The sequence below is a fragment of the Salmo salar genome, chromosome ssa06 (assembly GCF_905237065.1).
Source record: "Salmo salar chromosome ssa06, Ssal_v3.1, whole genome shotgun sequence".
Lineage (NCBI taxonomy): Eukaryota > Metazoa > Chordata > Actinopteri > Salmoniformes > Salmonidae > Salmo > Salmo salar.
In genome coordinates this window covers 12,726,010-12,786,957 of record NC_059447.1, presented here as the reverse complement: position 1 = coordinate 12,786,957, position 60,948 = coordinate 12,726,010, and the positions used below count along the sequence as shown (strand labels likewise).

General features: G+C 42.3%; 1 protein-coding gene across 1 annotated transcript; it reads right to left on the bottom strand.

Annotated features, from left to right (window-relative positions):
- Positions 1-512: 512 nt before the first annotated feature.
- Positions 513-30,250, bottom strand: LOC123743530 (NLR family CARD domain-containing protein 3). Its single transcript, XM_045721276.1, has 10 exons — positions 30,157-30,250; positions 20,427-20,523; positions 13,976-14,077; positions 13,467-13,565; positions 7,416-7,523; positions 7,080-7,164; positions 6,744-6,972; positions 4,236-6,027; positions 3,813-3,972; positions 513-1,172 (listed from the first exon to the last, which is right to left on the bottom strand). Exons 2-10 carry the CDS (start codon positions 20,462-20,464, stop codon positions 630-632), a joined length of 3,156 nt encoding a protein of 1,051 aa, XP_045577232.1. The 5' UTR covers positions 20,465-20,523; positions 30,157-30,250; the 3' UTR covers positions 513-629.
- Positions 30,251-60,948: the final 30,698 nt, after the last annotated feature.

Here is a 60,948-nt window from a genome sequence, read left to right as displayed (position 1 = left end):
CAGTGAGTCTGACAACATAGAGTAAATATCATGGCAGACAGGTTGTATTATGTTACGCTAAGCTTTCCCTGCTTACACTGTAATCGTGCAAGACTAATGTGAACACTGTGCAGAAATGGCTAGATGCTTCTACTTAACTTGATCAGTTTATATTATAATTTGTTCAAGAGTTTTCAGCTGATAGATAATGTAGTCAGCAAACGAAAATGCTGTTCCTACAAAGATACTCACCTCAGTGTTCTCCTGGTCTGATGAGTCACTCACCTCACTGTTGTATTGGTCAGATGAGTGGTGAGTGTGTGTCCAGTTTGTGTGTGAGTGGTAAGTGTGTCCAGTTTGTGTGTGTCAAGTGTGTGTATTTGTGTGTGTGTGTGTGTGTTCAGTATGTGTGTGTGTGTGTGTGTCCAGCGTGTGTGTGTGTCCAGTGTGTATCCAGTGTGTGTGTGTCCAGTGTGTGTGTGGTGCATCTGAACCGTTCTCACAGGGTTCAGGATCACAGAAAGAGACAGACACAGAGTTACCATGGTTATTATTTACAGGAATAAACTGGACCAAACTGGTGTGTGTGTGTTACTCTATGTATGTAAGTGTCATATTTCAAACATAAAACACATGATTAGAGTGAAACATCATGTAGTGTTTGACACAGGGACCACCTGACACAGGGACACTGAAGAGTCATCCCAAACATTAAACCCTGGATAGAGGGGCTCAGTGAATGTGGTGTGGAATGTGTGCAGGTGGGTCAGTGTGTCAGAGGAGACTCTGTAGAAGGACAGAGTACCGGCTGGCCAGTCCAGATACACTCCTACTCTGTGGGAGCTGGAGGAGGGGTCGTCTATGGTAGTGGTATTATTATTGTGACAGGTAGAGTAACTGTTGTCAGAGCAGAACAGACTCCAGGACTTGTCATTGGATCCAAGCCCGCAGTCCTTAACCCTTCCTCTCCTGTTGATTCCTTTATATGTCACTCCAATATTAGCCTCTCTCCCACTCCACTCTACCTCCCAGTAACAGCGCCCAGTCAGACCCTCTCTACACAGCACCTGGCTCCAGTAGTCAAATCTCTCTGGGTGATCAGGATACTGCTGCTTCTCTAACCTCCATGTCACCTTTCTGTTCTCCTCAGACAGAGAGAGGTGTTTGTGTACTGTGTTTGGGTCCAGTGTGAGATCACAGGCATCTGATGGATGAAACCAGACACAATCTTAGAAATCATCATCATCATTCACATTAGAATGTTAACTCACTTTTCACTAATTCATTTAATGTAGATGATTCTAGGTGTCAAAAGGAGAAGTTCATGTAACTTGATACTTGTTGAATGATCATATGTTATACTGTATGGTAATATAAAACACATTTATTCCCATTACTTACACACACTCACACACACACACAAACATTTATAATGTAACACGAACACACCACGCACATACACAGACAAACATATTGTCAAAGTAACTCTTTCTACACTTTGGTGTCCCTGATTTCTGCTTCTGCAGAACTACAGCTTATATTTAATATGACCAAGTAAGTAATGATGGTGGTCTTTGACATTAGACTTATTCTTAGTCATATACTTCACAGCAGTCAACACTCACATTTTCTAAGCCCTGGTGTCATTGTGTACTCTCCACTATGTTCCACACTGTGGAGGTAAGCAGAAGAACAGACAGTCATTGAGTGATACATGTTAACACGCACACACACACACACACACACACACACACACACACACACACACACACACACACACACACACACACACACACACACACACACACACACACACACACACACACACACACACACACACACACACAGAGAGAGAGAGAGTCAGCATATAACTTTGTCCAAGTGGTGGTAAGAATGTTTGGCTTAACTAGCCTGATAACTCAAACATGTCTGATATGAACATTGACATAAACCTTCTACATACTTGAGTTTCTCCAGTCTGCAGTGTGGATCCTCCAGTCCAGCAGAGAGCAGTCTGACTCCTGAGTCTCCTGGGTGATTGTAGCTCAGGTCCAGCTCTCTCAGGTGTGAGGGGTTTGACTTCAAAGCTGAGACCAGAGAAGAACAGCCTTCCTCTGTGACTAGACAGCCTGACAGCCTGCAAATAGTAAAATAAGTTTAAATTCACACTGCTATTCTCTGGTGGTGAAAATCTTCAACATATTCAGATATATCAGTGTCCTGAAACCTGCCATATCTATTCATAAATGTATATAACATTACAAATGACAAATTATCAAAGTATTGCATGTAGAGAGAAAAATATAAAGTAGACATATAATGTCACCTTTTATTTGACGGTATTTTCATACATATCTCTTTCACGTTTCAAAAGGAAAGCACTTTATGTATTTAGTCTCCCCATTTGAAGAAGGCATAATTATTCTGACCAATTCACTTATAGTGTTTAGCATTTGGTCCCAAACTCGTTGGTTGCATTAGCAGTTTGTTTTGGTTGTGTTTTAGGTTATGTTTTGCCAAATAGTAACTGAATGGTGGATGATGACTGGTTTAATCTTCTGTCTAAGTGAGTAGATAACATGCTTCTAAACACTACTAAATGAATCCTGATGATGCCATAATTAAGAAAAATAGGTAATCAATCACGAAAAATGATGAGCGAGAAAGTTACAGAGGCTACACAAACAGCGAATCTCTCATCATTACCAATAACAGAGATATGATCTTTGTGTCTCTGTAACTTTCTCATTCATCATCATTCACGATTCATTCATGATTATTCATAATCATGGTAGCATCCACATGAATGTAGAAGTGTTCAGAAACATTTTCTATACTTACTGACAAAACAAGTGAAGTGACTCCAAAATGACACAGGACATTATTCACCATTCAGTTTCTATTGGGAAAAACATCTCCCAAAACAACCAAAACAAACTGCTAGTGCATTCAACAACTTTGTAGAATCACAAGCTTGATGTAATCACTGCAGGCAAAGAATATGGGACCAATTACTAAACTTTTGACTATTTTAATACAATAGAAGTGCATTTGTCCAAATAATTACAACCTCTTCAAATGGGAGAACTAGATACGTAAATTGTATTCAGTATACAGTCCACACCATAGCTATTTTGACAGCGAAGCTAACATTTTAAACATGTCTCTATACTCCAGCATTTTAGATTTCAGATCAAATGTTTCATATGAGGTGACAGTATATAATGTCACCTTTTATTTGAGGGTATTTTCATACATATCTCTTTCACCATTTAGAAATGAAAGCACTTTATGTATCTAGTCGCCCCCATTTGAATAAGTCATAAGTATTCTGACCAATTCACGTATAGTGTATTAAAGAAGCAAAAAGTTTAGTGCTTTGTCCCATATTCCTTGCACACAATGACTACATCAAGCTTGATTTGGTTGTGTTTTGGGTTATGTTTTGCCCAATAGTAACTGAATGGTGGATGATAACTGGGGTAATTTTCATTCTAAATGAGTAGATAACATGTTTCTAAACACTATTAAATTAATCCTAGTGATGCCTTGATTAATAAAAATCATGAATGAATCCTGAATAATAATGAGAGAAAGTTACAGAGTCTACAACAAAACACGCTAGCCTCTCACCCTTACGCTCAAATATAAGGTGACATTCTGTACTGTCGCCTAATATGAAACAAATCTCAAATCCAAAATGCTGGAGCATAGCGCCAAATTTAAAATTGTAAGCTTCACTGTCCAAACACATATGGTGTGGACTACGTGGATCTGGTGAACAGTTATCACTTGTTGACCAACTTCAGGAATACTGACCTCAGAATCTCCAGTTTACAGTTGGGATTCCCCAGTCCAGCAGAGAGAAGCTTCACTCCTGAATCCTTCAGGTCATTGTTACTCAGATCCAGCTCTCTCAGGTGTGAGGGGTTTGAGCTGAGAACTGAGACCAGAGAAGCACAGCCTTTCTCTTTGACTCCACAGCCTGACAGCCTGACAGAAAGATCATCATGATTTCACAAACACACTGTTAATTTAACACCAGTAGTGTAGAAAGACAATGGCAGATGCATTTGGTTATTCTCTCAAACAACAGATAGATTAATCTTCCGTCTCCTAGAATTGTATGGTCACATTGTTATACAAATGTGAACATCTATCCATTGATTCACTGTGTTTTACAATAATACAGAATTTTCTCTAAACTGAAAATTCTTCCTGATGGTTAGTACTTAAATGTCATTTTATGTACTCACAGAGCAGCTCTGGAGCCTTTGACCACTGGCAGCAGCCTCAGAAGACCTTCCTCTGATCTGGAATATTTCTTCAGGTCAAACACATCTAGCTCCTTTTCTGAAGTCAGCAACACAAAGACCAGAGCTGACCACTGTGCAGGTGACAGTTTGGCTTCTGAAAGACTTCCTGAGCTCAGGTAGCTTTGGATCTCCTCCACTAGAGAATGGTCATTCAGTTCATTCAGACAGTGGAACAGATTGATGCACCTCTCTGGAGAGGGATTCTCCCTGATCTTATTCTTGATGGACTTGACTGTTTCTTCATGGCTCTGTGAGCTGCTTCTTGTCTTTGTCAGTAGACCTCGTAAGTGCTTCTGATTGGACTCCAGTGAGAGGCCCAGAAGGAAGCGGAGGAAAAGGTCCAGGTTTCCCGTCTCACTTTGTAAGGCTTTATCCACAGCACTCTTGTAGAAAGTAACTTCAGGCTTGTCTCTGAACAGCGCAGTAAAGTTCCTGTACTTTGATTGCGGTTCGGCCATTGTATTCTCATTGTTGTTGATGAATGAGAGGAACACATATAAAGCAGCCAGAAACTCCTGAATGCTCAGATGTACGAAGCAGTACACCTTGTCCTGGTACAGCCCACATTCCTCTTTAAAGATCTGTGTGCACAATCCTGAGTATACTGAGGCTTCATTGACATCAATGCCAGCCTCTTTCAGGTCTTCTTCATAGAAAATCAAATTGCCATTCACCAGCTGTTGAAAAGCCAGTTTTCCCAGTGACACAATGCTCTCTTTATTCCAGTGTGGACCTGTCTCTTCTTTCCCAAGATACTTTTCATTCTTCTGTTTGGTATGAAACACCACAAGGTGTGTGTACATCTCTGTTAGAGTCTTGGGCATCTCTTCTCTCTTGTGTTTCAGCATGTGTTCAAGGACTATTGCAGAAATCCAACAGAAGACTGGAATGTGGCACATGATGTGGAGGCTCCTTGATGTCTTTATGTGTGAGATGATTCTGCTGGCCAAGTCCTCATCACTGAATCTCTTCCTAAAGTACTCCTCCTTCTGTGGGTCATTGAACCCTCGTACCTCTGTCACCTGGTCAACACACCCTGAAGGGATTTTATTGGCTGCTGCAGGTCGGGTAGTTATCCAGAGGAGAGAAGAGGGAAGCAGAATTCCCTCGATTAGATTTGTCAGCAGAACATCTACTGAGGTTGACTCTGTGACGTCACAACAGATCTTGTTCTTCTGGAAGTCTAGGGGCAGTCGGCACTCATCCAGACCATCAAAGATGAACAGAACGTTGTACTTGTCGTAGTTGGAGATTCTTGATTCTTTGGTTTCCATTGAGAAGTGATTGAGAAGTTCAATCAAAGTGTGTTTTTCCCCTTTCATCAAATTCAGCTCCCGAAAAGGGAATGAAAATACAAATTGGACATCCTGATTTGCTTTTCCTTCAGCCCAGTCCAGAATGAACTTCTGCACAGAGACTGTTTTTCCAATGCCAGCGACTCCCTTTGTCAGCACAGTTCTGATAAGTTTGTCTTGTCCAGTTAAGGGTTTGAAGATGTCGTTACATTTGATTGCAGTCTCTGGTCTTGCTTGTTTCCTGGTTGTTGTCTCAATCTGTCTCAGCTCATGTTCATTATTGACCTCTCCTTTTCCACCCTCTGTGATGTAGAGCTCTGTGTAGATCTTATTGAGAAGTGTTGGGTTTCCTTGTTTAGCGATCCCCTCAAATATACATTGAAACTTCTTCTTTAGATTAGATTTGAGTTCACGTTGGCAAATCACAGCAAGCTCATCTGAATGAAGAAATAACATAGAGGATATTAATATTACGTCTGTTTTATTGCCTACAGTATTGTAAGACTGTGTTATAAAGTTGTACATTATAATCATTTATTCTCATAACTGCCTGTAGAAATGTGTAAATGTTTTCATAATGCATTTCACACTGGTGTGACTGATTATATTATTATTGGTATTATTGATGGTATTATTAATGTTGTCTCTCCTCTTCTCTGTCTAAATTAATCAACACAGCACATCCCTGCTAGTTGACGAGGTCACTTGGTGTTAGGAACGTTACACTACTCTCTCTGTTCAGAAAACACAACCTGTGCTTCTCTTTCACAAATCCCTCTTAACAGGACATGCTTTTGACCCTTATACACTATCCTACTTTTGCTCATCAGAGTAGCAAATGGCAGGAGGGGGTATTGACCTGAGGTAGGCTTGAAGCCAGGTCGCTTGACCCTAAGGAAATCATGCTACACACAACATCCCCAACAGGATAAGGGCCTCATCAAGGCTAGCATTGTTCAACTTTCAGGCAGCATGATTACCTTGTTAGGAAATGTCTAACTCGTACTGCTTTCATTACGATGGGGGATTAAGGCTGCTACAATATCATTGAGTTACACAGCTACTTTAGCTTAAACTTAGCTACAGCTTTTAAATGTTTGTTATAAAATAGCATTCAACATGAGGCAGACAACATGAGGCAGACAGCTCTTACTTTTCTCCAGTGTGTCAGCAAGCTCCTTCTGGTTCATTTTCCTCAGGATGTGCAGTGTGATCTTCAGAGCCTCCTTCCTGGCACTGCTCTCCTGCTTCTCATCTTCAGCATCCACCACTTCCTCATCCTGCTTCTGACTCTCAAAGCCTTGTGGGAGTTCTGAACCAAGAATCCTCTTGAACCTCTTCAGCTCATTCTTCACAAATGTCATAATATTCTCTTCAAGCAACTGAAATAAATAAATAAATAATGTCTCATTAACACATTAATGAATGATTGACAGATCAACTTTACTTGAGGTAAACAAAAATGTATGTACATAACAGGACAACATACAATGAATATGGAGGCCAGGTCTGTTTGATGACTCTGGGAAGACTGACCACTGAGAATCCCTGACTCTGATCTCTCCTGTTGGTTTCTGTGGAGAAAACATCAAAGGAGAGCACACACACACACACACACACACACACACACACACACACACACACACACACACACAGGAAGGGAATGGTGTGTTTGTTTAGTTTTGTGTTAGGACTATGAAAATGGAAAAAAGGATTAGCCTATGGATTATGAAAACAACCTAAATAGATGGGAAAATGGGAGAGGAGAAATGACTAGATACAGTGATATTTAACTCGCTGACCATGACCCATGAGTTCTTCTTACCTTTGTTCAGTAGAAAAGTCTCCCTCTCTAAACATTATAGGAGGAACCATAGACTTCATTGACACACAGCTGGGTGCAGGGGAGGCTGGTCTCTCCTGCCTGATTGGACTTCAACACAACAGAGACAAACATTCAATCTCATCTACTCTGAGCTCAGATGGGGAAATATAAGAAGAGTATAATTCAAAAATGGTTTATATCCATTTTCAGAAATGTTGGTAAATTCAACTTTATTGTTTAAAGAAATGATGAAAGGGATTGATGTGTTTTTTCACTATCTAATTATGGCATGGGGTTGTTCAATGAGAGAAATGTATTTGTTTAAAAACTATCTCTAGATCTTTTAATTTCAGTGAGATATATAATCATGTTTCTTTAATGCTATATATCTGCGTCACTGAAATAAGTAGTACTGCTAGGTTTAACACAGTCAAATGTAACAAATAACTTTTTTAAATAAAGAACTGTATAAATTATACATTTGTGACAGCAATATTAAAATACATTTTTACAAAATAATTCAATACAGTAATATGAGATCTGTATGTAAAACATTTACTTCGGAATTTAGTAGATGTTTTTATCCATGGCCCGGTTTCACAAAAGCATCTTAAGGCTAAACTGTTTCCCAGAACCATCGTTACTAACGTTGCACTTGAAAACGCTTGTAATCCAACGCCTGCCTAACATCACTTGTAGAACAGCTACAGTGGTTCCTCCTTTAAAAGTTGCGAGTTTACACCGCGGGACTTAGCGGTATCCAGCGTCACGGCTTCATTGCTCCAGACCACCACAAGGGGAAGATAGATCACTCGTTATGCATTTGGGTCCCAAGGTTTTTATATGATCAATCATATCGAGTGATTCCAATGACGAATTTGACACGAGTGGTGACTTGATGACTTTCTTAAGCAAAGATGGCTGACAAAACATTATGGGGGAAGCAAATGTAAGTAATTATAACGTCATAACGAGTCAGGCAAAAAATATACAATTGAGAGGAATATGTTAGTTAATGTAGAGACAAACGATTGTGCATATGTTTTTTTTCATAAAGTTAATTCACGAAAATCACTATTTAGCAAGTTAGCTGACTAGCCAGCTAGCTAGCTGGTGTTATGACATGAGTATAACATTGTAATTCGTGTTGTTTAATGTTTTAGGGACTCCTGAGAAAACCAGCAAACCAGGCTGTCATCTTGGGAAACAGTGGATGTAAAGAATATAGCTAGCTAAATCATTTACTGCAAATTGAATGTACAATTGTGTAAGCTTGCCTTGCCGTGCAATGCAGCTGAAGTAACATAGCTAGCAAACTATTTACTTGCTTATTGTATAGTGGTGGATAAAATAACTGTATGCCTATGGATATGTAGCTAGCTACAATATGTAGCCGATCTGTGTATGGACCCTAAAATGTTAGGTTCTGAACTAATAGTCATACCAATCTATGAACCTCAGGGGCGGCAGGTAGCCTAGTGGTTAGAGCGTTGGACTAGTAACCGAAAGGTTGCAAGATTGAATCCCCGAGCTGACAAGGTAAAAAGCTGTCGTTCTGCCCCTGAACAAGGCAGTTAACCCACCGTTCCTAGGCCGTCATTGAAAATAAGAATTTGTTCTTAACTGACTTGCCTAGTTAAATAAAGGTAAAAACAAAACAAAAAACTCCTAGTTATTGTGTCAACTTCAAGTCTGAATGGTGTAAATGAAGCCTATGGATAGAGTAGAATATAATAACTTTATTGTGCCAAGGATGCAAGTCCTATATACATGTACTGTAGTTATTACCACGCATGAGATCCCCACATTGTAGCCTGTACATTGAATATCTTCACTGATCATGTACTCTTCCTTGGCAAATTGTCACGACTCCTGCCGAGGCTGACTCCTGTCCCTGTTCGGGTGGCGCTCGGCGGTCGTCGTCACCGGCCTACTAGCTGCCACCGATCCCTTTTTCCCTTTTCTGTTGGTTTTGTCTTGATTGTTTGCACCTGTGTATGATTAGTGTTTAGTTGAGTATTTAAGCCCGTTTCCCCACCTGTTCTGTGTGCGGGCTTACTTTCTGTTGTCGACTGTTGTCTATGCAGTGGTACGTGTTATTGGATCATTGTGTTTGTTGGATCACACCCAGTTGTGTTTTCGTGGGTGTACTTTTCTTTTACGGTGCAATTCATTAAAAGCCCGTTAGCAACTACTCCTGTTTCCTGCGCCTGACTCCACACCCACTACTGCAATCGTTACACAAATAAAGATGCGGTTCAGGTATGAATCTCTGTGAGACATTCTTTTTCAGTCATATCCAATACCAGGTGTATCAAACTCCATTCTTTGAATGATGCTGTGTCTGCATGTATGTATTACAATGGGACATCAATGATTACACATTGTAACTATGCAATAGACTAGAAACATGATATAAGTAAAGGTTGATTTGTAATTCATACATACAAAAAAAACTATGCACATGTTACATCTTCGGCCATTGTAATATAGATAAATCTTTAAAACACTCGTAAGCCTAAATTCCATTGCTATCGGGAAACCGGCACCGGACAGACTTATAGTACAGTTGCCATATCTTAATTTGATCTGTTGTGGCAGAAATGTTCCTGCACAGCAGGAAATGCAAACTTGAAGTGTATTTGAGGTTTAAAACGACTTCTAAATTTTGTAATTTCCAGTTAAACATTTCTAACTGATAAAAACTGTGGATATATCGTTTTGGAAATAAACATAATAAATTCTTTAAAAAGTTGTCATCTCACCACTTAGGTTTGGTGTCATGTTCCCCAGAGAGACTCATTTTAGAGGCAGAGACCCCATCCTCTCTCTCTCCCCAGAGAGACACATTTTAGAGCACTGACCCCTAAACAGAGATCCAGCATGTTGGTTGTTGTTAAACACAGTGACAACTAATTATTGAATGTCAATTGTTCTCATTAATTCATTATCTCTTAGAAATAAAACATTTACTAACAGACACATCCAAACAGTCAGGTGATTTAATGCAATCACATGAACATGTAGTTGTGACTGATATCTCGTCTCCTTGTTAACTGTCAATAATAATAATAATATGTCACTGTTTGTCACACACACACACACACACACACAGGGAGGGAATGGTGTGTTTGTTTAATATTGTGTTAGGACTATGAAAATGGAAAAAAGGATTAGCCTATGGATTATGAAAACAACCTAAAAATGGGAAAATGGGAGAGGAGAAATGACTAGAGACAGTGATGTTTAACTCGCTGACCATGACCCATGAGTTCTTCTTACCTTTGTTCAGTAGAAAAGTCTACCTCTCTAAACACTATAGGATGAACATACTTCATTGACACACAGCTGGGTACAGGGGAGGCTGGTCTCTCCTGCCTGATTGGACTTCAACACAACAGAGACAAACATTCAATTCTCATTTACTCTGAGCTCAGATGGGGAAATATGAGAAGAGTATAATTCAAAAATGGTATCCTTTTTCAGAAATGTTGGTAAATTCAATTTTATTGTTTAAAGAAATGATGAAAGGGATTGATGTGTTTTTTCACTAGCTAATTATGGCATGGGGTTGTTCAATGAGAGAGTCAAATGTATTTGTTTAAAAACTATCTCTAGATCTTTTAATTTCAGTGAGATAAATAATCATGTTTCTTTAATGCTATATATCTGCGTCACTCAAGAAATAAGTAGTACGGCTAGGTTTAACACAGTCAAATGTAACAAATAACTATATTTAAATAAAGAACTGTATAAATTATACATTTGTGACATCAATATTAAAATACATTTTTACAAAATAATTCAATACAGTAATATGAGATCTGTATGTAAAACATTTACTTCGAATTTAGTAGATGTTTTTATCCATGGCCCGGTTTCACAAAAAGCATCTTAAGGCTAGTAACTGTTTCCCAGAACCATTGTTACTAACGTTGCACTTGAAAACGCTTGTAATCCAACGCCTGCCTAACATCACTTGTAGAACAGCTACAGTGGTTCCTCCTTTAAAAGTTGCGAGTTTACACCGCGGGACTTAGCGGTATCCAGCGTCACGGCTTCATTGCTCCAGACCACCACAAGGGGAAGATAGATCACTCGTTATGCATTTGGGTCCCAAGGTTTTTATATGATCAATCATATCGAGTGATTCCAATGACGAATTTGACACGAGTGGTGACTTGATGACTTTCTTAAGCAAAGATGGCTGACAAAACATTATGGGGGAAGCAAATGTAAGTAATTATAACGTCATAACGAGTCAGGCAAAAAATATACAATTGAGAGGAATATGTTAGTTAATGTAGAGACAAACGATTGTGCATATGTTTTTTTCATAAAGTTAATTCACGAAAATCACTATTTAGCAAGTTAGCTGACTAGCCAGCTAGCTAGCTGGTGTTATGACATGAGTATAACATTGTAATTCGTGTTGTTTAATGTTTTAGGGACTCCTGAGAAAACCAGCAAACCAGGCTGTCATCTTGGGAAACAGTGGATGTAAAGAATATAGCTAGCTAAATCATTTACTGCAAATTGAATGTACAATTGTGTAAGCTTGCCTTGCCGTGCAATGCAGCTGAAGTAACATAGCTAGCAAACTATTTACTTGCTTATTGTATAGTGGTGGATAAAATAACTGTATGCCTATGGATATGTAGCTAGCTACAGTATGTAGCCGATCTGTGTATGGACCCTAAAATGTTAGGTTCTGAACTAATAGTCATACCAATCTATGAACCTCAGGGGCGGCAGGTAGCCTAGTGGTTAGAGCGTTGGACTAGTAACCGAAAGGTTGCAAGATTGAATCCCCGAGCTGACAAGGTAAAAAGCTGTCGTTCTGCCCCTGAACAAGGCAGTTAACCCACCGTTCCTAGGCCGTCATTGAAAATAAGAATTTGTTCTTAACTGACTTGCCTAGTTAAATAAAGGTAAAAACAAAACAAAAAACTCCTAGTTATTGTGTCAACTTCAAGTCTGAATGGTGTAAATGAAGCCTATGGATAGAGTAGAATATAATAACTTTATTGTGCCAAGGATGCAAGTCCTATATACATGTACTGTAGTTATTACCACGCATGAGATCCCCACATTGTAGCCTGTACATTGAATATCTTCACTGATCATGTACTCTTCCTTGGCAAATTGTCACGACTCCTGCCGAGGCTGACTCCTGTCCCTGTTCGGGTGGCGCTCGGCGGTCGTCGTCACCGGCCTACTAGCTGCCACCGATCCCTTTTTCCCTTTTCTGTTGGTTTTGTCTTGATTGTTTGCACCTGTGTATGATTAGTGTTTAGTTGAGTATTTAAGCCCGTTTCCCCACCTGTTCTGTGTGCGGGCTTACTTGCTGTTGTCGTCTGTTGTTTATGCAGTGGTACGTGTTATTGGATCATTGTGTTTGTTGGATCACACCCAGTTGTGTTTTCGTGGGTGTACTTTTCTTTTACGGTGCAATTCATTAAAAGCCCGTTAGCAACTACTCCTGTTTCCTGCGCCTGACTCCACACCCACTACTGCAATCGTTACACAAATAAAGATGCGGTTCAGGTATGAATCTCTGTGAGACATTCTTTTTCAGTCATATCCAATACCAGGTGTATCAAACTCCATTCTTTGAATGATGCTGTGTCTGCATGTATGTATTACAATGGGACATCAATGATTACACATTGTAACTATGCAATAGACTAGAAACATGATATAAGTAAAGGTTGATTTGTAATTCATACATACAAAAAAAAACTATGCACATGTTACATCTTCGGCCATTGTAATATAGATAAATCTTTAAAACACTCGTAAGCCTAAATTCCATTGCTATCGGGAAACCGGCACCGGACAGACTTATAGTACAGTTGCCATATCTTAATTTGATCTGTTGTGGCAGAAATGTTCCTGCACAGCAGGAAATGCAAACTTGAAGTGTATTTGAGGTTTAAAACGACTTCTAAATTTTGTAATTTCCAGTTAAACATTTCTAACTGATAAAAACTGTGGATATATCGTTTTGGAAATAAACATAATAAATTCTTTAAAAAGTTGTCATCTCACCACTTAGGTTTGGTGTCATGTTCCCCAGAGAGACTCATTTTAGAGGCAGAGACCCCATCCTCTCTCTCCCCAGAGAGACACATTTTAGAGCACTGACCCCTAAACAGAGATCCAGCATGTTGGTTGTTGTTAAACACAGTGACAACTAATTATTGAATGTCAATTGTTCTCATTAATTCATTATCTCTTAGAAATAAAACATTTACTAACAGACACATCCAAACAGTCAGGTGATTTAATGCAATCACATGAACATGTAGTTGTGACTGATATCTCGTCTCCTTGTTAACTGTCAATAATAATAATAATATGTCACTGTTTGTCACACACACACACACACACACACACGGAGGGAATGTTGTGTTTGTTTAATATTGTTTTAGAACTATGAAAATGGAAAAAAGGATTAGCCTATGGATTATGAAAACAACAAAAATAAATGGGAGAGGAGAAATAACTAGAGACAGTGTTGTTTAACTCACTGAACATGACCCATGAGTTCTTCTTACCTTTGTTCAGTAGAAAAGTCTACTTCTCTCAACTCTATAGGTTGACTCTTCATGGACACACAGCTGGGTACAGGGGAGGCTGGTCTCTCCTGCTTGATTGGACTTCAACACAACAGAGACAAAAATTCCATCTCTCATTTACTCTGAACTCAGATGGGGAAACATGAGAAGAGATTCCTTCCAAAACGCTCCTTTTTCAGAAATGTTGGTAATTTATGTTTTAAATACATGATCAAAGAGATACGTTTTTTTTCACTAGCTAATCATAGCATGGGGTTGTTCAATGACATTTTATTTTATTTATTTAACTAGGCCAGTCAGTTAAGAACAAATGTTTATTTACAATGACGGCCTAGGCACAGTGGGTTAACTGCCTTGTTCAGGGGCAGAACGACAGCTTTTTACCTTTTCAGCTCAGGGATTCGATCTAGCAACCTTTCGGTTACTGGCCCAACTCTCTAACCACCATATGCCACCCCAACAAATGTTTGTTTAAAATCTATCACTTGATGGTTTAATTTCAGAGAAACAAATAATCATGTTTTTTTTGCATAATGCCATATATCTGCATCACTCTCAGAGAAATACGTAGTACGGCTAGGTTTTACACAGTCAAATGTAACAAATAACTATATTTATAATAAAGAACTGTTTAAATAATACATTTGTGACATCAGTATATGAGATCTGTATGTAAAACATTTTCATGCAAAATTATTGTCATTTAGCCGATGTATTTATCCAGGGCCCAGTTTCCGAAAAGCATCTTATTAAGGTAAAGTTAATTGTTAGATCCTTCATAGGAGCATTGTTAAATCTCCGAGCTTGAAAGAGAGTGACCCGCCTAAACATATTTTACTGGTTTGTGACTCACTGACTTCGTCCCCGGTTAGTGGGGTATAAAGCAGCCCAAGAGTTAACAAACACAGATCAGGGAGAGTTTGAGAGGCAGATTTATTGAACCCCCTTGACTGTCAGGCTCCAGTCATGGGGATGGGGAGTGGAGTGTACAGCTTGGGGTTGTGAGGTGCTGATAACAGTCACCGGCAGGGAATTCGTAACAGAGCTGTTTCTCAAAACATCGTTATTAACGTTGCACTTCAAAATGCTCGTAATCTAACACCTTTCTCAGACCACTTGTAGAAGAGTCTTTAGATGCTTTTTTGCCCTCACTTTATACAGAGAAGATCTAGGTTAAACATGCTATAGTCTTGCTGTAGGTTAGGACCTCTGGGGACTAAATATCCTAAGGAATGGATCCAGTGTTTGTCAACGTCTCCACCGTGTTTGTTTTTGCTAACTTGTTTAATTTCCCCCCCAAATAAAACTCACAAAGCGAGAGTCCTCTTTCTTTGAAATGGAGGGTCTCTGGGCTATTGGCGTCGGCACATCGAATGGCACTTCAGTACATTCTAGTGCGTAACTCCCTTAAGGTCTCTCATATGTAAAATAAGCTGCACGGGCAGCGAATCACGTAGATCACAATGTGAAAATCGCAATTGGAAAATAAATAATTTAGATTTTTTTCACGATCCGATCTGAGGTTCGAGAAACCTTACATACTTTTGGCATTGAGTACAATTGCCAGATTTGTAGTTGCTGGGGGAAAGGCTTTTACTGGTTCCATTTATGTATTTGACCACTAGGTGGCGACATTGACCACAGTACCACTCACCCTGAGGTCCAACCTGTATAGTCTACCACACCCTCTCTCATTAGCACCACCAGCTGATGAGAGACACTAGGCCCTCCATAGAATGAGTTTGATGTCCCTAAATGAACTTGTCCACTGCTTTTGTGTGATTATTTTGATAAAAGACATTGAAGGCCATTGAAAGACACACCTTTAATCTTTTGAACTTGCTTAAATAAAACAAATCATTTTTCAAATCAAGTATTATTTGTCAGATGCTCCGAATAAAACAAGTGTAGTCCTTACCTTGAAATGCTTACTGACAAGCCCTTAACCAACAATGCAGTTCAAGAAAGAGTTAAGAAAAGATTTACTAAATAAACTAAAGTAAAAAACTATAAAAAGTTACACAATAAAATAACAATAATGAGGCTATATACAGGGGGTACCGGTATCGAGTCAGTGTGCGGGGGTACAGGTTAGTTGAGGTAATTTGTACATGTAGGTAGGGGTGAAGTGACTATGCATAGATAATAAACAGCGAGTAGCAGCACTGTAAAAACAAATAGAGGTGGGTGTCAATGTAAATAGTCTGGGTGGCCAATTGATTAATTGTTCAGGATTCTTATGGCTTGGGGTTAGAAGCTGTTAAGGAGCCTTTTGGTCCTAGACTTGGCGCTCCGGTGCCGCTTGCTGTGCGGTAGCAGAGAGAACAGTCTATGTAGAGTAGCATCCGCGTCATCTGACCACTTCCGTATTACTTCCTGCTTTAATTTTTGCTTGTAAGCAGGAATCAGGAGGATATAATTATTGTCAGATTTGCCAAATGGAGGGCGAGGGAGAGCTTTGCATGTCTCTCTGTGTGTGGAGTAAAGGTGATCTAGAGTTTTTTTTCCTGCTGGTAGAAATGGTAAAACTGATTTAAGTTTGCCTGCATTAAAGTCCCTGGCCACTAGTAGCCCTGCTTCCGGATGAGCATTTTCTTGTTTGCTTATGGCCTTATACAGCTCGTTGAGTGTGGTCGTAGTGCCAGCATCGATTTGTGGTGGTAAATAGACGACTATGAATAATACAGATGAGAACTCTCTTGGTAGATAGTGTGGTCTACAGCTTATCATGAGGTACTCTAACTCAGGCGATGATTTGGAAGACTAAAATGTGCACAATGATGTGCCAAATATGTGATTTATTGGGTACGCATTAGAATAAGCCCCCTCAATATTTGCAGCTGTAGGTGGTAATATCTCTCTAGAAGCTGATCCATCGTCATTATTGTGAAGTAGTTATAATGTTAAGGTAAGATCTGAATGGAGAAAGCTGAGCAGTGCTCCCTTTCAATCCTATCATTTACATTTTAGTCATTTAGCAGACGCTCTTATCCAGAGCAACTTACAGTAGTGAATGCATACATTTAATTTCATGCATTTCTTTTTTTTTTTTTTTTTACTGACCCCCCGTGGGAATCAAACCCACAACCCTGGCGTTGCACACACCATGCTGGCGTTGCAAACACCATGCTCGACCAACTGAGCCACATGCTCTACCAGTATCGACACATGCTCCAACAACGTAAGGGACCATTTTGGGAAACGCATGTTTCATCTTCGCCCGTTGTAGGAAAGATGAATCTTAAAACACTCATAAGCATACGTTTTATTGCTATCAGGAAACCGGCCCCAGAGACTCTTACAGTACAGTTGCCATATCTTAATTTGATAATCCTGTGCTGCAGGAATTTTCCTGTCAGACTTGATTAGCCTTAATGAAAAATCGATCAACCCCTACAAAAATGTTCATTAATACAATCAACATAATAATTCATATTTCCTGTTGCTGCAGGATTATTTTCCTGCTTTGATAAAATGAGTCAAATTAAGATATGGTATATGTAAGTGCGTTCATCTTAAGATAGCTGGGTGAGACAACCACATATCACAGTCAAATAATCAGGATACAAACATTCCATTCAAGCTAAACAAATGATATACAGTGCATTAGAAAAAAAAACATTTAATACATTTTAGAATAAGGCTGTAACGTAACAAAATGTTGAAAAAGTGAAGGGGTCTGAACACTTTCTGATTGCACTGTATAGTGTTTAAAAAAACAAAAAAACATTTTCATTCACATTTGAAATCTATTAATACAAAACCTGAGCAAAGTCATATTGAAGGTTCCCATAAGCAACCATTTATGATGAAAAAACACAAATGTGAAAAAATGTTGGATATAACGTTTTGGAAATAAACTCTTTATAAATTATTAAACAATATTCTCATCTCACCTCTTAGTTTTGGTGTCATGTTCTCCAGAGAGACTCATTTTAGAGACAGGGCCCGGATTTATATGTGCTATGTTACATCTAGTCTATTAGACCAGGCTGGGGTAGCATGTAGGCCTACAGGACACTGTATGTGTATCACCATGAGTCAGTATGTCCATGATCGATACGGGGGAAGATATACCATACGACTGTATATGAACCATGGATAGAGTAATGTGGTGCCTCCACCTAATAAGAATGAACACTTGAAAGGTCACAACTTGCTTATAAGGAAACTATATGATACAACCAAGTTAGTGGAATTAATCCAAGATAATGTTCCAAAATAGATTACAATGTAAAAGTAAAATAATGTAAGGACATTGCGATTATCACAAAGGACACAATGAACCACCAGACGACCACAGAATAATACTGGACCTATAAAACCCTGAGATGAACTGTAAACCAGAATAATATTAAAACCTCAAAATGAGAAAAGGATTTGAATTAGACTGACACTCAGTGGTCAGTTTACTAGGCAACGGTGTTTCTGCTGCAGTCATTTAACAGTGCTGCTGTGTCACTGCAAAATCTTTGCTGCCACACCCAAAAAATATTTCTGTCGAGGCACACTTTGAAAACGCTACAACAGTCCATATTTACTTTTCCTCTGCAAACAAAACGTGTTCTGAATAAAAAAAAAATCGGACAACCCCATAGTAGAATAGTTGATCTGTTTACCTAGACAGCTTGTTGTTGTGTATTCTATGCAAGATAAATATGCCTCTCAAGACGCATTCAAGTTACAAGAGCCATAGGGAGGGAAACCTGCATTCTGACAAGCAGTCAATGCACAACAATTCTTGTAATTGTGAGAAAAACAGCAGTATTAATGGTCTTTGTTAAAAAGAGGGTGATCCCAGCGTTCCATTCCTACTTTATTTATTTCTAAACTACTAAATATGTACAAACTGCACCATTTTAAACCTGGAGTTTTTAGCAAAGTCATCGTTAAAACCTTACCACAATTCACCATGAGTGCATAGACAAGAGTGGGGCTAAATGTAACACGAGTCAATTGTAGGGTAACTTGGGGTAAAACGCCACTCTACTTTTTAAAATAAAACATTTTACGGAGTGACTAAAATTGTGATGAGACAGGTGGCATTTGTATTTGAGCAAGAGTTGTGGCAACCAGAGATCACTTAGCACTTCAATCTAGTTGCTTCTGTAAGTCGCTCTGGATAAGAGTGTCTGATAAATGACACGAGTTTTGGCAACCAGGGAAAGTGTTGGCAGAAATATTGTGACATGGTTTCTGGGAGAAGCACAGGCATGGGGCTTGTTACCCCAAGTTAGCCTAACTGGTAGGCCTACATTATATTCACTGAGTTAATGCACATTATTTGGGACATAAAATTCATCAATAGATGCTAACTAGTTAAAAGATTACATTTGGGATCTAGCTAATGATTAGCCCAATAGGTTAAATGCAGATAGGCAACCCCATTCTTCAGCCTATTTATTTATAGCCACTATGCTGCATCAGTTGGGCTACAGTTGATAATGCTTACTGATAATAGCACATCAGATAATATACCATCCATGCAGGCTATATGGTCCAATATCTTAAAATCATTTAACATCTGATAATAGACGATCCATACAGGTTATATGGTCCAATATGTTAAAATCACTTAACATCATATTTACCAATATCTTATTGGGCTATTTAATGGAGGTGGAAATTATATTTTAGATGGTATCTGTCACGTTCGTCGTATGGAGTAGACCAAAACGCAGTGGGAATGTGTATGCTCATCTTATTTATTAAAGAAACGAAACAAAACACTTGAACAAAACAACGACGAAAACCAGTCCTGTAAGGACAAACTGACTATACGGAGAAACAACTACCCACAAATCCCAATGAAAAACACCCCTATTAAATAGGACCTTCAATTAGAGGCAACGAGGAACAGCTGCCTCCAATTGAAGGTCAACCCAATAAACTAAGCATAGAAATAGAATACATAGACACAGACATAGAAATAGACTAACATAGAACATTGCCCAAAAACCCAGAGACACACTAAACAAACACCCCCTGCCACGCCCTAACCAAACTACAATAACAAACAACCCCTTTACTGGTCAGGACGTGACAGTATCAGCATCATTTTAATACATTTTGGAGTAGAATGTCTTTTTAAAAAGTCACCAGAACTGAGCTTCTCAATTCTTCTACATAAACATAATCTCGGGGGACCCCGGACATAAGTAAAAATCATCTTAAAATAGCTAGGTGAGACAACCACATATCACAATCAGATATACAGGATACGGACATTCAATTCCAGCTAAACAATAGATATATCGCATTTTGCTCAAAATATATTTTCATACGCTAACAGCTACTAATTAAAAACTTAGAACAGTAATATTTTACCCACAAATGAAGGTACCCATAAGTAAACATTTCTGATGAAAAAGCAAACATGCGTTTTGGAAATAAACACTTAATAAATTCTTAAACAACATTGTCATCTCACCTCTTAGCTTTGGTGTCATGTTCCCCAGAGAGACTCATTTTAGAGGCAGTGCCCCTCTCCTCGCTCTTCTCAGAGACTAATTTGAGAGTATTGACCCCTAAAACAAAGAGCCAATATATGTATTAAACATTTGTCTATTCTAAAGGTAGACTCAGCACAGCAGATGCCAGACGTTGCTCTCACTCAGAATATCTGTGCACATGCCAAGGTTCGCTTCACGCTGCTACAACCTGGTTGCTACGGGACAAAAACAGCGGAGAAGTTTATTCTCCAGCTTCAACGCTCTTAGATGTTAAGGAGTATGACCCTGAGTCTACGTTTAAAACTTCTGTCTTTATGTTTTATTGTCCATCTGATCTCCATGTTACTGTGATACTTTTCAACTGTTGAGAAAATGTACGTGCAATCAAATCCATCATTTTTTTTACAAAAAGTTGCATTGGATCTAAACGTTTATTTATTTTTGTTTAACTTGGCAAGTCAGTTAAGAACAAATTCTTATTACAATGACGGCCTACCAAAAGGTAAAAGGCCTCCAGCGGGGATGGGGGCTGGGATTAAAAATAAAAATAAATGAAATACAAATATTGGACAAAACACATATCATGACAAGAGAGACAACACAACACTACATAAAGAGAGACCTAAGACAACAACATAGCATGGCATCAACACATGACAACAGAACATGGTAGCAACACAACATGACAACAACATGGTAGCAACACAACATGGCAGAAGCACAGGGTGCAAACATTATTGGGCACAGACGACAGCACAAAGGGCAAGAAGGTAGAGACAACAATACATCATGCAAAGCAGCCAGAGCTGTCAGTAGGAGTGTCCATGATTGAGTCTTTGAATGAAGAGATTGAGATAAAACTGTCCAGTTTGAGTGATTGTTGCAGCTCGTTCCAGTCGCTAGCTGCAGTGAACTGAAAAGACGAGCTACCCAGGGATGTGTGTGCTTTGGGGACCTATAACAGAATGTGCTTGGCAGAACGGGTGTTGTATGTGGAGGATGAGGGCTGCAGTAGATATCTCAGATAGGGGGGAGTGAGGACTAAGAGGGTTTTATAAATAAGCATCAACCAGTGGGTCTTGCGACGTGTATACAGAGATAACCAGTTTACAGAAGAGAATAGAGTGCGGTGATGTGTCCTATATGGAGCATTGATGGCAAATCTGATGGCTGAATGGTAAAGCACATCTAGCCGCTCGAGAGCACCCTTATCTGCCGATCTATAAACTACGTCTCCATAATCTACCATGGGTAGGATGGTCATCCTGTAGTGGAGCAGGTTGAGAGCTTCAAGTTCCTTGGTGTCCACATCACCAACAAACTAACATGTTCCAAGCACACCAAGACAGTTGTGAAGAGGGCACAACAAAACCTATTCCCCCTCAGGAGACTGAAAAGATTTGTCATGGGTCCTCAGATCCTCAAAAAGTTATACAGCTGCACTATTGAGAGCATCCTGACTGGTTGCATCACTGCCTGGTATGGAAACTGCTCGGCCTCTGACCGCAAGGCGCTTACAGAGGATAGTGTGTACAGCCCAGTACATCACTAGAGCCAAGTGTCCTGCCATCCAGGACCTCTATACCAGTCGGTGTCAGAGGAAGGCCCTAACAATTGTCAAAGACTCCAGCCACCCTAATCATAGACTGTTCTCTCTGCTACCGCACGGCAAGCAGTACCGGAGAGCCAAGTCTAGTGTCCAAGAGGCTTCTAAACAGCTTCTACCTCCAAGCCATAAGACTCCTGATCATCTAATCAAATGGCTACCCAGACTATTTGCATTGCCCCCCCCACACACTCTTTTACAATGCTGCTACTCTCTGAAATTATATATGCATAGTCACTTTAATAACTCAACCTACATGTACATATTGTAGCGGGGCAGGGGAAAAAGAGGGAGAAGGATCACGGCTAGTCGTATTAGAAGGGGTAGGAGATGAGGAAATGTTGGATGAGCAAGGAGGCATGGCTGAGTCAAATAGGAATCCTGACATAACTTCTCTAGGATAGGGGGCAGTATTTTGACGTCCGGATGAAAGACGTACCCAAATTAAACTGCCTGCTTATCGGGCCCAGAAGGTAGGATATGCATATTATTAGTAGATAGAAAACACTCTGAAGTTTCTAAAACTGTTTGAATGATGTCTGTGAGTATAACAGAACTCATATGGCAGGCAAAAACCTGAGAAGAAATCCAACCAGGAGGTGACTTGTAGTTTTTCTATGTAATCCCTATTCAAACTACAGTGTCTGTGGGGTCATTTTGCACTTCCTAAGGCTTCCATTGGCTGTCAACAGCCTTTAGAAACTTGTTTCATGCGTCTATTGTTACTGGGCAGAGAATAGGAGCTCAGTTAATCAGTGGACTGCCTGGGACCAGTGAGTTGTTTACTGCGCGGGCACACTGGCGCGCCGCTCCTCTTTTTCCTCTGTAATGAATACGCTATTGTCCGGTTGGAATATTATGGAAGTTTTATGTTAAAAAGACCCTAAGGATTGATTGTAAACATCGTTTGACATGTTTCTAAGTACGGTAATGGAACTATTTGCCTTTTGTCGCTGGTTTTGCGCTCTCGCGTTATGCCTTTGGATTAGTGATTTGAACGCGCGAACAAAACGGAGGTATTTGGACATAAATATGGATTTTTTCGAGCAAAAATAACATTTCTTGTGGAAGTGGGAGTCCTGGGAGTGCATTCTGACGAAGATCAGCAAAGGTAAGGGAAGATTTATAATACTAATTCTGAATTTAGTTGACTCCAGAACTTGGTGGGTATAGCTTGCTTTGATGGCTGAGCTCTGAACTCCGAATATTGAAAAATGTGCTTTCGCCGTAAAGCTATTTTAAAATCTGACACAGCGGTTGCATTAAGGAGAAGTGTATCTATAATTCTTTCAATGACTGTTGTAAATTTTATCAACGTTTATGATGAGTATTTTTGTAAATTGATGTGCTCATTCACCGGAGTGCACGCGCCAATGTAAAATGGGGTTTATGGATATAAATTTGAACTTTATCAAGCAAAACATACATGTATTTTGTAACATTGAGTCCTGGGAGTGTCATCTGATGAAGATCATCAAAGGTTAGTGATTAATTTTAGCTGTATTTCTGGTTTTTGTGATGCCTCTCCTTGCTTGGAAAATGGCTGTGTGATTTTTCTTGTCTCGGCGCTGTCCTAACATAATCTAATTTTATGCCTTTTTGAAACCGGACACTGTGGTTGGATTAAGGAGAATCTTATCTTTAAAATGGTGTATAATACTTGTATGTTTGAGAAATTTGAATTATGAGATTTTTGTTGTTTTGAATTTGCCGCCCTGCTATATCACTGCCTGTTGATAGTGTGCCCAGATGTCCCAGAGAGGTTTTAACCTGTTAGGGCTAGGGGGCAGTATTGACACAGCCGGATAAAAAACGTACCCGATTTAATCTGGTTACTACTCCTGCCCAGTAACGAGAATATGCATATAATTATTGGCTTTGGATAGAAAACACCCTAAAGTTTCTAAAACTGTTTGAATGGTGTCTGTGAGTATAACAGAACTCATATGGCAGGCCAAAACCTGAGAAGATTCCATGCAGGAAGTGGCCTGTCTGAGAAGTTGTGTTTCATCTTGGCTCTTTTTATTGAAGACTGAGGATCTTTGCAATAACGTGACACTTCCTACGGCTCCCATAGGCTCTCAGAGCCCGGGAAAAAGCTGAACGATATCGAGGCAGGCTCTGGCTGAAACACTTTATCGCTTTTGGCAAGTGGCCGCTCAGAGTACTTTGGGCTTAGGCGCGTGCCCGAGTCGACCGAATGCTTTCTTTTTTTTTGTCTGTTTACCTAAACGCAGATTCCCGGTCGGAATATTATCGCTTTTTTATGAGAAAAATGGCATAAAAATGGATTTTAAACAGCGGTTGACATGCTTCGAAGTACGGTAATGGAATATTTAGAATTTTTTTGTCACGAATTGCGCCATGCTCGTCACCCTTATTTACCCTTTCGGATAGTGTCTTGAACGCACAAACGAAACGCCGCTGTTTGGATATAACGATGGATTATTTTGGACCAAACCAACATTTGTTATTGAAGTAGAAGTCCTGGGAGTGCATTCTGACGAAGACAGCAAAGGTAATAACATTTTTCTTATAGTAAATCTGACTTTGATGAGTGCTAAACTTGCTGGGTGTCTAAATAGCTAGCCCTGTGATGCCGGGCTATCTACTGAGAATATTGCAAAATGTGCTTTCACCGAAAAGCTATTTTAAAATCGGACATATAGAGTGCATAGAGGAGTTCTGTATCTATAATTCTTAAAATAATTGTTATGCTTTTTGTGAACGTTTATCGTGAGTAATTTAGTAAATTCACCGGCAGTGTTCGGTGGGAATGCTAGTCACATGCTAGTCACATGCTAATGTAAAAAGCTGGTTTTTTATATAAATATGAACTTGATTGAACAAAACATGCATGTATTGTATAACATAATGTCCTAGGATTGTCATCTGATGAAGATCATCAAAGGTTAGTGCTGTATTTAGCTGTGGTTTGGGTTTATGTGACATTATATGCTAGCTTGAAAAATGGGTGTCTGATTATTTCTGGCTGGATACTCTGCTGACATAATCTAATGTTTTGCTTTCGAAATCGGACAGTGTGGTTTGATTAACGAGAGTCTTGTCTTTAAAATGGTGTAAAATAGTCATATGTTTGAGAAATTGAAGTAATAGCATTTCTAAGGTATTTGAATATTGAGCCACGGGACTACACTGGCTGTTGAGTAGGTGGGACGCTAGCCCATAGAGGTTAAAATGCAAATCAATTCATAACATTTCTGACATGCGTTTTTGCTGGATATTTTTGTTGTTATTCTGTCTCTCACTGTTCAAATAAACCTACCATTAAAATTATATACTCCCTGTTTCGTCCATTGCTGCTCATTGGACCCTATGATCAATCGGCTACACAGTTGATGCCAACTGGACTGTTCATTAACACGGTTCTTCATTTTGTTTATCTGTCGTCCCCAGCCTCAAACTCAGGCCCTGTGTGTAGCTAACTGACCCTCTCTGCCCATTCATCGCCATTTACCCGTTGTTGTTGTCTTAGCTGTTTACCCGTTGTTGTCTTAGCAGTCCCAATCAACACCTGGGATTGCTTTATGCCTACCTCTAATGTCAATATGCCTTGTATATTGCTGTTCAGGGTAGCTCTCATTGCTTTGTTTTATTGCGGAGCCCCTAGTCCCGCTCTACATGCCTCGGTTAGCTCCCTTGCCCCCCCCCCCACACATGCGGAGACCACACCTAGCTTAACTTGCGCTCCCAGAGATGCAGCCTTTCTCATCGTCACTCAATGCCTAGGTTTACCTCCACTGTACTCGCACCATACCATGCCCTTGTCTGTGCATTATGCCCTGAATCTATCCTACCATGCCCAGAAGTCTGCTCCTTTTACTCTCTGTTCCGAACGCACTAGACAACCAGTTCTTACAGCCTTTAGCCGTACCCTTATCCTACTCCTCCTCCATTCCTCTGGTGATGTACAGGTTAACCCAGGCCCCATGTGTCCCCAGGCGCTCTTATTTGTTGACTTCTGTAACCGGAAAAGCCTTGGGTTCATGCATGTTAACATCAGGAGCCTCCTCCCTAAGTTTGCTTTATTCACTGCTTTAGCAAACTCCGCCAACCCTGATGTCCTAGCCGTGTCTGAATACTTGCTTAGGAAGGCCACCAAAAATTCTGACATTTCCATCCCCAATTACAACATTTTCCATCAAGATAGAACTTGCTTAAGGGGGTGGAGTTGCAACTAACTGTAGAGATAGCCTGCAGAGTTAGCCTGTCATACCATCCAGGGCTATGCCCAAACAGTTCGAGCTACTACTTTTAAAAATCCATCTCTCTAGAAATAAGTCTCTCACTGTTGCCGCTTGTTATAGACCCCCCTCAGCTCCCAGCTGTGCCCTGGACACCATATGTGAATTGATTGCCCCCCATCTATCGTCAGAGTTCGTACAACTAGGTGACATAAACTGGGATATGCTTAACACCCTGGCCGTCCTACAATCTAAGCTAGATGCCCTCAATCTCACACAAATTATCAAGGAACCTACTAGGTACAACCCCAAATCCGTAAACATGGGCACCCTCATAGATATCATCCTGACCAACTTGCTCTCTAAATACACCTCTGCTGTTTTCAACCACGATCTCAGCGATTACTGCCTCATTGCTTGCGTCCGTTATGGGTCCAAGGTCAAACGACCACCCCTCATCACTGTCAAACGCTCCCTAAAACACTTCTGCGAGCAGGCCTTTCTAATCGACCTGGCCCGGGTATCCTGGAAGGATATTGACCTCATCTCGTCAGTAGAGGATGCCTGGTTGTCCTTCAAAAGTGCCTTCCTCACCATCTTAAATAAGCATGCCCCTTTCAAAAAACTAAGAACAGATATAGCCCTTGGTTCACTCCAGACTTAACTGCCCTTGACCAGCACAAAAACATCTTGTGGCGCACAGCACTAGCTTTGAGTAGTCCTCGCGATATGCAACTTCTCAGGGAAGTCAGGAACCAATATACACAGTCAGTTAGGAAAGCAAAGGCTAGCTATTTCAAACTGAAATTTGAATCCTGGAGCACTAATTCCAAAAACTTTTGGGACACTGTAAAGTCCATGGAGAATAAGAGCACCTCCTCTCAGCTGCCCACTGTACTGAGGAAAGGAAACACTGTCACCACCAATTAATCCACGATAATCGAGAATTTCAGTAAGCATTTCTCCACGGCTGCCCACGCTTTCCACCTGGCTACCCCAACCCTGGCCAACAGCTCTGCACCCCCCGCAGCAACTGGTCCAAGCCCCCCCCCCCACTTCTCCTTCACCCAAATCCAGACAGCTGATGTCCTGAAAGAGCTGCAGAATCTGGACCCGTACAAATCAGCTGGGCTAGACAATCGGGACCCTCTCTTCCTAAAATTATCCGCCACCATTGTCGCAACCCCTATTACTAGTCTGTTCAACCTCTCTTTTGTGTCGTCTGAGATTCCTAAAGATTGGAACGTGGCCGTGGTCATACCCCTCTTCAAAGGGGGAGACACTCTAGACCCAAACTGTTACAGACCTATATCCATCTTGCCCCGCCTTTCTAAATTCTTCGAAAGCCAAGTGAACAAAAAGATCACCGACCATCTCAAATCCAACCGTACCTTCTTTGCTATGCAATCTGGTTTCCGAGCTGGTCACATTTAAGGTACTCAGCCACGTTTAAGGTACTAAACGATATCATAACCAATATCGATAAAAAAACAGTACTGTGCAGCCGTCTTCATCGACCTGGCCAAGGCTTTCGACTCTGTCAATCACCCTATTCTTATCGGCAGACTCAACAGCCTTGGTTTCTCTAATGACTGCCTCGCCTGGTTCACTAACTACTTCTCAGATAGAGTTCAGTGTGTCAAATCGGAGGGCCTGTTGTCCGGACCTCTGGCATTCTCTATGGGGGTGCCACAGGGTTCAATTCTCGGGCCGACTCTTTTCTCTGTATATATCAATGATGTCACTCTTGCTGCGGGTGATTCTTTGATCTACCTCTACGCAGACGACACCATTCTGTATACATCTGGCCCTTCTTTGGACACTGTGTTAACTAATCTCCAAACAAGCTTCATTGCCATACAACACTCCTTCCGTGGCCTCCAACTGCTCTTAAACGCTAGCAAAACCAAATGCATGCTCTTCAATTGATCGCTGCCCGCACCCGCCCGCCTAGCATCACTACTCTGGACGGTTCTGACTTAGAATATGTGGACAACTATAAATACCTAGGTGTCTGGCTAGACTGTAAACTCTCCTTCCAGACTCACATTAAGCATCTCCAATCCAAAATTAAATCTAGAATCGGCTTCCCATTTCACAACAAAGTCTCCTTCACTCATGCTGCCAAACATACCCTCGTAAAACTGACTATCCTGCCGATCCTTGACTTCGGCAATGTCATTTACAAAATAGCCTCCAACACTCGACTCAGCAAATTGGATGCAGTCTGTCACAGTGCCATCCGTTTTGTCACCAAAGCCCCATATACTACCCACCATTGCGACCCGTATGCTCTCGTTGGCTGGTCCTCGCTACATATTCGCCGCCAAACCCACTGGCTCCAGGTCATCTATAAGTCTTTGCTAGGAAAAGCTTTGCCTTATCTCAGCTCACTGGTCACCATAGCAACATCCATGGATGCTCCAGCAGGTATATTTCACTGGTCACCCCCAAAGCCAATTCCTACTTTTGCCGCCTTTCCTTCCAGTTCTCTGCTGCCAACGACTGGATCGAATTGCAAAAATCATTGAAGTTGGAGACTTATATCTCCCTCGCTAACTTCAAGCATCGGCTGTCAGCGCAGCTTACCGATCGCTTCAGCTCTACACAGCCCATCTGTAAATAGCCCATCCAACCAACTACCTACCTCATCCCCATATTTGTTTATTGTTTTTTTCTGCTCTTTTGCACACCAGTATTTCTACTTGCACATCCTCATCTGCACATCTATCACTCCAGTGTAAATTGCTAAACTGTAATTACTTCGCCACTATGGCCTATTTATTGCCTTACCTCCTTACTTCATTTGCACACACTGTATACAGATTTTCTATTGTGTACATTTGTTTATCCCATGTGTAACTCTGTGTTGTTGTTTTTGTCACACTGCTTTGCTGTTTCTTGGCCAGGTCGCAGTTGTAAATGAGAACCTGTTCTCAACAGGCCTACCTGGTTAAATAAAGGTGAAATAAAATGTAAAGAAATTGTCAGTAACAACCACACCATCAACTTTAAGGGACATGGGCAGCTAAGAGGAGGAGGGTTTACTCTCCAGGTGTTTAACTGTTTTCCAGAACTTCTTGGGGTTAGACCCACAGAGAGAGTATTGCTCCTTAATTTAGGTAACTAACTTTGGCCTTCAGGATAGCCTGAGTGCATTTATTTCTTATCTGCCTGAACGAGAGCCAGTCAGCCTGAGTATGCGTGTGCCGAGCCTTTCGCCAATTGCAATTCTTGAGGTGGAGTAACTCTGCATGATCACGGTTTAACCAGGGGCTGAACCGGTTTTTAATTCAAATTTTCTTTTTGGGCTGTGTTTGTTAAAAATTTCTCTGAAAATATAAAAAAAGAAGGTCCAAGTGAAATGCTGTGGTTTTAAAATCTACACTGGCGTCTGAAATTATTGACACCCTTGATAAAGATAAAGATGAGCGGAAATTAATCTATAAAATAAATCATTCAAATACTGACCTATATTGTATGCTACATTTTTTGATGATATAATTTCATAGTAATACAATTGCTCAGAGAACGAGATTTGGTTGAACAAGTAATAAAAATAATCTCAAAATGGTATTAGTCAAAATGATTGACAACCTGTTTTAAATACCTTTCAATACCTCACCTGGCGACGATAACACTGAGCCTTTTTCTAAAATATTTTATGAGTTGGAGAACACATTGGGAGAGATCTTAGACCATTCCTCCATACAGAATCCTTCCAGATGGCCAACAATAGGAAGGTAAAGGTACAACTAAACACACAACAAAGAAACAAAGCTCCCTAATTGACGAGAGTCTTAAATCTTAGTCATTTACACACCGGTCTTTTACTACTATCCCAACTTCAACATTCTACCAACATCATACATGAAAAATCCCTGGTAGGATCCTTACCTTGCAGCTTGAATTCACTACCAGAACATGTCAAGTCAGTGAGATTTTCTTTGTGCTGAGAAAGAAACCTTGGGAAAAAATGTATTCACCTCCCCAATGTCAAGTGACTTTGTAAAGTTTTAGTTACTGATTTATTAAGGATACTGTCATTTCTGGTCAAATGTGGTGACATTGACCCCATGTAAGCATAATCAGAAAACTGGTTTAACCTGTTTGCGGGAAAAGCCATGGGTTCACAATAAAATCGCTGTGTAGCTACCACTTTCCTGCAGTCAAATTACCTAGTGTCCTCATGAGTGGAATGCTAATAATATTTTTCATAATTTCATAATTAGTAAACATTGTTGTTTAAACGCTGAAAATCTGCTTTTTTATGTCAAATGGTTTTGATATATTTCAGTCTTCTGCATACAAAGTGTGATATTGGGATACAAACTCAAAAGTGAATACATTTCAACTCTACATCTGACATGGTAGAGCTGTCTTCTTTGTTTAAGCTCATAACCATGTGTGTGAGGTGAATACTTTTGTTTCAAAGTAGATTTGTTTAAGATTACCAGGAAACACTCTGTGTGACCCTGATTTAGCCCACTGCAGTACAAGGTTAATCATTAAAAACAATACCGTATGAACAACTTGCAGTCTCCAGGACCAATGATTCAAGTCTGAGACTCCATGCCAAATGGCACCCTATTCCCTACATAGTGCACTACTTTTGACCAGGGCCCATAGGGCTGTGTAGTGCACTATAGGGAATAGGGTGCCATTGGAGGAGGCAGACTGAGTGTTATCCAGCCTTCTCTCTCTCTGCCTGTGATGTCACAATGATGCAGTCAAGCTTCCTTCCAAAAGACACCACAGCACATCCTCTCATGACAGACGCAATAGACTCCTGAACACCACAGCACATCCTCTCATGGCAGACTCAATAGACTCCTGAACACCACAGCACATCCTCTCATGGCAGATCCAATAGACTCCTGAACACCACAGCACATCCTCTCATGGCAGACTCAATTGACTTCTGAACACCACAGCACATCTTCTCATGACAGACTCAATAGACTCCTGAACACCACAGCACATCCTCTCATGACAGACTCAATAGACTCCTGAACACCCCAGCACATCCTCTCATGACAGACTCAATAGACTCCTGAACACCCCAGCACATCCTCTCATGACAGACTCAATAGACTCCTGAACACCCCAGCACATCCTCTCATGACAGACTCAATAGACTCCTGAACACCACAGCACATCCTCTCATGACAGACTCAATAGACTCCTGAACACCACAGCACATCCTCTCATGGCAGACTCAATAGACTCCTGAACACCACAGCACATCCTCTCTTGGCAGACTCAATTGACTCCTGAACACCACAGCACATCCTCTCATGACAGACTCAATAGACTCCTGAACACCACAACACATCCTCTCATGGCAGACTCAATAGACTCCTGAACACCACAGCACATCCTCTCTTGGCAGACTCAATAGACTCCTGAACACCACAGCACATCCTCTCATGACAGACTCAATAGACTCCTGAACACCCCAGCACATCCTCTCATGACAGACTCAATAGACTCCTGAACACCACAGCACATCCTCTCATGGCAGACTCAATAGACTCCTGAACTCCACAGTACATCCTCTCATTACAGACTCAATAGACTTCTGAACACCACAGCACATCCTCTCATGACAGACTCAATAGACTCCTGAACACCACAGTACATCCTCTCATGACAGACTCAATGGACTCCTGAACACTACAGCACGTCCTCTCATGGCAGACTCAATTGACTCCTGAAAGACACAGGACATCAGGGTTTCTGCTGGGTTTGTTTTGTTGCCATGAATGTAAGAATGATAAACTAACAAAACGGTGTATTAGTCACCCTCTAGTGGTAGGTGGTGATAATGTCTCCGGTCTCTATCTCTCTCTTCACTCCTCTCTCCGTCTCCCCCTCTAAAGTCTCTACACTCCACTCTCTCTCACAAACATAGACTCTGACCTGTCTAATGAGCCAAACTGATTAAAGAATCCCACAGTACCCAAACACACACTCTCTCTCTTTCTCTCTCCCTCTCATTGGAAGTGTAGGCCAGCCAGGCTGTCATAATAATGGACTATGGAAACCTACTGAGAATCTGCCATACAGAATCTGCTACAAATTAACATGATTAAAATGTTTTAGTAAAAAAAAGAAGAACAAAATATGTTAAACACATTTTATTGTATGTTGTTCTCTCTCTGGACTAGAAATAGGGGTCAATCAGGCCAGTACAGACAGAGAATTAATTATATATCCTCAAACCTTAGACTCATGTCCGTCCACATGCTGGCTCAAACCTAACACTAGCTTCAACCAAACCCTAACCCTAAACCTACACCTACACCTAAACCTAACCCAACTCAAAACCTAACCCTAGCTTCAACCTAACTCCAAGCAGCAACACCGTGGTAAGGACTTATGCCAAGTTGTCTGGATGAATAGTGATCTGCATGATTTTTAACAAGCAACTCCAGTCTACTACAAAGTTCATATTCAATGTGATAAAGATAACTTGTACCTAACTTGTTTTTTTTTCTAAACCACTATTCAGACATTGTTTTTCCAGCTTGATATGTATTCTGTACCTATTATAGATCCATCTGTGGTTTGTTCAGCTAGATATGTATTCTGTACCTATTATAGATCCATCTGTGGTCTGTTCAGCTAGATATGTATTCTGTACCTATTATAGATCCATCTGTGGTCTGTTCAGCTAGATATGTATTCTGTATCTCTTTATAGATCCATCTGTGGTTGGTTCAGCTAGATATGTATTCTGTATCTCTTTATAGATCCATCTGTGGTTGGTTCAGCTAGATATGTATTCTGTATCTCTTTATAGATCCATCTGTGGTTGGTTCAGCTAGATATGTATTCTGGACCTCTTTATAGACCCATCTATGGTTGGGCACACGTACAAGACACAAGTCACTAGCGTTGTTAAAATAATTTAATAACAACACCAACAACCAGGCTATACAGTAGAAGAATAGCAGATACATAGCACCATTTAATAACAACACTAACAACCAGGCTATACAGTAGAAGAATAGCAGATACATAGCACCATTTAATAACAACACTAACAACCAGGCTATACAGTAGAAGAATAGCAGATACATAGCACCATTTAATAACAACACTAACAACCAGGCTATACAGTAGAAGAATAGCAGATACATAGCACCATTTAATAACAACACTAACAACCAGGCTATACAGTAGAAGAATAGCAGATACATAGCACCATTTAATAACAACACTAACAACCAGGCTATACAGTAGAAGAATAGCAGATACATAGCACCATTTAATAACAACACTAACAACCAGGCTATACAGTAGAAGAATAGCAGATACATAGCACCATTTAATAACAACACTAACAACCAGGCTATACAGTAGAAGAATAGCAGATACATAGCACCATTTAATAACAACACTAACAACCAGGCTATACAGTAGAAGAATAGCAGATACATAGCACCATTTAATAACAACACTAACAACCTGGCTATACAGTAGAAGAATGGCAGATACTGTCACGACTTCCGCCGAAGTCGGTCCCTCTCCTTGTTCGGGCGGCGTTCGGTGTCACCGGTCTTCTAGCCATCGCCGCTCCACCTTTCATTTTCCATTTGTTTTGTCTTGGTTCACATTCCCTCATCAGACTACATGTATATTACCCTCTGTTTCCCCCATGTCTGTGTGTGGAATAGTTTTTTGTGTAGGGTGTTATGCTACAGGCTGGCTTGCGCTAGGTTTGTTTCAAACCTAGGTTTGTTTGTTTTGTTTAAGCCGGTTCATGGTACCGTGGTTGTGCTTTGTGCTGCCTCACCTGTGCCTTTGGGCCAGGGTGTATATTAAAGTTCTCCTGTTATCACCCATCTCTGCTCTCCTGCGCCTGACTTCCTGGCAACCAGTCACTTACCCCGTTACAGATACAAAGCACCATTTAATAACAAGACTAACAACCAGGATATACAGATGTTCATTAATTCACTTTGTCTGAAGGAGTTGACTAGCCTGATTGCCAGTCTGTACATCACTGGGGCTAAGCTGCCTGACATCCAGGACCTCTACACCAGGCGGTGACAGAGGAAGGCCCTACTTATTGTCAAAGACCCCAGCCACCCCAGTCATAGACTGTTCTCTCTACTACCGCATGGCAAGCGGTATCGGAGTGCCAAGTCTAGGACAAAAAGGCTTCTCAACAGTTTTTACCCCCAAGCCGTAAGACTCCTGAACAGGTAATCAAATGGCTACCCAGACTATTTGCATTGTGTGTCCCCCCCAACCCCTCTTTTACGCTGCTGCTACTCTCTGTTTATCTTATATGCATAGTCACTTTAACTATACATTCATGTACATACTACCTCAATTGGTCCGACCAACCAGTGCTCCCGGACATTGGCTAACCGGGCTATCTGCATTGTGTCTCGCCACCCACCATCCGCCAACCCCTCTTTTACGCTACTGCTACTCTCTGTTCATCATATATATAGTCACTTTAACCATATCTACATGTACATACTACCTCAATCAGCCTGACTAACCGGTGTCTGTATGTAGCCTCGCTACTTTTATAGCCTCGCTACTGTATATAGCCTGTCTTTTTACTGTTGTTTTATTTCTTTACTTACCTATTGTTCACCTAATACCTTATTTGCACTATTGGTTAGAGACTGTAAGTAAGCATACCTGTTGTATTCGGCGCACGTGACAAATAAACTTTGATTTGATTTGATTTGTTCTGTCTTTCTTGCTAACTCTTTATGGAATTGTCATGTTTGGTTGGACAATGACAGTTTAGGAGTTGACACTACACTATAGTAAAGAAAAAAGAAAAATGTAAAAGATTTTAAAATGTTTTACTTTTTTCCTAAAAGCTGATATCACAGCTTTATCTCTTTGTTACAGAGGAGAAATTATGAAAAAAACAATGAACTGAGCTCAACAAAGCAACTCACTCACATTATGTACTAACGGTATGTAGAAATTTAATACATTTTAACAATCAGACACTATGTACATCTTTCCACTAGAACATGGATCTTCTGTTCTTCTCTGTAGTGTACTAACGCATAGGTATGTATAATGTAGATCTGGGTTCAAATAGGATTTGTTTTCTTACAAATGCCTTAGCTGGGCTTGATTGAGCTTGCCTGGCACAATGAAACCAATGGAAGAATCCCAAATGTGCAATCACTCAAAATGTAACCAAATGCTCAAAGTGTTTGACGGAAAACAAATACTATTTGAGCCCAGGTCTGGTATGTGGTCCTATTAGTTTCCTGATTCAGATCTGTTCAAACCAACTCTTAAATCCCTGATTCAGATCTGTTTAAACCAACTATTAATTTCCTTATTCAGATCTGTTTAAACCAACTTTTAGTTTCCTGATTCAGATCTGTTCAAACCAACTCTTAAATTCCTGATTCAGATCTATTTAAACAAACCCTTCATTTCCTGATTCAGTCTTTTCAAACCAACTCCTAGTTTCCTGATTCAGATCTGTTCAAACCAACTCTTCTGACTGTCATTGTAATGCCATGTATATCTAAAGGAGTTGGCTTAAGCACGCGCAGATCTGGAAACAGACTAATGTATCCGTGGGTTGGCAGTTAGACTATTTGTCTGGTCTCTGGTCAGCAGAGGACAGGCTCATAATAATGGATGGAATAAAATGAATGGAATGGTATCAAACGTATCAAACACATAGGTACCATACCATTCACTTCATTCAAGCTATTATTATGAGCCATTAATCCTCCCCTCACCAGCTTCCTCTGGTGGTCAGTGGGCACAGCAGGGTTGGGGTCAATTACATTTCTATTCAAAAAGCAAACCTCATTGAGAAGCATTGAAGATCATTTGAATTTCAGTGCACTTCCTGAATTGACTGGAATTCAAATGGAATTGATCCCAACCCTGGGGCACAGTGCTGTGTTCTGCTCCTGCTGCTGGTGGTGATGTGAGACCTTAGCCTCCCTCTCTATCTCATTCCCTCTTCCTCAGTACAATGTAGATGAGACCACTGACCAGACACAGAGGGAAGGACTCCCAGGCCAGGACATAGGCAAAGCCGAACACAGCTTCCACCTCCGTATCCGGACTCATCACCGTGTAGATTATAGCTCCACACATCACAAATAGACCTGGGGAGAGGGGGAGGGGGAGGAGGAGGAGGAGGAGGAGGGGAGAGGAAGAGAGAGGAGGGGGGAGGAAAGGAAAGAGAAAGGATGGGGAAGGAAAGGGGAGGAAAGGAGGGAGGAAGGGGGAGGAAAGGAGAGAGAAAGGGGAAGGAAAGGAAAGAGGAAGGAAAGGAGCGAGGACGGAGAAGGAAAGGAAAGGAAAGGAGAGAGGAAGGTAGAGGAAAGGAGAGAAGAAGGGGAAGGAAAGGAGAGAGACGGGAGAGCAGAGAGGGACAGAGAGAGTGGGGGAGAAGGGAGGGACGGAGAGTGAGTGGGGGAGAAGGGAGAGACGGAGGTAGAGATGGGAGAGCAGTGAGTGACAGAGAGAGACGGGAGAGCAGTGAGGGATAGAGAGAGGGATGGGAGAGCAGTGAGTGACAGAGAGAGAAACAGGAGAGCAGGGAGGGACAGAGAGAGAGGAGAGTAGAGATGGAAAGAGAGGGTGGGGGGAGAAGGGGGGGCAGAGAGATAGTGGGGGAGAAGGGAGGGACAGAGAGAGTGACAGGAGAGAAGGGAGGGACAGAGAGAGAGTGGGAGAGAAGGGAGGGACAGAGAGTGGGGGAGAAAGGAGGGACAGAGAGTGGGAGTGGGGGAGAAGGGAGGGACAGAGAGAGAGAGTGGGGGAGAAGGGAGGGACAGAGAGGGAGTGGGAGAGAAGGGAGGGACAGAAGGGAGTGGGGGAGAAAGGAGGGACAGAGAGAGGGAGTGGGGGAGAAGGGAGGGACAGAGAGAGAGTGGGAGAGAAGGGAGGGACAGAGAGGGAGTGGGAGAGAAGGGAGGGACAGAGAGAGAGTGAGGGAGGGAGAAAGAAAATAGGCATGGTTAGTTTTAGACAGCTGTTGAGGATAATTCATTTCTTCCAAGTTGACACCTCATCTTTAGTGACAGACTTGGTTATGTTCTGTAAATTGGGGAGGGGCTGAATCTGCTAGTTTCCACTAGTTAACTAGTTAACCCCTGAGCCAGAGAACCGTCCCAGAGTCAGCCACCTCCGCCCACAGGATCAAATTGAGTTAGCTAGCTAAGATATCTAGCATGAGATTTGGTTGGGTTCCAACTCAGATATTATAACATTGAGAGAGTAAACCAACCCTTGTATTAAGGGACCTAACATTGAGGCAGTAAACCAACCCTTATATTAAGGGACCTAACATTGAGCCAGTAAACCAACCCTTGTATTAAGGGACCTAACATTGAGACAGTAAACCAACCCTTGTAGTAAGGGACCTAACATTGAGGCAGTAAGCCAAACCTTGTAGTAAGGGACCTAACATTGAGGCAGTAAGCCAACCCTTGTATTAAGGGACCTAACATTGAGGCAGTAAGCCAAACCTTGTATTAAGGGACCTAACATTGAGGCAGTAAACCAACCCTTGTATTAAGGGACCTAACATTGAGGCAGTAAACCAACCCTTGTATTAAGGGACCTAACATTGAGGCAGTAAACCAACCCTTGTATTAAGGGACCTAACAGTGAGGCAGTAAACCAACCCTTGTATTAAGGGACCTAACATTGAGGCTGTAAACCAACCATCACAGTAAGGGACCTAACATTGAGGCAGTAAACCAACCCTTGTATTAAGGGACCTAACAGTGAGGCAGTAAACCAACCCTTGTATTAAGGGACCTAACATTGAGGCTGTAAACCAACCATCACAGTAAGGGACCTAACACTGAGGCAGTAAACCAACCCTTGTATTAAGGGACCTAGAGAAGAAATGCTTCCTTATTAACACATTATTGAATGATTGACAGATCATATTTACTTGAGGTAAACAAATGGCTAAGCTTCCATATACTAAAGAACACTTCTATAAACACCTAAATAGAGATATGGTTCTTTACGCGTTTTCGATAGATGAAAGAAGAGTTGCTGTTGCAGTTTAAATGTATTTATTACTCACAAGTTAATTGTCCATTGTTTGTCACACAGATTCCAGGTTGGTAAAAGAAAGCATTGTAATCCAGATGAGGTTAAACAGGTTCCAAGTGATATGAATGGCAAAAAGGTCAAATCCCAAGGTACAAAATGATAAGTAGCAACAGGTTCAAAAAATACAAACGAAATGGTAGAAAACTGTAGCTCTACTAGGAGTCTTCCATCAGGTCAATCAGCTGTCCTAGTGAGTTACTGGAACCATCTTTACCCACAACCCTTCATTCTCTAGATTTACAGGTGAATTATAGGCATCCACCAGGTGTCACAATAGCATCCATAACAGCCTTCTAATATACATATTTAACATAATTAACACTTGTGTTGTCTTAAGGGTAAAAAAATTACCCGCCGCTATGTTTAAAAGCAGAGAAAACCCCCTAAATGATATTCTTTCAACCAACATTAGAAAAAGTGAAACATCGCCTTTGTTCATATTTCCATGAAAGCTGTACACCACCAGGGCACAAAGATTGTCTTTGGGTCATTTTTTTACCTGGGCACTTAAAAAATCATTTACACACCACAAAAACCACAAAACCACAAAGACACACACACACACACACACACACACACACACACACACACACACACACACACACACACACACACACACACACACACACACACACACACACACACAATGAGAAATTGAGATTATGTATGCTACTGATTGAACTCAGACAAAACTATAACTTCCTTGTGCATGTGCAGCATCTCCCCTCCACGATCCCACACATGACTCAAGTTCACAGACAAAATAAAAACTATTTCAGACAAAAGAAACATTTCTTGAAAGCATTGTTTACTAATGGGGAATGCCGTCAGAGGCCATAAAGGTGCTGCAGATGACAGTCCCCCTAGTTCTCTCTTTGCTGAAGCCATGAGTGCACTGTCGTGTCTTTCGCATCATTAAAAATGAAGACTTATTTATCAAATAACTCTCTGTAATTATTATTAATCATGTAACTGTAATTAACTAGAAAGTCGGGGCACCAAGGAAAATATTCAGATTACAAAGTTATAATTTTCCTAATATAACTTTCAGATATTTTAATATCTGATCAATTAGTCCTCGAATTAATGAATTATTATTTACCTCACGTTAGTCTCATTCCAAACGTCATAAATTGTTGGTTATCTGCACGAACCTAGTCTTCACTATGAGTCATCCATACATCAATTGTCTTAAAATCATTTATTTACTAACTAGGTAATTCACAGAAATGCATAACACAAACAAACAAAGTAGATATGGTTACAAAGAAATGATAGAGGAATGTGCCCTAGTGGGCTAAACCATGGCGGCTTGTTAGACAAAAGGGGAGTGGGGGTCAGCTGAGAAGGCACTACAGAGTTGATAATTATAACATTGAAATGCTAATCCTTTGCACATGAACGCTCACTCATTCGGGAATAATTGCAATCAATATATATATTTACGCTCAGTGTGTTGTCGGAGAGTTTGTCCGCTCTCTCTCTCTCGTGGTTAGAATGGATAGTTCAGAGTGACATTCATTCATGTCGTAATAGAATAGATTGTATAAACAGCGTTATGGTAATGTGGCTGTAATGTGTCGTGGACGAATCAGAATTAGTTGGGTAACATAGATAATTAAGATGTTTTATTAGTATAATATGCTTATTTGAGGTACTTGTCATTAGAAAGTGTCCATTGGACTCTGGTGTCTTTTCAGTTGCACGTCTACCTTAGCTGGGGCTCAGACACTTGGGGCCCAGAGAGGGGAGAGGTCAGACTTGTCGTCATGAGAATGTATCTTTACCTATTTCTTAAACCATGTGAAGGGATGGCGCGATTAATGGGGAACCAATGACTTGTCTCCACAATGTCTGTGAACAAGTCACTCCCTCCTTTTCTTTATTGTGGGGAGGATTATGGCAGTAAATGGACCCTTGTATGTCCTCTCTTAGATCTCACACTTATCCTGTGATAATATATGGCCTAGAGGCTCACTCCCCAGTGAGCCTGTCCAGGAGTGGGGTCAAGAGGGGGTTTGCTTGAGATGGGAGTATCTAGAGTTGACAATGATATATGCCATTGGATGAAATAGTTCTGTTCAATACCGTACCAGGGAGGGACGGTTCTAAGGAGACCAGATACTGGGCTATACCATTAATCCTGTTGACATAGCACTTACTGTCTGATGTGTTTTATTGATATCTGTCATACAAAACGTAACCTTTGTGAACTGTTACTAAGTATCTGTGGTTTGTCAATGTACGTTGAAGGGGCTGTATCGTTGCTATAAAAGATCCCTGTAGCCATTCTGTAATCACCTCATTAAATGATTAATTCGAGAGAGTGCATTATTGGGGGTCAAGAACTTTTGCAAAAGTATCTTAAGTATTAAAGATGTAGTTTAACTCGGACTGGTGTGTTTGTAACTCCTCATTTGGTAATGCGGAAATAAGCCACCACAATTGTCTCTCATGAGTTTCACAAAATTGTACCAAACGAACCAGTTCGTAGCTGGATTCTTCACCGATCTTTTATACCTTCTCCGGAACATGAATATTGTTCGGTTGTCAAGTTCTGTGAGGTGGATGAAATTCCTTTGTTCTCTCTATGAAAACTCACTCTCTCTTATACTCTGGCCATGAGGAGAGGGTCTCCTCCAGGAATTTATGACCTCTCTTACAGAGCCTGGTGTAAGGAGTATAGAGAGGGAGAGGGGGATGGTGCTCACTGTACCCAAAGAGGGCAATGTCATGACATACCCCCCCTGGTGGTTTGGATCTTGTTTATCCTACAAGTCACAAATCAACATAAAAATCATGACCACGTGATGTCCTGTTTGTAGATCATCGTTGAAGTCCCCTCTGGTGGTTGAACTTGGTAGGCTTCTCTGAAAGCGGAGCAGTCCACCACAAGGATGGGCAGTTGATTTCCGGTTGGTGATCGCCGTTGCGGTCCCCTCTAGTGGTTTACCTTGGTAGGTTCCCTGGAAGCTGCAAAGTACCCCAGGAAGGGCCAGGGGATGTCCTGGTTGGTGATCGCCGTTGCGGTCCACCCCTCTGGTGGTTTACCTTGGTAGGCTCTCTGACAGCGGGGCATGCCGTCACAAGGATGGGCCGTGGGTGTCCGGATTTGGGGTCACCGTTCCGGACCCATCGTCTGGTCGTCGTCTAGACTGGAAGATCTGGGCAGTAACTTATGCAGATGTTAACAACGTTAACACTCATGAAATATATATATAATTACATTCATTCCCCAATGAGTGGGATTGTGGCACTAAGTGGTGGTTGTATGGGGACTTTGTTAATGGCTCTATCACTTCCTAAGTGTAAAAGGAACTGAACCGAAAAGGAATGAAAGCATAAACAAAAGATATACAAAATATAGTTCTCACACAAAAATCATCTAATTGGACTGTATTCTATATACGTCCAATGTTCTGGCAAAATGACTATCATGGCATTGTCTCTAATGCCATATCTAGGGTTTTCCTATTTGGTGTGTTGATTAGGCACTATCCTAAGTTGATAACTATATGATAAGTCTACAGCTGTAAGGCACTAGTTTTGGGCAGTCTACAGGGATGACCTATGGACTTCTGGGAAGAAAACTGGTGAGTGCTGTAGAGTCAAAGGCCTAGAAGTAAATGTTCAACTTTACTAAGGCCGGTATTTTGCTTGGACCCTTAAGTGATCCTAGCATAAATCCTAATTGGATGTTCCGTTGTGTATGTGCGTTTATGCTTGCACAAGCGCGCATGTCAAGGGAAGAAAACCAAGTATCCTGTCAGATTACAACTTGTTCAGAATGAGTCTGACGTAGTCAGGTAATTTTCAGATCAATGCCTGGAGGTCGGTCAAAATTGGTGTCGAGGGAGTCTGTAGTGGTTTTACTACCAGTCACTGTCTTCCACTATTGTAGTGGTGATAAGTATGAAGTCTATTTCATAGCTACAGTGGGGGGGGAAGTATTTGATCCCCTGCTGATTTTGTACGTTTGCCCACTTACAAAGAAATTATCAGTCTATAATTTTAATAGTAGGTTTATTTGAACACTGAGAAACAGAATAAAAAAAAATAAAAAAAACACATGTCAAAAATGTTATAAAATGATTTGCATTTTAATGAGGGGAAATAAGTATTTGACCCCTCTGCAAAACATGACTTAGTACTTGGTGGCAAAACCCATGTTGGCAATCACAGAGGTCAGACGTTTGTTGTAGTTGGCCACCAGGTTTGCACACATCTCAGGAGGGATTTTGTCCCACTCCTCTTTGCAGATCTTCTCCAAGATCTGTCATTAAGGTTTCGAGGCTGACGTTTGGCAACTCGAACCTTCAGCTCCCTCCACAGATTTTCTATGGGATTATGGTCTGGAGACTGGCTAGGCCACTCCAGGACCTTAATTTGCTTCTTCTTGAGCCACTCCTTTATTGCCTTGGCTGTGTGTTTTGGGTCATTGTCATGCTGTAATACCCATCCACGACCCATTTTCAATGCCCTGGCTGAGGGAAGGAGGTTCTCGCCCAAGATTTGACGGTACATGGCCCCATCCATCGTCCCTTTGATGCAGTGTCCCCTTAGCAGAAAAACACCCCCAAAGCATAATGTTTCCACCTCAATGTTTGACGGTGGAGATGGTGTTCTTGGGGTCATAGGCAGCATTCCTCCTCCTCCAAACACGACGAGTTGAGTTGATGTCAAAGAGCTCCATTTTGTTCTCATCTGACCACAACACTTTCACCAGTTGTCCTCTGAGTCATTCAGATGTTCATTGGCAAACTTCAGACGGGCATGTATATGTATTCTTGAGCAGGGGGACATTGCGGGCGCTGCAGGATTTCAGTCCTTCACGGCGTAGTGTGTTACCAATTGTTTTCTTGGTGACTATAGTCCCAGCTGCCTTGAGATCATTGACAAGATCCTCCTGTGTAGTTCTGGGCTGATTCCTCACCGTTCTCATGATTATTGCAACTCCACGAGGTGAGATCTTGCATGGAGCCCCAGGCCGAGGGATATTGACAGTTCTTTTGTGTTTCTTTCATTTGCAAATAATCTCACTAAATGTTGTCACCTTCTCACCAAGATGCTTGGCGATGGTCTTGTAGCCCATTTCAGCCTTGTGTAGGTCTACAATCTTGTCCCTGACATCCTTGGAGAGCTCTTTGGTCTTGGCCATGGTGGAGAGTTTGGAATCTGATTGATTGATTGCTTCTGTGGACAGGTGTCTTTTTTACAGGTAACAAGCTGCGGTTAGGAGCACTCGCTTTAAGAGTGTGCTCCAAATCTCAGCTCGTTACCTGTATAAAAGACACCTGGGAGCCAGAAATCTTTCTGATTGAGAGGGGGTCAAATACTTATTTCCCTCATTAAAATGCAAATAAATGTATAACATTTTTGACATACGTTTTTCTGGATGTTTTTGTTGTTAGTCTGTCTCTCACTGTTCAAATAAACCTACCATTAAAGTTATAGACTTATCCTTTTTTTGTCAGTGGGCAAACGTACAAAATCAGCAGGGGATCAAATACTTTTTTCCCCCACTGTATGTTATCCACGGAGGAGCTAACCTTACGACGGAAGTACTGGACCAGTCGTATGTGGTGTGATCATGGTTCATGACTTCTAATAATTTTCCCCCTGAATGGAGGATTCTATTTATTAGTGACGTGTGTTAACCATTGCAAGAGTGCACTGGAGATTCCCTTCCACGTGTTGCACTCAGAGTGACTCCTATGTCGCTGTTGTCAAGGGTAATTTGATTGGTTAGGTCTCTAACCTTCTTACTGATTGTAGCTGGACTGACTGTTGCTGGTATTGGTACTGGTACTCAAGGGGACCAGTTATCCTACTGATTTATTCTGAAATATTATACTATCGGAACACATGATTGGAGCATTTTACTAGTTGTATTGTAGTTGAACCTACACATGGCAAGGAATGATTATTGTTGCCATTTGTTTTGGAGGTGGACAAGTCCACTGGACTTCCTTTACGACCAGTGTGGTACACCTCAGTACTATCTTAGATGTGTTCTAAGATAATCCACGCCTTGGGGCCTGTCTGCTCCTCACTGTTCTCATAGGGGAGTTTACAACTAGATTTGATTTATGCTCTGGCAGCCTCTTATCGTGTTGTCCGTAGCCTCGACCCCCCCACCGTCCTCGATGAGGCTCATCATGGGTCTGGGCTACTATTACCCCCCTTTGTGTCTCGGGACACCCCCACCAGAGGGTGGTGTTGGTATCCGAGGCGCAAACGAAAAGGTCGGACCCTATGTATGAGTTGTCAGTGGCCGCGTTGTTATGAGAATGGCTGTAACCTTTTAACCAAATCTCTTGGTGTTTGTGATTCTAAACGCTCAGTGGCTGTCGAGGCCTGTCAGTCACCACCGCGTCCGCATGTGGCAACCTCTTCAGTACCTGCGAACTGAGACAAGGATATCGGTCTGTGATATCGCAAAGTGTTTCACCAGTGGGAGTCCTGGACTGATGCCATTAGTGTCATTGTAAGGGGTGACAGTCCCCAACAAAGCGGAAGGTGTATCATCGGAAGCAGAGTATACTCTGCGCATCAATGTTTTTCTTGCTGAGACAGCCACAGTGCTTGCGAAAGTGTCCAAAGGGCAAGATAAGTTCATCTCAACTACCGTATTGCAAGACTACAAGGAGGAGGGAAGTTGCTTATTCACAGAGACAGCTGGCTCGAAATCATGAAAAGAATGGTCAATCAGGTTGGCTGATGGAAGGTGTCGAGATATCGTAATATCTCCTTGGATTGGATTCTGCACCAAGAGGTTTCTAAATGTATTTTTCCCAAGGGGTGCTTTCGACAGATACCCCTTGTGAATGACTGCGTTGCAGCTAGTGTTAGGGGAAGACAGTGTGGTCAGTGGAGAGGGCACTCTGGCCTGTGACCATACCTGGTTGGTTTTCCAATCCATCAATGGGAGTAACCAATCCATCAAGTCTGCTCCAAGTAGCAGGGGTACAGTTTCGAGGCTGGTAACATACACAGGGTGAACGAGCGATACGTCCTTAAAGTGTAGTTTCAGCATGACTCTCAATGTGAGAGGCGAGGTAGCCTGAGTGACCCCTCGAAGTGTAGTGTCGCATCGTTCCACTTTTAACCAACGTTTAGTTGGCTTCAAAGCCCTTTTGAGATCATCGAACAATGTTTGAGAGATGAGTGATATTGTCGCACCAGAATCAATTAGCACATGACAAGTTAAGCAGTCCTCCAGGACTGTTTCCAGGTATGGCCGTTTAGATTCGTGGTTAGTGGACATATTCCCCACAAAGTGGAGTGGTCGTTCGCAACGACGTGATGTGCCATTTCTGTTCAAGGTGGAAGCAGATTGACTTTTCCGATTTTGAGTGGGCTTGGCTTTAACGAAGCGTTTGACCTTTTTCTTCGCAACCTTTGTATCAGAGTCTATAGACAAAGCCTGGGTGCTTGTTTCTTGATCAAACGGGCCCTGGATAGGGTCTCGAATGAGAGCAGGAGAAATTTGAACTTTAACGTCCTTGCTATGGGTGTTAATTCCTGCAGACCTGGTGTCCGGTAATTCCCCGTCTAGTCCTTGTGACTTATCTTTTACCCTTTTCTCAAATTGTTCTCGCTTTAGTTCTTCCCGTAGTGGAACTTCTGGAGAACATTGGTCTACGTTTTGATCGTCCTTCAACCCTTTGTCACCCTTGTGCTCTGACACTTTTTGTGGGTTGGGTGCAGGAACGTAGCGAACAGGTCGATTGTAGCGGTAGTCATGTTGATGGCAACGTACTTTACAGTTATTTCGACCGCGGAGGTTATTGGAGTAATGGTTTCGTGGTAGAAACTGTTGTTGTGCGTCATCTCTCAATGCTCCAATACCTGATAATGCACCCTCTAACTGGAGTGAGTGCTCCTGGTCAAACTTCAAAACCGAGTGGTCAGGGCTCTTAGCGTTGTGAACTTTTGATGCCTCAAAAGCTGTGCTTGCAAGCTCTCTGAGTTGTAAGATAGGCAAGCCAACGTGGGCGGCAGGGCCCAAGTAGGTAATGAAGGTGGGATACATGTTCAACAGAAACATTTGTTTGAATGGTAACAGCTCTTCCATTCCTGTTTCAGTGAGTAGGCCAAAGTAAGCTGAACGAAGCCTATGATAGTAAGCTTGTGGGTGTTCGTTCTGAGCTTGTTTGACGGTGTTAGCCAGTGAGCAATCGTTTTTGCGAGTCGCAGAACCACTGAATTCTAATTTCAAAGCTGTGGCAAGTTTAGCGTAGTTATTTAGCACGTGTTGCTGTTGTAGACGAATGAAACTTGTCACGTGTCTATTCGACGTTTGCTTTAACAGGTAAACCCTGTCAGAACCCGTAGCGTTCGGGTAGCCATCCAACGCATCCTCTATGTCAGCTAGGAACGTCTCAGTATCGTTTGGCTGACCTGGAACGGGGTCAAAGGTGGGGAAATTCTTGACGAGTTTGTCAAGGTATTCCGCGGCAAGCGAGCGGAGAGGGTTGGCTTTATCCTGTGGAGAGATTGGGGCCGAAAGGCCAAGAGGAGAAGCCAAGCTTTGGCTTTGTTGGCCATGAGGTGCCATATTACTCAGTGCCGAATGGCCAAGAGGAGAAGACTGAGGGACACATGATGGAGGCAAAGTCTGAAACCTATCGTCTTCACTCCTGTGAGTACGGGGCTCCGGTTGCTTGGATTGGTAGTCACGCTGTAGAGCTTGACCATTCTGGACTTCCTCCAGATGGTTCCTAAGGGTGGTATTCTGCTGCATTGCAGAGTCCACTTGAGCGCTTAGAGTACTGATTTTGGACACGTGAGTGGCACACCTGCTCCTTTCGGTCTCAAACTTATCTGTCATGGTTTGCAGATAGAGGTCTTGAGTACAGAGCTAGAGATTCAGTGATGAGATTTCCTCCGCTTGCTTAGAAATCAATATTTCCATCTTCATCACCTGAGTTCTCTCATCATTCATTTGGTCAGCGACTTCAATGAGTTCTGCTGATTTGTCATCCAACTTTGTTATTGTGTTCATTAACTGATCGTCTTTGGTCTGCAGTGTTTTGAGGAGAACCGTGTTACTTTGAGTAACATTCAACAAAACAGCATGCATGTTATCAAGTTAAGTTCTCCTGTTTGTAGATAACTCTTCAGATTTATCTAGTTTGGCGTGGACATCATCGTATAATAGTTTTGGCTAAATCGAGTTGCTCCTGTAGCACATGATCTTGTTCCTGTAGAAGACAATTTTGTTGAAGAGCTTGTGCTTGTTCATCGTCATACGTTTTTGCAATTACATTTAATTGTTCAGTTTTCAAGCGCAGTTCCATAGCTAGCAGAATTTTTCCCTTTTCTGCATTTGTCATTGGTTTTCCGGTTCTCTCCACCTGTCCCTTTATGTCTACCATTACCTGCTAGTGCTTCAGCTGTGCACTGCGGTATTGGACATATGCCAATCTCGGATGGCAAGACATCAGGGCTAGACTGGAGAGAACCTTTACGAGGCCTGTGCCCGATGGTTGATTTTGGAAAGCGTTGTTGTCTGCTTTTCCACTAATGGCATAATTAGGGTTGTTATCGCTGCTGAGGTCAGAGATCAATCCATTTACGGGTGGAGGTTCACTAATTAGCGGGTGAGTGGGGACTACCCCCTCTGATAGCTTGCACATTATTAGAACATTTGAAAGGAAAAATGTTTTTCCTAATTTTCAAAAGTTTGGTTTTGGAATATGTTGGGAGCTGCAAAGATGATTTTAATCTATTTATAGACGTTAATGAACAATCAGTCCTGGACAGTACTGTGGGAGTTGGACGTGAATGAATTTGCAAAAGCAAATTGAATTAATCAATGATAATGATTAATCATACCTGGATAGGCTATCTGGGTATGATAGGATAGGCTATCTTGGTTCATCTAGGTTACTATTGCAAAGTTTAACATGTCTCATTTAATTGGAAGAACCTAGAAAGGTATGTTGTACAATTTAAATAAATAAATTGAATGAGACGATGATACCCAAGCAATTGAGATTGCTGGATTATTTTAAAGGTAATGTTAGGTACATTCACCACTAATGTACACTTTCCCCTCAGGCCACAGCCATATGGGATTCCCGCTGGAGGCGGGACTGATTGATTGTGCTTTGCAAAAGCAGATTTGACTGATTAATCAAATTTAATGAATAATCAAACCTTTATAGGCTATCTGGGAATTAAACTTTAAATTTACCTGAGAGCTTTGCTTCATCTAAGTTCATGTGGAAAAAGTTCATATTGTCTCATTGTAGAAGCCCAATCAATTTGGAAATTATTTAACCTGTCTGGGATAGGGGGCAGTATTTTCACGGCCGGATAAAAAAACGTACCCGATTTAATCTGGTTACTACTCCTGCCCAGTAACTAGAATATGCATATAATTATTGGCTTTGGATAGAAAACACCCTAAAGTTTCTAAAACTGTTTGAATGGTGTCTGTGAGTATAACAGAACTCATATGGCAGGCAAAAACCTGAGAAGATTTCATGCAGGGTGGCCTGTCTGACAAGGTGTCGTTCTTCTTGTCTCTGTTTATTGAAGAGTGAGGATCTTAGCTGTACCGTGACACTTCCTACGGCTGCCATAGGCTCTCAGAAGGCGGCAAAACGCTGAATCGTGGCTTTGCAGGCTCTGGCTGAAAAAAAGTAGCGCGTTTGGGTAGTGGCTGGTTACAGTACTGTGAGACTCAGGCTCGTGCCCGCGTCGACCGAAAGCTTTGTTTTCTTTCCTCTGTTTAGCTAAATGGAGATTCCCGGTCGGAATATTATCGCTTTTTTACGAGAAAAATGGCATAAAAATTGATTTTAAACAGCGGTTGACATGCTTCGAAGTACGGTAATGGAATATTTAGATTTTTTTTGTCACGAATTGCGCAATGCTCGCGACCCTGATTTACCATTTCGGATAGTTTCTGGAACGCACGAACAAAACGCCGCTATTCGGATATAACGATGGATTATTTTGGACCAAACCAACATTTGTTATTGAAGTAGCAGTCCTGGGAGTGCATTCTGACGACGACAACAAAAGGTAATCAAACTTTTGTAATAGTAAATCTGATATTGGTGAGTGCTAAACTTGCCGGGTGTCTAAATAGCTAGCCCGTGATGACTGGGCTATGTACTTAGAATATTGCAAAATGTGCTTTCACCAAAAAGCTATTTTAAAATCGGACATATCGAGTGCATAGAGGAGTTCTGTATCTATAATTCTTAAAATAATTGTTATGCTTTTTGTGAACGTTTATCGTGAGTAATTTAGTAAATTTTTAGTAAATTCCCCGGATGTTTGCGGGGGGTATGCTAGTTCTGAACGTCACATGCCAATGTAAAAAGCTGTTTTTTGATATAAATATGAACTTCATTGAACAAAACATGCATGTATTGTATAACATAATGTCCTAGGTGTGTCATCTGATGAAAATCATCAAAGGTTAGTGCTGCATTTAGCTGTCTTCTGGGTTTTTGTGACATTATATGCTAGCTTGAAAAATGGGTGTCTGATTATTTCTGGCTTGGTACTCTGCTGACATAATCTAATGTTTTGCTTTCGTGGGAAAGCCTATTTGAAATCGGACAGTGTGGTTAGATTAACGAGAGTCTTGTCTTTAAATAGCTGTAAAATAGTCATATGTTTGAGAAATTGAAGTAATAGCATTTCTAAGGTATTTGAAAATCGCGCCACTGGATTAGACTGGCTGTTGCGTAGGTGGGACGAATTCGTCCCGCCTAGCCCAGAGAGGTTAACATCAGAAGCCTCCTCCCTCAGTTTGCTTTATTCACTGCTTTAGCACACTCCGCCAACCCGGATGTCCTAGCCGTGTCTGAATCCTGGCTTAGGAAGGCCACCACAAAAGTCTGAAATTGCCTGCAGAGTTCTGTCATACTATCCAGGGCATACAGTGCCTTGCGAAAGTATTCGGCCCCCTTGAACTTTTCGACCTTTTGCCACATTTCAGGCTTCAAACATAAAAACATACAGTTTTATATCTTTATGTTTGAAGCCTGAAATGTGGCAAATGGTCGAAAAGTTCAAGGGGGCCGAATACTTGCGCAAGGCACTGTAGGTCTAAACAGTTCGAGCTTCTACTTTTAAAAATCCATCTCTCCAGAAATAAGTCCCTCACTGTTGCTGCTTGTTAATGACCCCCCTCAGGTCCCAGTTGCACCCTGGACACCATATGTGAATTGATTGCCCCCCATCTATCGTCAGAGTTCGTACTGTTAGGTGACCTAAACTGGGATATGCTTAACACCCCGGCCGTCTTACAATCTAAGCTAGATGCCCTCAATCTCACACAAATGATCAAGGAACCGACCAGGTACAATCCGAAATCCGTAAACATGGGCACCCTCATAGATATCATCCTGACCAACTTGCCCTCTAAATACACCTTTGCTGTTTTCAACCAGGATCTCAGCGATCACTGCCTCATTGCCAGCATCCGTTATGGGTCCGCGGTCAAACGACCACCACTCATCACTGTCAAACGCTCCCTAAAACACTTCTGCGAGCAGGACTTTCTAATCCACCTGGCCTGGGTATCCTGGAAGGATATTGACCTCATCCCGTCAGTAGAGGATGCCTGGTTGTTCTTTAAAAGTGCTTTCCTCACCATCTTAAATAAGCATGCCCCTTTCAAAAAATGTAGAACTAAGAACAGATATAGCCCATGGTTCACTCAAGACTTGACTGCCCTTGACCAGCACAAAAACATCCTGTGGTATACAGCAATAGCATCGAATAGTCCCCTCGATATGCAACTTTTCAGGGAAGTCAGGAACCACTATACACAGTCAGTTAGGAAAGCAAAGACTAGCTTTTTCAAACAGAAATTTGCATCCTGCAGCACTAATTCCAAAAGGTTTTGGGACACTGTAAAGTCAATGGAGAATAAGAGCACCTCCTCCCAGCTGCCAACTGCACTGAGGATAGGAAACACTGTCACCAACGATAAATCCACGACAATCGAGAATTTCAAGTAGCATTTCTCTACGGCTGGCCATGATTTCCATCTGGCTACCCCAAACCCGGCCAACAGCTCTGCACCCCCCGCAGCAACTTGCCCATGCCCCCACCCCCCGCTTCTCCTTCACCCAAATCCAGACAGCTGATGTTCTGATAGAGCTGCAAAATCTGGATCCCTATTAATCAGCTAGGCTAGACAATCTGGACCCTCTCTTCCTAAAATTTTCCGCCGCCATTATTGCAACCCCTATTACTAGTCTGTTCAACCTCTCTTTCGTATCGTCTGAGATTCCTAAAAATTGGAAAGCGGCTGCGGTCATCCCACTCTTCAAATGGGGAGACACTCTAGACCCAAACTGTTATAGACCTATATCCATCCTGCCCTTCCTTTCTAAAGTCTCCGAAAGCCAAGTGAACAAACAGATCACCGACAATTTTGAATCCCACCTTACCTTCTCCGCTATGCAATCTGGTTTCCGAGCTGGTCACGGATGCACCTCAGCCATGCTCAAGGTCATAAATGATATAACTGCCATCGATAAAAGACAGTACTGTGCAGCCATCTTCATTGACCTGGCCAAGGCTTTCGACTCTGTCAATCACCACATTCTTATCGGCAGACTCAACAGCCTTGGTTTCTCTAATGACTGCCTCGCCTGGTTCACCAACTACTTCTCAGATAGAGTTCAGTGTGTCAAATCGGAGGGCCTGTTGTCCGGACCTCTGGCAGTCTCTATTGGGGTGCCACAGGGTTCAATTCTCAGGCCGACTTTTTTCTCTGTATATATCAATGATGTCGCTCTTGCTGCGGGTGATTCTTTGATCTACCTCTACACAGACGACACCATTCTGTATACATCTGGCCCTTCTTTGGACATTGTGTTAACAAACCTCCAAACGAGCTTCAATGCCATACAACACTCCTTCCGTGGCCTCCAACTGCTCTTAAATGCTAGTAAAACGAAATGCATGCTCTTCAACCGATCGCTGCCCGCACCTGCCCGCCCGACTAGCATCACTACTCTGGACGGTTCTGACTTAGAATATGTGGACAACTATAAATACCTAGGTGTCTGGCTAGACTGTAAACTCTCCTTCCAGACTCACATTAAGCATCTCCAATCCAAAATGAATTCTAGAATCGGCTTACTATTTCGCAACAAAGCCTCCTTCACTCATGCTGCCAAACATACCCTCGTAAAACTGACTATCCTATCGATCCTTGACTTCTGCGATGTTATTTACAAAATAGCCTCCAACACTCTACTCAGCCTCCAACACTCTACTCAGCAAATTGGATGCAGTCTATCACAGTGCCATCAATTTTTTCACCAAAGCCCCATATACTACCCACCACTGTGACCTGTATGCTCTCGTTGGCTGGCCCTCGCTACATATTCGTCACCAAACCCAATGGCTCCAGGTCATCTATAAATCTTTGCTAGGTAAAGCTTTGCCTTATCTCTGCTCACTGGTCACCAAAGCAACACCCACCCGTAGCATGCACTCCAGCAGGTATATTTCACTGGTCATCCCCAAAGCCAATACCACTTTCTGTCGCCTTTCCTTCCAGTTCTCTGCTGCCAATGACTGGAACGAATTGCAAAAATCACTGAAGTTGGACACATATCTCCCTCACTAACTTTAAGCATCAGCTGTCAGAGCAGCTTACCGATTGCTGCAGTTGTACACAGTCTATCTGTAAATAGCCAATCCTTCCAACAACCTACCTCATCGCCATATTTGTTTCTGTTTTTCTGCTCTTTTACACACCAGTATTTCTAATATCACATCCTCATCTGCACACTCCAGTGTTAATTTCTAAATTGTAATTACTTCACCACCATGGCCTATTTATTTCCTTACCTCCTTACTTCATTTGCACACACTGTATACAGATTTTTCTATTGTGTTATTGACTATACGTTTCTTTATCCCATGTGCAACTCTGTGTTGTTGTTTTTGTCGCACTGCTTTGCTTTAGCTTGGCCAGGTTGCAGTTGTAAATGAGAACTTGTTCTCAACTGGCCTACCTGGTTAAATAAAGGTTAAATAAAAATGTAAATAAAAATGTGCGGGTTCACCGGTTAGTTGAGGTAATATGTACATGTAGGTAGAGTTATTAAAGTGACTATTCATAGATGATAAAAACAGAGAGTAGCAGCGGTGTAAAATAGGGGGGCAATGCAAATAGTCTTGATTAGGTGTTCAGGAGTCTCATGGCTTGGGGGTAAAAGCTGTTTAGAAGCCTCTTGGACCTAGTAGGCTTTATGGAATTTCCTTTCATCAAAATCCAGAACATGGAAATGAGTCATCTGTTAATAAAAAGTTACTTTAGAGTTTTAGTGAAAGGACGAAATGACAGTGTTACTGTAACGATTCCTACCGACGGTGGCGCCCCCTCCTGCTCGGGTGGCGCTCGGCGGTCGTCGTCACCGGCCTATTAGCTACCACCGATTCCCTTTTTGTTTTTCCCTTTTTTAATGTTTTCTCACCTGCCCTGAGTTAGGCAATTAAGAGGGCTATTTAGTTCAGCTGGCCCGCACCCTATTGTGCGGGATTGTTTTTCTGTGTGTCGACTGCGTTTGTTCGACTGTGCTTGTCAATTGTATTTTTCCATGTTGTTGGGAGACCTTTTATTTTGTACAGGTGGTTTTATTAAAATTACCACACAGTGTTCGCTGCTTCCTGCGCTTCTTTCCGCCACACTACAGACAAGACGTTACAGTTACTAACATCATATCAAACATAAAACATTTAGAACCGCTCTTTTTTATTATACTGAACAAAAATATAAACGCAACAGGCAACAATTTCTCAAATTTGACTGAGTTACAGTTCATATAAGGAAATGAATTAATTAGACCTTAATCTATGGATTTCACATGACTGGGAATACAGATATGCATCTGTTGGTCACAGATACTTTAATAAGAAAGTAGGAAAGTGGATCAGAAAACCAGTCAGTATCTTGAGTGACCACCATTTATTTGCTTCATGCAGCACGACACATCTTCTTCACATAGAGTTGATCAGACTGTTGATTGTGGCCTGTGGAATGTTGTCCTACTCCTCTTCAATGGCTGTGCAAAGTTGCTGGATATTGGCGGGAACTGGAACACGCTGTCGTACACGTCAATTGGATCTCACCACGGTATCTCTGTGCATTCAAATTGCCATCGATAAAATGCACTTGTGTTCATTGTCCGTAGTTTATGCCTGCCACTACCATAACCCCACCACCATGGGGCACTCTGTTGACAACGTTGTCATCAGTAAATCGCTCGCCTTCATGACGCCATATACGTGGTCTGCGGTTTTTAGGCTGGTTGTGACCAGTGTGTGTCCAGTGTGTGTGTCCAGGCTGGTTGTGACCAGTGTGTGTCCAGTGTGTGTGTCCAGTGTGTGACCAGTGTGTGTGTGTGTGTCCAGTGTGTGTGTGTGTCCAGTGTGTGTGTGTGTGTGTGTGTGTCCAGTGTGTGCGTCCAGTGTGTGTGCGTCCAATGTGTGTGTGTGTGTGTCCAGGGTGTATGTTTGTGTGTCCAGTGTGTGTGTGTGTGTCCAGTGTGTATCCAGTGTGTGTGTGTCCAGTGTGTGTGTGGTGAATCTGAACCGTTCTCACAGGGTTCAGGATCACAGAAAGAGACAGACAGAGTTACCATGGTTATTATTTACAGGAATAAACTGGCCCAAACTGATGTGTGTGTGTTACTCTATGTATGTAAATGTCATATTCTGATCAAACATGAAACACATGATCAGAGTGAAACATCATGTTGTGTTTGACACAGGGACCACCTGACACAGGGACACTGAGGAGTCATCACCCCAAACATTAAACCCTGGATAGAGGGGCTCAGTGAATTTGGTGTGGAATGTGTACATGTGGGTCAGTGTGTCAGAGGAGACTCTGTAGAAGGACAGAGTGCCGGCTGGCCAGTCCAGATACACTCCAACTCTGTGGGAGCTGGAGGAGGGGACGTCTATGGTAGTGATTATTATTGTGCCAGGCTACATAACTGTTGTCATGGCAGTCCAGACTCCAGGTCTTGTCATTGAATCCAATAATACAGTCATAACCACTTCCTCTCCTGCTGATTCCTTTATATGTCACTCCTATATTAGTCCCTCTCCCACTCCACTCTACCTCCCAGTAACACCGCCCAGTCAGACCTTCTCTACACAGCACCTGTCCACGGTACTCAAATCTCTCTGGGTGATCAGGATACGGCTGATCCTCTCTCCTACGTGTCACCTTTCTGTTCTCCTCAGACATAGAGAGGAGTCAGTTTACTGTGTTTGGGTCCAGTGTGAGATCACAGGCATCTGATGGATGAAACCAGACAATATTAGAAATCATCATCATTCACATTAGAATGTTATTGTGTATGGTTATATAAAACACACTTAATCACAAACACACAACCATTCACACATGCATGAACACACACACACATTTCTTTTTTTTAACATACATTTTTATTAAAGAGCACATAAAGAACATGTACCATACGTAGACATCTTTGCTGTCTTTACTAAGGAGCGTAGTTACATTAACATGTTAAGGTTACATTTTGGCTGTATAGAGCAAATATTTCAAGAGTCTGTATAAGTATACAATTTGGATTAAGCCACACAAAAACAACAGAAACAACCAAAAAGCCCATAAATGTCACGACTTCGGCCGGAGTCGGTGCCTCTCGCAGGGGGGGTCATGAGGAGAGAATCAGTCTCTATCTCAATGATTCTCCTGCGTTTCCCGTGGTACTAGGCCTTCCCTGGTTAGCTCGCAATGACCCCACCATTTCATGGCAACAAAGGGCTCTCACGGGGTGGTTGCGAGAGTGTTCAGGGAGGTGTGTAGACATTTCCGTTGGTGCCACCATAGTAGAAAGTCCAGACCAGGTCTCCACCGTGCGCATTTCCCCAGAATATGCCGATTTGGCACTCGCCTTCTGTAAAAAGAAGGCGACTCAATTACCACCCCATCGATGGGGGGATTGTGCGATAAATCTCCTGGTCGACGCTGCACTTCCCAAGAGTCACGTGTATCCCCTGTCACAAGCGGAGACGGAGGCTATGGAGACATATGTCTCTGAATCCCTGCGTCAGGGGTACATTCGGTCCTCCACTTCACCGTCTCCTCGAGTTTCTTTTTTGTGAAGAAGGATGGAGGTCTGCACCCGTGCATTGATTATCGAGGTCTCAATTAAATCACGATGAGGTACAGTTACCCGCTACCTCTTATCGCCATGGCGATCGAGTCAATGCACGGGGCGCGCTTCTTCACTAAACTGGATCTCAGCAGCGCGTACAACCTGGTGCGTATCCGGGAGGGAGACGAGTGGAAAACGGCGTTTAGTACCACCTCAAGGCATTATGAGTACCTCGTCATGCCGTATGGGTTGATGAATGCTCCATCAGTCTTCCAATCCTTTGATTAGATTTTCAGGGACTTGCACAGGCAGGGTGTAATGGTGTACATCGATGACATTCTGATATACTCCGCTACACACGCCGAGCATATGTCTTTGGTGTACAGGGTACTTGGACGACTGTTGGAGCATGACCTGTACGTCAAGGCTGAGAAATGCTTGTTCTTTCAGCAGGCCGTCTCCTACCTAGGGTACCGCATTTCCACATCAGGGGTGGAGATGGAGAGTGACCGCATTTCAGCCGTGCGTAATTGACCGACTCCCACCACGGTGAAGGAGGTGCAGCGATTTTTAGGGTTTGCCAATTACTACTGGAGATTTATCCGGGGTTTTGGCCAGGTGGCAGCTCCCATTACCTCATTGCTTAAGGAGGGTTCTGTACGGCTGCAGTGGTCGGTTGAGGCGGACAGGGCTTTTGGGTAACTAAGGGCTCTGTTTACCTCGGCTCCAGTGCTGGCCCATCCGGATCCCTCTTTGGCGTTCATAGTGGAGGTGGACGCATCTGAGGCTGGGATAGGAGCTGTGCTCTCTCAGCACTTGGGCACGCCACCGAAGCTCCGTCCCTGTGCTTCTTCTCGAAGAAGCTCATCCCGGCGGAGCGGAACTATGATGTGGGGGACCGGGAGATGTTGGCTATGGTTAAGGCTTTGAAGGCGTGGAGAGATTGGCTTGAGGGGGCTAAACACCCTTTTCTCATCTGGACTGACCACCGCAACCTGGAGTACATCCGGGCAGCGAGGAGACTGAACCCTCGCCAGGCAAGGTGAGCCATGTTTTTCACCCGTTTTGTTTTCACCCTTTCATACAGACCAGGTTCCCAGAACACTAAGGCAGACGCACTGTCCAGGCTGTATGACACGGAGGAGCGGTCCATGGATCCCACCCCCATACTCCCGGCCTCCTGCCTGGTGGCCCCGATAGTGTGGGAGCTGGACGCGGACATAGAGCAGGTGCTATGTGCAGAGCCCACTCCCCTCCAGTGTCCAGCTGGGCGTATGTACGTTCCGTCTGCTGTCCGCGACCGGCTGATCTACTGGGCCCACACGTCACCCTCCTCTGGTCATCCGGGCATCGATCGGACGGTGCGCTGTCTTAGTGGGAAGTACTGGTGGCCCACTTTGGCTAAGGACGTGAGGGTTTATGTTTCCTCCTGCTCGGTGTGCGCCCAGTGTAAGCCGCCTAGGCACCTGCCCAGAGGTAAGTTACAACCCTTACCCATTCCACAACGGCCTTGGTCACAGCTATCGGTGGACTTTCTAACTGATCTACCTCCCTCACAGGGTATCACCACGATCCTGGTCGTTGTGGACCGCTTTTCTAAGTCCTGCCATCTCCTCCCGTTGCCCGGTCTCCCTACGGCCCTACAGACTGCGGAGGCCTTGTTCACGCACGTCTTCCGGCACTATGGGGTGCCTGAGGACATAGTGTCTGATCGGGGTCCCTAGTTCACTTCGAGGGTTTGGAAGGTGTTTATGGAGCGTCTGGGGGTCTCGGGCAGCCTGACCTCAGGTTATCACCCCGAGAGTAACAGGCAGGTGGAGAGAGTAAATTACCGTATTAACCCCTCGTTCCATGTGTCTCTCCTCAGGCCGGTGGTGGCTGGCCCACTCCAGGAGTCTGAGGTGCGGGAGGTTCCTCTGCCCCCTCTGGACATTGAGGGGGGCCCCGGCGTACTCCGTTCGCGCCATCCTAGATTCGAGGCGTCGGGGTACGGCCTGGAGGAGAGATGCTGGGTTCCGGTGAAGGACGTGTTGGACCCTTCAATGCTGCGGGAGTTCCACCGTCTCCATCCGGATCGCCCTGCACCTCACCCTCCGGGTCATCCCGAGGCCGGTGTCAGCGCGCTGCTGGAGCCGCGCGTCAAGGGGGGTACTGTCACGACTTCTGCCGAAGTCGGTGCCTCTCCTTGTTTGGGCGGTGTTCGGCGGTCGACGTCACCGGTCTTCTAGCCATCGCCGATCCATTTTCCATTTGTTTTGTCTTGTTTTCCCACACAACTGGATTCAATTCCCTTGCTACATGTTGTATAATTACTCTCTGTTTCCCCCATGTCCTTGTTGGGAATTGTTTATTATAAGTTCTTGTGCACTTCTGTTCTGGTGCGCGACGGGTTTTGTACCCATGTGTTTTGTTCATTTTGATGCCGTTAGTTTTTATATTAAACTGCTCCGGCTATTACCGAGTTCTGCTCTCCTGCGTCTGACTTCCCTGCCACCAGATACGCACCCTTTACAATAAAGTACATAAGACCTGTACGATATGACAGGAACTCTCACCAGACACCTTCATACATGCTGTCTATGTTGCAAGATGGATGTAATTCTCTCCATGTCAACAAGTTCCCCACATAGACCTAACCACATCTTTTGAGGGTGCATGTTCATTTTTCCAGCATTTTGGAAAAATAAAGTGATGATAAAGTGATTCAATCATCTCATCAATAGGCGTAATCGTCTCAGTCATTTTTTGTAACAGTCCTTTTTTTAACAATGAACTGCCTTGAAGGTACCTATAAAAATTGGTTTAGGATATAATGAATTCCTCCTGGATTTCTTTAAATTCTAAAAAAAATTGAGCCTTTGAATAGTTGAGAAACTCTATAAAGCCCTCTTCCCATTCCCTAAATCCTTGGGACATAGTAGCAGGAACGAAAGGCTGGGTTGTGAAATATAGGCGAGTGTCTAGAAATGTCATTACTCAGTTTATATTGGACTTTGAACTTCCCTCCATGTCTTCAATGTAAGAGTAATAATTTAGTTTTGTTTAATCCTGTCTATAGAAATAGGATCTGCTATAAAGAGAAGACAATGTAAAGGCATATCACAATATTGACTCTCAATTTCAAGCCATGACAAATCCTTCGGTTGTTGAATCCATGATGCTATGTGATTTAAGTTGTGCTGCCCAGTAATATGATTACAGGTTAGTAGGGCAAAGCCCACACAATTCTTTGAACATCTGTAGTTTTTATAACTAATATGAGCCTTTTTATTTTGCCATAAAAATGCGCCTATTGCTGCATTTAGGCGAGTAAAGGTTTTAGCAGGGATTTTAACAGGAAGCAATGAAAACAGCATGCTTGTATCAGTCCACTAATGCGTAGTTGTCTTTGATACTTGAGGGTGCATCACCAAATGTCATCATAACAATAGTTTTACCAACGTTAATTTTATAGCCTGATGTAGCACCATATTCACCTATTCATTTGAATATATTTGGAATCGTTGTCTCAGCCTCTTATGTACAGGATGACATCGTCTGCATATAGAGATATCTTGTGTTCATTTGGCCGCACCTGCAGACCATGAATGTTTATGGCACTTTGAATAGCTTCCGCTGGAGGTTCTATACTAGGTGGCGACAAACAATCTCCTTGACGATTTCCTCGTTGTAGCGAAAAGGAATGTGACATATTCCAATTAGTTCTAACAGATGATTTGTGACCTGAATATTTCAGCTCTATCCATTTCAAAAAGTGCTTCCCAAAACCAAACTTCTTTAATGTTGCTAAAAGAAAGACCCAGTCGACGTGGTCAAATGCCTTTTCAGCATAGAGAGAGGGCATAACTGTTTGTTTGAGTTGGGTCTTAACCTGTTTGGCCTAGGGGGCAGTATTGAGAATTTTGGAAAAAATATGTGCCCATTTTTAACTGCCTCCTACACCAACTCAGAAGCTAGAATATGCATATTATTGTTCAGGTTTGTATAGAAAACACCCTTAAGTTTCTAAAACAGTTTGAATGGTGTCTGTGAGTATAACAGAACTCCTATGGCAGGCAAAAACCTGACAAGGTTTCATGCAGGAAGTCGCCTGTCTGACAAGGAGTCGTGCGTCTTGCATCTGTTTATTGAAAAGTAAGGATCTTAGCTGTAACGTGACAATTCCCAGGGCTCCAATAGGCTCTCAGGACGCGGGAAAATCATGAAGGTTGATGAGGCAGCCTCAGGCTGAAACAGATTATCATCTTATTCAAGTGTCCCATTAGGTGACAATGGAGTGAGGCGCGTGCGCGATTAGCCCCCGTGGAGTATTTTAATTCGGCTGTTTAGTTTATTGCAGATTCCCGGTCGGAATATTATCGCTTTTCTACGAGATAAATGGCATAAAAATTGGTTTTAAACAGCGGTTGACATGCTTCGAAGTACGGTAATGGAATATTTAGACATTTTTTGTCACGCCATGCGCTAT

Bases quoted from the DNA above. Each gene is read 5' to 3' on its own strand.
- LOC123743530 (XM_045721276.1), bottom strand. From the start codon at position 20,464: ATGAGTCTCTCTGGGGAACATGACACCAAAGCTAAGAG. The intron at 6,973-7,079 runs GTATGTTGTCCT...TATTTATTTCAG, and splicing joins ACCTGGCCTCCATATTCATT to TTGCTTGAAGAGAATATTAT. The intron at 3,973-4,235 runs GTGAGTACATAA...TCTTTCTGTCAG, and splicing joins AAAGGCTCCAGAGCTGCTCT to GCTGTCAGGCTGTGGAGTCA.